The 61,585-nt window shown below is 34.3% G+C and overlaps 3 protein-coding genes across 4 annotated transcripts; all 3 read left to right on the forward strand.

Annotated features, from left to right (window-relative positions):
• Positions 1-19,869: 19,869 nt before the first annotated feature.
• Positions 19,870-36,006, forward strand: LOC116340801 (homeotic protein spalt-major-like). Of its 2 annotated transcripts, XM_031767475.1 has the most exons (7): positions 19,870-20,675; positions 24,500-27,619; positions 31,235-31,371; positions 32,950-32,991; positions 34,157-34,580; positions 34,703-35,046; positions 35,259-36,006. In XM_031767475.1, the coding sequence occupies exons 1-7, from the start codon at positions 20,606-20,608 to the stop codon at positions 35,745-35,747; spliced, it is 4,626 nt and encodes a 1,541-aa protein (XP_031623335.1). In that variant the 5' UTR covers positions 19,870-20,605; the 3' UTR covers positions 35,748-36,006. The 2 variants fall into 2 exon arrangements, with proteins under 2 accessions (XP_031623335.1, XP_031623337.1); XM_031767477.1 differs by lacking the exon at positions 32,950-32,991.
• A 21,235-nt stretch (positions 36,007-57,241) lies between these two features.
• LOC116341080 (heterogeneous nuclear ribonucleoproteins A2/B1-like) lies at positions 57,242-58,042 on the forward strand. Its single transcript, XM_031767939.1, has 2 exons — positions 57,242-57,403; positions 57,523-58,042. The coding sequence occupies exons 1-2, from the start codon at positions 57,323-57,325 to the stop codon at positions 57,874-57,876; spliced, it is 435 nt and encodes a 144-aa protein (XP_031623799.1). The 5' UTR covers positions 57,242-57,322; the 3' UTR covers positions 57,877-58,042.
• A 458-nt stretch (positions 58,043-58,500) lies between these two features.
• Positions 58,501-60,737, forward strand: LOC116340887. Its single transcript, XM_031767622.1, has 2 exons — positions 58,501-58,686; positions 58,756-60,737. Exons 1-2 carry the CDS (start codon positions 58,579-58,581, stop codon positions 60,604-60,606), a joined length of 1,959 nt encoding a protein of 652 aa, XP_031623482.1. The 5' UTR covers positions 58,501-58,578; the 3' UTR covers positions 60,607-60,737.
• Positions 60,738-61,585: the final 848 nt, after the last annotated feature.

Raw genomic sequence — 61,585 nt, forward strand, 5'->3', positions numbered from 1 at the left:
GATTTTTATTTTGCTTTGGCCGCTGAATGGCCGAAATGAATTGTTCTCCCTCGAAACCTATCATTATTTGACGTGAATGAATTTGAAGAAGGCAAAGTGAGAACTCTTTGGACCATCAACTAATCAAAACAATGGATCATCGTCGTCATTAAAATTAAACCGTTTTAATGGAGTGTTCTTCTTCAGTTGAGTGTGCTGTTCAAGTTGGGAAGGAATGAATAACAACAAAAAAAACGCCTCAAATCGCATGTCTGAATCAATCGCACGATGATTACGATCAATTTCACAAACATTGGCCAAACTACACGTGATCTCGATTTGAATGTGAAATATTCAAATTGACTTGGATTTCTATCGCGCGCACTTGAACAAATTATCGCTAGTTGTTGTATGTTATGTGCACCACATTATAATAATGAAATAGAAATAAATGAAAAAAGCGAGCGAAACAGGCCATGTTTTTCATCTTCGAAAATCGCCATAAAAAGAATGAAATGAAACGAATTTTTATTGTTTTGACCACCCAAAGCAAATTAATGTTATTTCACAATTGTTACTTTTCCGCACACATAGTGTAAGGTGAAAAGTATTGTAATCGGTCAAAATTTTGAAAACTTCAGAAACATGTTTTCTGGACGTTTCTGAGGTCAGAGAACCCGAATCAGGCCGTTTTGAGCATGGTTTATGTTAATCTGTACGTCGTACGTTGTACGTCGTACGTTGTACGTCGTACGTTGTACGTCGTACGCAAAATTTGTTAGCAAGATTGCGCTCATCGTAGAAACTTAATTCAAAATCTGGCTTTACAGGATGATTGGGGGTCCCGGGGAATAGAAATCATTAGCTTTTGAGCGACTTTGGTTGATGGAAAAAAATGTCATGCCTGGAGTGATACCTATGAAAAAGAGTCCAATTTTCGTCCAAAAGTATTACTTAATGTAGACTCAAACACTCAAAAATATGTACTGGGGGGTTTTTTGGCACGAGAAAACCAAATCCGAGGTTAGTTTTGTGATACAATCAATTTTTGATATTGTTTCCATGAAAAAATCACAAAAAAATTGAATTTTTATATGGGAGCCATGCCTGTATGCTACCTTAATGACGTGAAACTTTGCACAGTCTATTTTTTACACAAAAAAATAATATTCTAAAAGTTTGAAGAGATTTCAATCAAAATTAGGGGTACCTCCCATGCAACATTTTCAGTTTTTGGCTCAAAAACGAATATTTTGCATGGGAGGTACTCTTAATTTCGGTTGAAATTTCTCCAATCCCTCCGAATGTTATTTTTTTGTGAAAAGTGTTTTGTCAAAGTTTCACACCATTAAGGTAGCATACAGACATGGCTCCCATACAAAAATTCAAATTTTTTGTGACTTTAGTTATGATATGTGTTTCAAAAATAATTTCTATGGCAAAATTAACGTCAGACATATTTTTTTGAATGTCATTGAAAAATGATTCCATTGCTTAAAAAAAAGAAACGTTTGTGGTGTACTGCGGTTAAACAGTGCGGAAAAGTTCGTCTTACGTTCGTAAGACCATTTATTTTTATTTTAGTTTTGGTTTCTTTCGTTTCATTCTAGGTGAAATTAGAGGTGTGCTGAAAACAAATTAAAAACTAGACAAGGAAACGGTCGGCAAGAGCGAGCGAAAGAGAGAGAGAGAGAGAGGGAGAGAGAGAGAGAGAGAGAGAGAGAGAGAGAGAGAGAAAGAGTGAGAAACGTAAAGTGTTTGAAACAATGACAGACGAATACGAATTGTGTGAGAGAAGAATGCCGTGGAGTGTGAGTGCTTTGGCAAGCGTATCAAAGAAATAACTCATATGCATGGTTGAATATCAAATTGAAAGTGCTGTTTAATATACTCCACAAGAAAAAAAAATAAGTCGTTTACATCCAAAAAGTTTGAAATGCGCAAAATAGCAAACGAAAAGCAACCAACCAACAATAAAATGCTGTGTTAATTTGCTTGCAAATACACAAGCGCAAAAGAAATAAGTGCACGAAATGTCGTGAATGGCTGAATGCAAACATCGAATATTTCAACGAACGAAAAAAATACTTTATGAATATTAAAATTGTTCTCTTGTTTTCTTTTTCCACTCTGTCGATGAATTCCAAAAAAGGCGGAGCACAATGAATACAAATGAAAAACAATATTCACGTCATATTTCAATGCAATACAAAAATGAACACGAAAAAAAAAATGTATATGTGGAGCGTTCAAGCGAAATAAGAACGAAAGAGACACAACCAATTCACAAGCGTTTGGATTTTAAAACGCCATTGTGTCTATATTTGGTTGTGCATGATATTTTAATAAATTCCAAACCAAAGAACCAACGGAACAAACAAAAAAAAAATGAAACAAACATGCCTTTCTTTTGTCATAAATACAGACGAATAAAAAAGTGAGTTTATTTATTATATGAGCACAGACAAAGAGCCCAGTGCCGAAACAAAGAACCAAACCAACCGCAATGACTACGACGAACCCGAGCCACAAGCAAACACAATCCAAACGAAACGACACATATGATTGGGAACGGGCGCGCAAGCGAACAAACGACAAGCATTCATTTGATATTCATAAACGAATATGATCAACGAATTGTGGTTTCATATTCATAACCATAGCCAGACAATGTAAGCAAAACAACGAACGAATGTACGAAAGAAAATGGGTGGAACTAATGCGCACTTCTCTTTTGCCTTAATCGTTTCGTCCATAAATTGTCATTAATCATTTTACTTTATCGCCGATGATGCCTATTGTGTGTAGTTTGTGCTGTCGCTGTCATCGTTAAATACACTCTTTGCTGCATCAGTCGTTATCTTCGGCATTTTCTTTTTTATTTCTTATTCTTCGCTGGACGGACGGCCTCGATGACTGTTTAACATGCAATTCGATTTTTCAAATTATTGATATGGAAATGAAGTGAACAAGTTTTTTCGCTCTCTCTATTCTTCACACAAAAGCCCACGTTTTCTCAGTACATGTTTGTGAGCGTTTAATACGAACGTTTTGTTTGTTTCGTCCGTTTTTCAATGCTATTTACTTGTTCAATTCAGAACTCGAACACATTTCATGTCAAAAATTGTAAACCGACATGAATCAAATCGTGTGTTTGTGTATGTGTGTAGCACACACACAGCCATCACCATCTAGTTAATTTCATTTTTTATATAATTTCTTATTCGCTTCTCATCCACAACCGTTTTGGGGGCAGCTCTTGGCTTTTTAATAAAATTCACTTTCAAGTCGGTCTTTTTTTTCTCACGTCGATTTCTTTCCGTCTCTCTGTACGTATTCTTTAATGTCGGTTATAAATTTCAATCAAAAAATTAATTACAATATTTTGGTACTTTTTCTTCAGTCGAATTTTTTCCTCTGTTTGTTTGAGCATTTTTATCGCTTTTTGTGGCACATTCTCAATCCATACACACACACAATAATAATAATAATAATAGTATGTCCGTTGTCATCGCGCAACAAATAAATTGTGATTTTTGTCTCTCACTCATCGCTTTTTGTCGCCTCATAAAATCTTTCGTTGAAAATTCTCATCGGAATGACGATTTTAACCAATAATATTAATCAGCCCAATGATAAATAACTTCTTTTTTTCTCTCTCACAAAAGAATAACATTGAAATATATTTAATTGGTTTTTTTTTTAAAGCTCAATCTACGAAATCGATGGTTTTCAATTTCGGCATGAATGAGTCACAACGGGGCCGAAATATTGAGGTTTTTGGCTTTTTGAATCATGATTTTATTACGACAAATTTTTATTACATTAGTCCTTCGCCAATTTTTAAGACGACATTTGTATGACTAAAGAAATACTCTTGGAATCAATCGACCGTTGAGGTCGAACAAAGGGAATAACAACATATGTCCACTTCTTATGGTGGAAAAGAAACGTTTTGTATTAACAATTGTAATATTACAGATTATCTCAGCAATGAGCCTATTCAATTTGAAACAACTGCAGTGATAATCCGAGGCCAGAAATTTCAAGCTTGAAAAATAAATCTCATCAATGTCCACACAAAATATGGGTATGCACATCTTTCTCTTTTTTCAGTGACACAAACGCCAATATAACAATTTCCGTGACAATAACACACGGACAATTTTAACTTCGTATTCAAGGGTTTTTTTTTGTTGCACTGAAAATTGCACACGTGAGAATAATGTTACCGTTAACGAGGCAAAAGAAATTGTTGGTGTTTGCAACAAGAAAGAGAAAACTAAAAATTCACTATTTAATAAATTGCTGTGTAAATGTTGAGACAGACGTCCATTTAGAAGATGGATAACTTCAGTTATTACGGAACTCGATAGAAAAAAAAGTAAATAGACATTTAAAGTAATAACAATTTGGATTGGGTCAGCCATGTGAATAGAACTATGTGCGACATATAATAATAAAAATGTACCGTTTTTTTCCTGTCATACATTAACAACTCAATAAAACTTTATCTGGAAACGGTGGAGCTGTACGCACAACACACAAAATTGCGAACAATGGCCAACAAAGAAAGCAACATGGTAACAATGAAGCATCAAGACAAAAGTTCAATTAATTTTGAAACAAAAGCAAATAAATGTAATAATAATAAATGAAGAAGTGAATTTTTCTTCACCAGGTCGCGGAATGTTGGCAAACCACTTCACAATTACAATTTCATTACGATGTTTTTGTTGTTAATGTTAATAATATCGAATCGAGTTTTTCAGCGAGTGAAAAGTATATTCAGAGTGATGAATACATAAGAAAGACGCGCGATGGTGGGCGAATCACCTTTACACTCTGATGGATGTGAATATTGGATCATCGACGAGAACATCAAATGCCAAACTTAATTTCCGGTCTTTTCTCTTTTTTTTCAAATCAAAAAACAAGTAATAAGAGATTATGTTTGTTTGGAAAGATGATACCTTCATTTTACCACTCTACATACATAAATCAAGCCGCTTCTCTCTCTCTCCCATTTCACATTTGAATAATTGGTGTAAAAAACCGAGCAATTGAAATAAAGAAAACAGAACGGTATGAAAAAAGTCTTGATGAAACAAAAAATTCAAATTAGAACGATTTTTCGTTCAAGATTAAGACAGATTTAATGGTTTGTGGTGCGCAAAACAATAAATATTTTCCACCATGAAATTAATTTCATAATTTCGTTTCCGCCATCCATCGAGAGAGTACCATTCAACCAACGGTCAACTGTCAACGAAGGCCTAATATTTCAAATGGCAACACAAGCGAATCCACACATAAAAACAGACATATTGCTGTATTTACCCAGCTATTTAGCGAACTAATAAGATGATGATGTTACTGATGTGTGTACTTATACATTTTACATGAAGCTTAGATGTATGATACGTAAATTCAAACGCAACAATGACAAAGAGAAAGAGTAATAATAATAGAGGTGTTGCTTTTCATTTCAGCGCCACAGCAACAAACAATGACTCTATGACGTGCACTGAGCATGAATGAAAAAATTTTATGAATCGAAACATAAGCAAATAGCAAAACGAATGAGAAAAACACACACACACACATGTATCCATCGATAAGAATCACACACATTTCGCAACGATGGAAGCAAAGAAAAACAAACATTTTTTGATGAAGTTCGTATTTGATTTCTTTTGGATGGATGAAACTCAATTCCATCGTTTCTTTGACAACATAAACATGAGAACACCCAACAGCGAAAATTCATCTAAAAATAAATTATAAGCGTTGTGAGTTTCTCTTTCTTTCTTTCTGAGTCGATTTTACCCTTCAAGTGCCGTTTTGCTATGGATCCAAGTCGCGCTGGATGGGTATGCTATGTTATACATATTTGCATAAGAAAGAATTTACAAAATAACTGAATACAGAAAGCCCAACGAACGAGCAACCGAACGATGAAATAATAAAAAAAGCGGCTGATAAAATGCGATTTTAATCTTCTTACTCACAGAGAGTTATGTATTTATTCTGTTGAGGCGCATACATTTCCATGCATCGACCTCACTATATCGGTCTCATTCGCTCGTTTGCTTGCTCGCTCACTGTTCGCGCCGCGCCGCTGATTGCACTAAAAATTATGTAGAAAAATATAAATAAAACAATAAAGCATGCCATTGAAAGAAAAACATCTATATAAATGCATGCACACAGAGAGAGTGTGCAAAGGCCGAGGCATACACAACCTCTTCTTGCCGCCTTTATTCTCAACTTCTTGCCTTTCTTCTTGGCTCAAGCGCGCGCTCTTCTTTTCTCTCTGGGCTAACGTCGATTCGCCCGTTGCAGAGGAAAGATTGTGCACACAAAAAAAAATGTATAAAAAATGTGCGATAGAAGAAGTAAATAAATTTTCATCAACCATTTTTTTCTCGTGTGTATGAGTCGCATTGCGCAGCACTTCATATGCTCGTTCTCTCTCTCTCGCTTTGGTGTTTGCCTCACTTCTGATCGCAGCTATCATTTTTATCTTGTTATTATGTATATTCTCAATATTTTACTCGCCTTTTTTTCTTTTTTCTTTCTCTCCCTCTCTCAACTCCTCTACACTCGTCGTTTCCACTTTGCACATAAACTAATTTTCATGATTATGTAGTACTTCGAATCAACTATGCTCTTTTCATTTATTCCGTTTTTGCGCTTTTCTTGAATTTATGACTGTGTGTTCTTTTTTAGCTGTTGCTATTTGCTTGGATTAGTTTTTTCTCTTTTTTTATTCTTTCTCTCTCTCTCACTCTCTCTCTCTCTCTCTCTCTCTCCAGTAAGGTTTTTCCATTCTTGCTGTTTGCTCGCCTTTTTTCGACTATCAGCTTAATATTTATGTTTATACAGGCGCATACGCTTAACTCCCCGTATACAACACGGGAATTAAATACATAAAATGAGTTTACAAAATGAATAAAATAAAACAACGAAGTTTTTTTTAAGAACTAAAATGTACGACAAATAAATTACTTATTATTCAAAATAAACAGTTTTCGCCCCTCTTTTCAAAATGCAGAAATTAGATTCAAATGCAAATTACCACACATATTAGTCTTACTTACCTTCATGCATTTTCGCTTTAACGCTGATGGAAATTTGATTTTGAATGACATCAACAACTAGCCAGCGGGCGGCATACACGAAACACAACATAATCTATTCAATGAATTATAATGCAGAGAATGTGTTGAATTAAAAAAAAAAAATGTCGGAAATATGGTAAATTGTGTAAATTTTCCAAATTTATTACCAAAACACTAAAAAAAAACTGGAAATAAACATTGTTTTCCATCATTTTCGGGTGAATATTACAACCGTTCCATATTTTGAAAATCAATGCCGCTCAGAAAATTTCTTGGTCACTCCGACTCAAGTTTCACACATAGGTCTTTTTGCGTTCGTCTACCAGACTTTTTAAATCAAGAATGGCACAAGACAGTTGTTAAAATGTTGTTGAAACTTCAAAAAACGGCGATTCCAATACAAAAAGCTCTAACCAAAATTGATTACAAAAAGAGTTTATTATTCGAGAAAATCATAAATAGATGGGGTGTAGTGGACAGTTTATGCGAATTGTAAATTGAACAATACAATTGGAGATTTTTTTTTTCATGGTAAAAAAAATGTCAGAAAAAAAGAAGAAACTTTGAACGCATGTTGTTGAGTGAGAAGGAAATATCAACAAGAAATAGCCAGAGAGAGAAATAGCAGGCAGAAGCGAGTCGAAGAAAATAGAAGAGAAAAAGCAAAGTTGGTAAAATCAACCAGACCAGCAAAAAGCGAAATGTTATGAGTCTCTTGGGGGCAGTAATATTCTGGATGAAATTTGCTGTTGTCTATTCCATGCAATATACATTTTTTTCCGTTTTCGCTTTGACTTTCTTCCTTTTGTATATTTTATGTCTTATTGCTGGAGAAATATCGTTATGTTATGCTCATACAAAATCCAAGTGCTGTTATTCAAGAGAAAACTGACTCCGAATATAATACAAAAGTTATGCTCTGGCAAACTGTCGTCGGTGATAGAGAGAGCGAGTGTGTACATTGTAAGAATGTGTGATGTATAAAATTTATTTGAAAGATGAAAATGGGGTACCAATTCAAGTAAAAGCCACCACTCTCTCGTCCAACATAGATATATAAAGATGAACAATATCTAACTGCAAAAAAAAAAACACGTGAGATGAGTTGCGGTTACTATACACGAATAGCTAAAACATATTGTGATTTCGTATAATATATTCTCGACTTTATATTCTATTTTTATTGTTTTTTCGTTGGTTGTCTCTCTTTTTTCTCTCTACCGTCACTCTTCTTTCAGCTCTGTGGCTCGCGTTGTTTGGAGATTTTGCTATTTATGTGTTTATGCGAATGTTAGCATTGCTGTTGTGTTGATTATTTGATTTGGATTCATGGCATTGGTGCTGTGCTCACCGTGAACAGTTACTGTATTTGGTTTGTGCGGTGATTCGCATCGTTTTTGTTTAGCACATTGCACGAACAAACTTTTCATCATCACAGCAGCAGCAGCAGCAGCAGCAAGAACACCACATTTTCGGTAGCAAATCGTCTTCCTTTGGTTGACTTTCTTTTCGGTAAAATTAAGCAAGTTATGCGTTGACAGTGGGCTGTGTCGGTGTGTGTCAAGAAAGAAAAATGCGCTTTGTGATTTAAAGCCACAGCACAAAAATCCAAGAAAGAACGACCAAGGAAATCCATCTTAACTTGCCATATTCAACAACATGTCATTTGTGCAAACAAAATAATATAGTATAAGTTCGAGATGACGAAGGCAATACCAAATGGAACAATAAAACCAGAACTCGATTGAAACAATCACAAGCGAAAAAGAAATCAAATAAGCGAGTGTGCGAATGTGTTCAAAAGGATGTGTTGCGTGTACAATGACGAAAATCCAATTGTGCGGTGTGGAGATTTCAACTTTTTGTACCGAAAATGGAGTACAAAGTGTACAATGAATTTGATTGTCCCAAGGAGAGGAATTTTTTCCATAAATCATTCCGGTTGAAAACGTTTTTGGTGGTAGAATTAATCCGACCTTCTTTCACTGGCCTCTCACTCTTACTTCTATGCGGAACATAAACAATCCACAAACGCGAATATGTCATGCGACTGATTTAAGCATTCCACAGCAAAAATGGCGGAACATGCCGACAATAATTCAGCCAATTTGCGGTTGACTGTGATTTTTCACATTTTCTGATGATACTCGCGTAGAAAACGTGGTAGATTCCAATTCGATTTGTTTTCTTTTTTCTCTAGAGCTATAATATACACTCCAGCATCGCCTTTATTATCTTTGTAGTAAAAATGTGAATATATTTTGAGCCAATCCCGGCTGCAGATGATAATGTTTCGATGGATTTGAATGTAAAATTGAAATGTCTGCAACATCATGGTATATTGAATTCAAATGTACTAAGCAATATGGATTTAGGCATTTAGGGTGAAATATTATATGACTGAATTTTCAATGTTATTGTTTTTTCCTTTCACTTTTCACTTTCTCGTTTTCGTATTTATTATGGCCATTAAAATTATAGAACATTTTCGAAAATACTGTCACTTTCTCAATAATTTCAGAAAACATTCAGCATTAAAATAAATATTTTTGGTTGTGCACATAGCAAATGTTTTTTGGAGGGGCATTTTCCATTTATTAAATTACAGTTTGAGTAAAGAAAATCTGGATTTCGTGAATGAATTTTTATGTGCTTACGACGCCCATTAATAAACAAAATATTCTAAAAATAACAGTAACACAAAGCCCGAATGCACAAAGTAATTTCGTCATTGAAATGAACCACAACCGAACGATGATGAAAATTCTTCGACCAAATGCTGTTGCTTTCACATTTATTGTAAATAAATTCAGTACATTACACATTGGCTGGTGCAAGGGAGCAAATGGGCTGTGTGTTGCACTATAGAACCATCAAACCATGGTCACATGTTTCCATTTGCCATAGAGAAATGAATTTCTTATTAGAAAGCATCATAAAACATCCGACGAAGAAAAGAAAAATAAAAGATAAAGTAACCGAGTCTCGAGCCTAATTTATTTATGTAAAAAGATTTATTGCCGAAATTCTTGAGTTTTTCACAAAAATCTATCATAACATTGTACAATATGTGCGCGAACACTATGTCGAACCTATTCGAAGCATACAATTTGAACACGTCTAAGGCGTGTGTCGGTGTTTTTATTAGGTCTCTTTAACATCTCGACCGAAAATGGTCTGATGTGTGTAATTATAAAATGAACGGTAAAATGAGCGGCCGTGAGCTCTCTCCTTCTCTCAAACTCACTCCAATCGACTCTTTTCCAGAGTCTTTGCACCGTGCACATACTTGCACGAATATTAGTTAAATGCTATAAATTAGTGAACGATGCTGGCTGCAAAAATATACGTATATATAATGTTTAAATGTAAAAATACACTTTCTTTTACCAGAAGAAAGAAAGAACGAAGCGGTAGAGGATCTAATGGACGCATTCGAATTGCTAGACCAAATACTCTTGCGTTGTTTTATGTTCGCTCGCTCGCGAGGGTAGAGTATAAGTAAATGACTAATGATGAATATATGTTACATTTGGTGCATTTTATGCGAGCGCGCCTATTGATGATGGCACGCGCATTTCGTCTGTCTTCAAATTACGTTCAATTTGAGCTGTGTCTCGTGTCTTGATTTCTCTCTCTCTCTCTCCCCCTCTCTCTCTCTCTCTCGCTCTCCAATTTCTTATATGATCATATAATCTTGTTTTGGTTTTGGTGTTCAATGTCACAATTAGCCGTGACACATGCAAGCGATAAACGAAAAGACCTTCACGTCATTGTATCTAATGCCAAAGACCTCTGTTGACGCTCAGTTCAAATAGAATCTAAAACATAAATTCAAGATTTATTCTTTTAAATTATAAAAAAACAAAGAGGGAAAGTGCAAATATGACAGAGGTTATGGCTTTCTATCGCAATTGAATTGAACTTTGTGATAGGTGTTTTATGACACACTGATTTCCACATTGGGATATACACCGGAAGCTATTAAAGAAACACACACGCATCACCAACAATACTAATTTTAGAATTTCCAATGAGAAAAAGCATTTCTTCTTTAAAACCAAATGAAATTCCAATAAAAATTGCCGCTTAAGTGAAGAAATTTCCATTTTCACTAAAATGTCATAAAATTAAGAGAGGAAAAATAATAGATTTTTTTAAGTTGAAATAATAATGGTCTTTTTTCCATATGAAGAGCGTGCGACTGCACGTTCCAATAATTTAGCCTCGAATATGTCAAATATGAATATTTATGATGTGACACTGATATTTTTGGTGAAGAACCAGTAGTTTATAATTCGTAACGTTGATACCAAGCCATCTAAATTGCTCAGCTAATTTGGTATTTTTTGTAACATCTCAACAAATTAATAAATCTATCATTAGAATTAAATGCAAAAACTTGTTTGCCAAAATTATATGTCTTTTTCTTAGGATAAGAACCGAAACTTTGCTAATACGTTGAAAAATATTGTTTTCGTCTTTAGTCTATCGATGGTGCAGACAAAAAAATCAAGTTTCATTCAGATTACATACCGACAATGACATAAACAATATCAAAATTGACATGATTGAATTATAAAAAATGTAAATTTTTCAGATTAATATGCCACACTCTGTTATCGAAAAGCGAGTTGATTGAAACACGACAAATCCAACCGAATGAACGTGATTGAGAGAATATTAATGGAGGCTCGTTTACTATAAATATGCCAATCCACATTTTGAGTGTCTCATTTTATTATTTCAATAATTTAAATATGCTATTAGTAAATTTCGTGGATAACTCGCTAAATCGATAAATTTTCGGGTGTGTTGACACAACCAAACAACAAAATGGAAACATAAACTTAAAAAAAATCCTATATTCTGACAGCCATACATTTCATGGCGCAAACCAAAAAAAAAACCTCTTCGAAATGAATATTAATGTGGTCGTTTGTATACTGAAGATATACAAAATATAAAATGCATTTATTTTTTAACAAGCGGCAGCCAGTAAAAAATGCCACTTTTCATAAATTATGATGCGAGAAATGTGAGATGCGTGCAACAACCAACACAAAAATCTCATTTACATTCATTCAACAAAAATCGACCAGAGTCGACCGAATGGAAGAGAGAAAGAGAGACGAGACAGAGTGAGAAAACCACATTTAAGCAAAAGAGCGATCCAATTTAATCCGTGATTTGTGTTTAATGTCTCCGTTCTTTATTATTAATTTTGCTTTTGAAATTCATTCGGACCACGATGACATTTTATCGTAAATATTTGTAAACGTTCGTTCATTGATATTTTCACGCGCCAAAAGAAGAGAAAAAAAACTCAAACGATGCATGAACTCACTAAGAATGGCGATTATTAATCGATTGTATGGTTAAAAGTTTCAACTTGAAACCAATGAGAAAGAATCACACAGAAAAAAATAAACGTCATCAGAATCAAATTCGGAATAATATATTTGAGAAGCAAATGGTTTATTCTGATTTTTTGTATTTTTTATTAATCAAATTAAGAAAAAAGTCTTAGCGAAAGGAGCAAAAATGTCGATTGTAAATTATAAAAAGAGGCGAGTTCCTGTCATCAAAATGCCCATGCAATTCATTCATCATTCGCTCATCGTTGACCAGTTAAAAGTGTTAAATGTAGCACCGTATTGAATTTCTCCGGGATAATTTTCTGGTTCGAAAAAAAACGAGCACTAAAATTATGGTAATGACCATTTTCGGTTGTTTCATTGATACTTTTTTACGCAATAAATTTAGTGGCGCGCACAGAGTTGTATGTAGCGAACAATTTCGTGTTTACTCAGGACGTTGTAAATAGTGTTGAGTTGAGTCGGATAACTGTAAGTTGAACCCGTATCTCAGAGTGCTTGAGGCAAACTCTTCTTCAAACACATGACGAAATAATTGGTTGTAGGTTAAAATTGATTACAGGCCATGTTTTCTGTTGATGCCAATTTTCACTCGTTTATTCAAATTTTATTTATATAATTTATATTTCAGTCGCTCATGATTTGTACATTTTGTTTTAATAAACATTTTGAGGTTTGGGTCCAAGTTGAAATATTGTTTACACGTTTTTTTATAGCAATAAAAGGTCAAGTCATACGATGAAATCGAGCAATGCAATAAATCAACGGAAATCAAAATGCAGTGAGAAAGAAAAAGAAATGCGAAAAATGTCAATTAATAAACGAAAGACGGAGATTTAATTTTAATTGACATAAGTAGCCAATATGTGCTTTTCAGACAGAAAAAATGATCCGTTCTTTGGCTCTCTCTCTCTCTCTCTCTCTCTCTATTTTTCTCTCTGGCTGTTTTTTAACCATTTAACGTACGTTCATTCATTGGCAATGACGATAATGATGATGGTAGATTTGTTGGCATTGATAAATATATTCATCTACGTTCTGATCGCGTTTGTATGTTCTCCATTTTATTCACGAACTTTTAATTAGCTTCAACGACTTGCAGTTTAATGTGCGAAAATTGTCATTATCATTACAAAAAAGTCTCAAAATTCTCATATCGAAACCAGTTGATGCAAACATGCACGAAATGCAAAAAGACGAAAGCAGAAAAACAGTCAAAATTCACTTTGATATTTATTTTATTCATTCGGTGTTATCCAGTTGCTTGATCAGTACACCAAAGGCAGCAAAAATTTAATGAAATTGTCAGTGTTTGTGTGTGCGTGTGTATTTAGAAGAGTTCACTGCATTTGAAACTGATGCTCAGTCTTGTGGTGGTGTTCTTCTCTATCTCTTTTCTCATTGGTGTAGATTTGTCATCATCGTTTTGCGAGCGCATTTTCCGTTCGAATATGCTTTAGGTTCTTTATCTCTCACACGGTTCAAAAATCTATCTTTCTTTCGGAAAAAGAGAGAGAGATTGATAACGATCAGAGCAAAGGCTTAGATTGTGCCGTTGTATCGCCTTTTTTTGCCTGCCTTCTCATTCCGTGGTTCCGTGCTCGTAAACATAATAATCAGCAATCGTCACTGTCTCGTTAACCACATTTTGAAAGGCATCCGGGATAAGAGAAGAGAGGCCCCATGAGTGCTTGTCAACTTTCAATCCACAACGCCGCTCTTTCACGGCAACACACAGAACATTTTTCAATTAATGAACATTAATAGACAATATGAAAATTTATTATACCTCTGGCAACTGCCATCCGACATGAACAAATACACTCTCGAATGGGCCCATATGTGACGGAGTCATTGCAATACTCGACATTTGCATGCGATTGTCATGTATTGGCTTGGCCAACATTGAAACAACAACAGAAGAAGAAGAAAACACACACCACACCGTACAAAAGCATTTGATTATTATATGTACGCAAAACGAAAAATCAAGCAAAGGAATTGTTTAATGATCTACAAGCAAAAAGAAAGCATGAAATGAACATAAAATAATAATAAATTGATCGAACAACAAAATTAGCGAGAACACAATTCAAGTTTCTTCAGTTTAGCGCGCGGTTGATAGAAGCGAATTGAAAGAGAGACGGAAAAAAAAACAGCGATGGCGATTGAAAAACCTGCAAGGTTCAATCATTGGTTACAATCAATGTAGAAAAAGAGAGAAAGAAAACATGGGCAACGCATTGTTATTGAAATGTCATATCCTTTGTAAATCGCAAGAGAAAAAACATAAGAATTATCATCATCACAGCAATGAAAACGACAAAGACATCGACAGAGGCAGTAAAATAAAAAGAATGATAATAAGATATTAAATCGTTTTGTAGACTGTTTCACAATTATGTATAACATAAGCATTATTCAATCCCATTTGCAGAGCGTGCGAGTCGCAGTCTAACGCACACATCGCACACTTCAATATGTGTATGAATATGTAACGAGCAACAAGAGACACACGGAGAGAGAGAGAGAAAGAGAAAAAAGAGTATTCAAAAATGCGATATGAAATAACAACAGTGCAGCGGCAGCGACAACAACAGCAGCAATCACTATAAGCAAAACAAGCGACCGACAACGTCCAAATAAAAAAAAACCATACACACAAAACGACAACAAGAGATATTATTAAGATTTATGTTCATCGACCGACAGCTTTAATTGAAATTGCGCGCGCATACATGTGAACAACTGAAAACCATCCCAACTGCTCTTTGCAACTCTCAATGTTCTGCTACTACAAAAACATGTAAATACGGTTTTTACACTAAGTGTCTTTTTCGCTGTTTGTCCGACCATTGTATCCTTCTTCTCTTGCAATAACAATGCACACTCAATGTATGTGATTTCTTTTTGTAACGAACAAAAAAAAATCGAATATAAAAGGCAAAGTTAAAAGCAACGAGACGCTTCTCTTCTTCATACATTTAACTGACCCAATCGAGCTTGTTATCTTTGTGCCACCTGCCAATATTCCCTGGACACAATTCATTATACCATATTATTATTATCGAAAGAAAGTTCGCCGAAAACCACCGAAAAACTGTCACGAAAACCGTCTGCCAAACTAAATTGCAAGCTGAAAATCGATATTTTTACAATGACATTCAAAATGAAACGAACGATGCAAGAGCGACCAATTGACCATATTCGCCGCTTGCCAATGTAATAGAGCAATTAAATGGGCCAAGAAAATCGATATCGATTGCGTTTGCAGAGTACAATATCATCAATTCCCCTAAAAATTACTTCCGCTGTCACATTTCCGCTATTCGACGTCACAAACACTATTTGATTCAAATGGTAAACGAGTCGCGTTCACTCATTCGATACTCTTACTCTACAATCGAAAAAGTGTTCAAGTAAAACGCAATGTGGATTTTTCGCCGGAAAATTTGCACATTGCCAGTCGCTGCAAAACATCGTTCAGACATTTCTAACGCCATGTTTTTCGGTATCCTTTGCAGCAATAGTCGAGTTACTTTTACTATAATCATAGAAAATGACATTGTGAATAGAAACCGTTCATTTACTTGTGCTGGTGAGGAAAACCCCGAAAAAAACAACAACAACGAAAAACATACACATTCGACGCCGTGTGTCGTTTTAAAAAGACGTCACATTTCACAAGTAAATACACACGAAATTCCCATACGAGAAAAGGCAAATGAATCGCGTTGCAAAACGCTGAAAGGTATTTGTATTTGGTAGACACACAATATAAAATAGTGTATGCATGCAAAATCCGAACAAACATCAATGAAAACAGGACAGAAAGAGTGAGAGATAGAGAGAGAGTTGAGTGTTGTGGGGTCGATGTCAGTACAAACAGAAATCGATTCGTTAAATTTCTAAATAGTAAACGCAAACATGTGATTCTTCAGGGTGAATGTCTTTCGAGCTTAGAACTCAAAACAGATACACACCAACATGCTAAAGACGTTACGCTTGTTGTGACGATGAAAAAAAAAACACACGAAAGAATTCAGCCGATGAAGAAACAGAGAAAAAAGCAACGACACGAGTCACAACGAAATGATACGGAATTAAATGACACGATTTTACACAAAAATGAACGTGCTCAACGAAACATCACATGCATGACGCGTTTTTTGACAAGAATCCACTTGGAATCGAATTTTTCATATTCGGAAAAAAGAATTGAATTGAAAAATTTTCTCGGAATTTTCAATTGAAAAAAAAAAAAAAAAAAACAAATAGAAAAAATTGCGTAACAAAAAAGATTGAAAAAATTGATTTTCATAAGAAATAAGATTTTTCTTTTTTCAAATAAAAAGAGTGACGAAAAAACAAGTAAATAATCAAGAATATAAATGTTTTTTTTTTTAAATACATTTTTCGACGAAAACTCGTCACAAACCATTTGAATGAAGTTGCCATCAAAAAATGAAATAAAACTCAGTTATTACCCACGTAGAATAACCACATCGGAAAATCTTTGAAAACAAAGCAACCACGTACATCTTAGTCAATACAGTGCTTTGCAATCAACTTTTTTTTTATGTGGTGTTATGAAGAATTCTCAACCAATGAGATTAAACGATGTGCGAGCAAGTGAGCGAGCGATAGAAATTTTATCGAAATCGAGTGGATCGATAACAAAAGTACAAATCCCCCACTGAAAATCGAAATTGCGTCAGTGAAAAAGAGAAACACGTAAATGATTATGATATATTATGTGTAGATGGAGAGAAGAAAACATAGCCCATCGTCTACCATTTCGTATCTCTTTCTATTTTCCAGTAAATTATGATTCATCGATATGAACGAAAGTCGTTCATATACACCAAACGTACATATGCGATTGAATATGTTGAAGCGTTCTATCGCTCCATCTCTGTCTAGTTGTCAATAAAATTTGGATGCGATATTGCGATTTATGTGTGCTGCCACCAATGCCAATGCATTGACATTACGATCAAAACTGACTACACCATCACCACCACCATTGCTGACATGTATACAAAAAACCGGAGTGAGTCCCATAACTACAATGTTTCATACGCAGAGCGAGCGAGCGACTCCGAGATGTATTATGTTATACATATATGTTGAATCGAATCATCCACCGAAAAAAGCGATACTCACTATCGAAATTCGCTTCAGCTTTCTCTGTACATTAGACGGGAAAAACATTCGGAAAAAAAACCCTTCACATTGTGATTATAGTCGTCCGATGCTTCATACACGCATACTCATCAAAATTCTATGCTCGAAATATAGAAAAAAAAAGGTGCACACATTCAATTCATATCTTTCTATATGTGCCTGTGCAAAACTCTCTCTTAACATTTTCCGTCTTTTTCCATGCACAATTTTTTTTTCGCCACTGCTGCTCCTTCTCATTTCACCGAGTTTTCCGCCACAAAACGCAACATCGGGCAAAATATAACATCTCTGTATGAAATGAAAATGAATAATACTTATGTACAAAAATTGAAGCGAACGAAGCAAACGATGAACGGAGAACAGCAAAAAAAAAAACAATAAACGAATAAACCCGGTGTATATATAGCATACTATAACCAAAAATATGCTCCGCCTCGATGTTTCATATTCTATTGAAAATATAAAATATAATAACGCTCCGCCTGCCCATCATAAAAGTTTTAGCAACAACAGAGACACAGCAACCTCACATTACGCTGCCTCGATATATTTCTCTTTCTCATATCTCTGCTGCTGTTGCTCTACAGTTGCCTGCTGCTTATTCTTCTCTTCGCTGCTGCTGCTGTTGCTGCTGATGATATGGCTCTTGTGTGCGTGTGTGTGCCTGTGCATACACACAACAGCGCGCACAAGCACACACAATCACAATACACAATTTTGAGCTCGTGGTATTCGGGCAACGACGGCAAGTGAGCGAGATATATCGAAGCATATATTCCAACTCTCACTACATGAACAATTCGCATTTTCTTTGTGAATCTGTGTGTAGCTCGGTGCTTCAGCGAGTTCGTTTATTCGTTTTCTTATGCTTTTATAAAAATATGTAATATTTCTGACGGTACAATACTCAGAGTCGCACTGCTTACTCTCTTCATACCTCCTTGCATCACTCTCTCTTACACTTACACAATTTCTCGATCCCTTTTGCTCTTTCTTTATTGCTTGGCTCGTCATCGTCATCATCATATCTTTTGTAATCGGATCGAATCGAATTTCGTATGTATGTATTTGCGTGTTGCTTATCCTATATTTCGTCCTAAAGCGTATCGGCCGCATTCATACATCGAATCAAAGCCGAACATAATAGAATCGAGAGAGAATAAAAAACAAATATAACAATGCTTACGAGAAGCGAAAAGGAAAAAAAAATGAAAACCAACGAAAGAAAATTATGAATGTGTCGTATTTATTTTTAGTTGAATGCCAACCAGATTGTGATGTAGTAAGAGCGAGAGCGATGTGTACTATGTATGTATTTGTGTCAGCCAGGGCCGATGCACGACGAATTTTATCGAACGAATGGTAAAAATAAAACTCAACGTTTCCGAAAGGAGAAGTGTACAACACGAAACGGGGAATATTGTACGCAAGAGACTACGTATGTAACATATTCAACATATGCGGAGAAATTTCTCCACCGACGATGGTTCGCTTTTTTTCACCTCTTGCTGCCGCTGCTCTGCACAAATTGGGTGATGATAATGTTCTGTGCCGGCAACGATACGTGCATGTGTGTTTGTGAATGTAAATAGTAAACAGTATAAAGGCAACGTTGCTGTTGGGTGTTTGTATTCTATTGTCGCTTCATTCATTGGCTTATGTGGCCTGGATGTGTGTGTATGTGTGTAAGAGACTATGTGTACGTTTGCACAATGTTTTGTTGGTTCTTTTTTTCTTCTCTTCATTATACAGCGTTCGGGTGCTGTTCATACACAACAAATCATCTCGAATGTTGTCGGTAAAAATTCATATCTCGCTCTTAAGCGAACGAACGACACACGAGAGTTGAACAGAAAAAAAAACATACACACATACTCACCCATACACTCTCACCACGAAAAGACGACTGACTGCTTCTACTCTACGTTCCATTCAATCGCACCGAATTTTTTCAGTTCAGTTCTGCCTTGTCCGTTGTCGCGTAATCGTAAACCTCTGAGTTTTTGCGTTTGCTCGCACACCGCTCACGAATAAAACAAGAAACAATCACTACAAATTATTACAACAAATCAAATCACAATTGACGGTGTGTTAAATGATAAAAAAAAGACTAGAGAAAAAATCTTGTGTTTTCGAATTAAAAAATAAAATAACTTTTTTTTTGCTTTCGTTTATTTATTATGATTTTGAATTTAATTCGATGAATATATTGAACAAAAAAAAAATATTTATGAGAACATAGTGAACTTTACTTGCAAAGAGAAAAGCAAAAAAGAAATAGCAAACAAAAAGTTATGAAAAGTCTTAATGAAAATAGTGCAAGTTATTTAATGTGACACAATACGAACATTACGACGATATAAAAAGTTTTCATTCGCGGTGTATTAATTTGATCTCTGGTGCTTACAGTGTGCTATCAAACAAACCAACACTGAACACATACAACAAACGAAAAAAAATAGACTTGACGAATAGAGAGAAACATGCATGCAATTGCCAAAGCAAAACGAACAAAGATGAAGTAGCATATTAAACATTGTCAAAATAGATTTATAGAATTAAAACGCGATATATTTATATATTTCACAATAGCAAATAAAAAAGAGAATTCGTTTTCGGTTTTAAATTCGTCTCTGGTTTTGTTCATTTTTTGCCTTATGGTTTATATTTTGCAAATTCAGTTATAAATGAAAAGTGTGTGTTGTAAATAACTTAAAACGACAGGAACAAAATATATATCAAAAAAATAACTGTTGATTACATTAACTTAACGTATGTGCAATAATTCCTAAAAGCTTAGCAATAACATTATAATAGCAACAAAAAGAAACGGCTTCGTCGAATCCCGAAATTGATGATCGACCCAGCATTCAGTAATAATTTTTATTTAGTTGATAAATCGACTGAACAACAAGTGAAGAAGTGTGGCAAACAAAAATGATCCAATTTGAAACCGTCAAATATGGAATATTGAAAAAAACCAAGGATAATCAAAAAATGTCAAAAGGTTTGTTCATTTTGTTCAATTTGTTGATATATTGTTGTAATTGTTTGTGTCGCGCAATAAGCGCATTTCTGTTTACTTTGAATGTGTCGTCGTTTAAAAAGTAATTTCAATTTGTATAATTTCGAGAATCGAAATGTTTGTCTGATTAAATTATTTTTTTATATAAAGCATAATTTTTGTTCGTTCATCCGGAAGTGATCTAAGCACAATTTTCATTAAATTTGTTTGTTTATGCATACATAACCAGCCAAAATATCGACCACTTAAGACGCTGAAATTCTAATAACATCGAACCTTGTTGCATTCGTTCAAAGAACAAAAGAGACAAATCAACGCGTCTAGTGGAATGATTTTAATTTATGGTTATTTCTAATTATACTTAGTGATACCGAAATCTATACCAAATGTTCACTGCCTTTTATTTACGTTTGTTCGGAAGATGTATTTATAGCGTCAATCATTTGAAAATCCAAAATGTAAACTGAATAAAAACATGTGAGAGTTTATCGTTCGTGAACTGTTTTTGTTTTGAAATGTAGCATCTTGTGTCAATCTGTCCAAAATGAATATATTTGTCGCGTGGCCGTTGTTTCGGGTTCAATTCTTATATGACGTGCATTTCATTAAGACCAAAATAAAGAAGACCAAAAAAACGACAACAAGCAACGGAACGAGAAAAGATCCTGAAATCGAAAATAAAAAAGAATGCTTCGCGAGAGTGATTCGATGACTACTTCTGTAAATTGAAATGAAAATATCACTTTAGCTTCTGTCGTATCACTCAATAATCTTCCAAACGACTTATTATACATTATAATTACAGTCATAAATTTGGGCGACAAATAGAAGAAGACTAGCTATTTTTTTTTCGATTCGCTTCGAATGAACAAAGCGTTACGATGTGCTGAACGATATAGAAACAAATTAAGAAGGCAAAATTGCGAAGATGATTATGAAAAACAATGATTGCGGTAAATTAAGATCAAAAAACAAACCTGAATCGGTTATGTTAGCGTCTCTTTCTTTCATTCTTCGCTCAATCGAGATAATATTCAGCTGATAAGTGATTTTTTTGTTTCTCGTTCTCTGTTTGTCTCTCTGGTCTTTCCACTCAGTTACCTCTAAACTTTTGGTGTTGTACAAATAAAATGATATAATTTATTTGACATGAAAGTCAAAACAGTAACACGCATAATGCGCGTTAGCGATCGCACAACACAAGAAAGAAAAAAATGAGATTCATTTTCAACCATATTGTCATTATGGGCCCATTTATAAAAACAATCATTCGGTTCGACCAATCATAAAAGCATTAATTTGTTAATTTGAATATTTTTCTCATATTTACTCTCTCGCTCTGTCCGATTGACAAAGGCAATCCTCACCGCATTTTGTACGGTCAAACCGAAAAGCTTTTAACTCAAACGTCAATAGAACGGGCAAAAATATGATCATCCAAAGAAAATGTGTTTTTTTTTATTCACATATAAATATTTTTCCGCTTTTTACGTGATTATTTGTGGCCGGCATTGCATACACCAGGCTGAAATGCTATAATTATCAACTTTCATCAAGTTAGTTAAAATATTTATCGCTAAAATAATGATTCGACAACAGCGTGTTTTGCGACTTTGTTGCCTATTGGATGATGGTAAAAATCCATTTGAGTAAAAACAAAAAAACAAAATAATAATAATCAGGGATATTTGACGGGGTCATTACGATGACAACTTGAGTGAGCGCTCGCGCACTCGCACACTCATCGCCAATATTTTTGTTTCGAAAGTAAAATAGAATGTTCATAGGTGCTTGTTTTGTATGTGTGTGTGTGTATGCGCGCATAAACCGAACCCAAATTTATGAGCTTATTAACATTTAAATATGTTTTTCACTCACTGGTTTCTTTTATATTGTCTGCGATTACTTCAAGTTTTCAACATCAAAACCACACGCATTTTCAAGCCATTTGCCATACACAATTCAACGCACATACCGTATTAATTAAACACGCTCGTATTTGCTTGCTTCTTATTTGACCATATCAGAAAAATTTCTCTGTAAATCAAAAGATTCAAATTCCGTCGTTTTTATGAAGTTTTATTAAAAAACAATTCTTGAGTATGAAACAAGCTTTGAGTTGTGGACTTTTTGTTTTATTTTAATATCCCATTTGTCATTGATGTTAAAAGGTTTTTTGTCCCAACTTTGGTCTTATCTACCGTGGTCGACCGTGTGAACCGAAAAATTTACCAATTCGTAAATGAACGAGGATCGATTTTACCCAGAAATATGGCTGTGTGGCTTTTTTAAAAGAAAAGGTTAAACGAAGGAATCAATTTATACTCATATTCGCATGACGATTTATTTTTTGGAAATATGCAAAGTATACAATTATGAATTTCAAAACCGAAAAAATTCAATCCGAACATTTTTACTTGGAAATCTATCAAAAGATTCTTATCGCAATTTTTGGAATATTTTGGCGATGAAACGAAAGGATTTATTTCGAGTCGTTTTGCCTTAGCATTGTTATCCAAAAAACAAAAGGCTCGTAATCAACGTAATCGTAAATCATATTCTCATTCGATTTGGTGAGTGTGTGTGTGTGTACGCGCGCATGTGAGCGTAAAAAGGCTTTCCATCAATCGCGACAATATCAACCATAAATTTAACGCTTTTGAGGACAGGAATTCTGTGGCAACGACAAAAGAGTAAAAGAAAAAACAATTCGAAAGATGCCACAATAATCGCATCACATAAAATAAATCGGTGTTGGTTTTTGTAAGAAGTTTCAGTTTTTTCTTTCGGCCGAATGTTAAAAAAGCTAGTCTTAAAACCCGAGCGAAATATAATAAATGGGAAAGAGAATCGAAGCGATACAAAAGCAACCAAATATTTTTTTTTTTTCGTCGACATCGTCGTCGTGAAAGCAAGCGAAAAAAAGAGCATCACAAACACTGAGAGAGCATCTCACTCCGAATGTCACACACAGTGAGACACGTTGTGCGATGCACAACACTTACAATTTTATCGTAGGATTCTTTTGTCATTTTGTGTGTTTCCAACCGATGCCGTACAAATGTTACTTTTTCAATCTGGTTCGGTGTGTTGCTGTGTTGTTTTTCTTCTGCCACTTTTTCTCTCTCTTATTTTGACATTGTTCCTGCTATAAACATATTGATATTAAACAATGTCAACGAGAGATGTTTGAGCTTGTGTGCATTTATTTAGTTCACTTCATATTCATTTATTTTGTTTTGATTTTTGTTGCCTTATTGTATGTAAATAAAAAAGTGTTTGTCTTTTTTGTGGCTTTTTTTTTCGTGCAAATCCATGCAATTTCGATCCTTTGAACCGTTTTTCGTTTCTCTCTCTCTTGCGCAAATTCGATATTGTTATAGTTTCCGTGTCAATTTTGAAATTCGAGACACGGAAAGTTCAATGTGATATTTTACCAATTGTACAGCTCTCACGTAACATTGAATCAAATATTACCCCCAATAAAAAGCATACACACACATATGACAATCTACAAATCATGATATGTGCTTGACTACACTCACGAAATCGCATGTATAAAAAAAAACATTTTGAAATTCAATATTTCCTGAAAAGCATTCGGAGCAAATAAATTGTATGAAAATAATTGTATGTATTGATCACCGTTAGGATGCAACAAAGTAAACGCTTTTGTAGTGGTCGTCATCATTTTATGATGAGAATTATTTATTTATTTTTTTCGATTTTACTTTTATATTGACATAAATTTTCAATATGTATAAATTTCGAACGTCTTTTTTCGTCTCTCGTGTAATCTAATTTAGGTGACAGTACAAGTTCCTGTTCCGAGGAAGATGTTTTATTGCCTGAAACAAATACATTGACTGATGAGTCGTGTGCAAATATGTCGAGCACGGAGCTTATTGAAAGTGAAACGACATGCACCGCCACTGCCGCTATAGACGAACGTAAACAATTAGATAAAGACAGTGCATCGGATGGTGAAATGGACACAGAAACACATCACAGTTCCGATGAAAATTTAGAAAATAATACAACAAATGGACTGGCATCAAGTAACGATGACGACGATGTTACAAAAATGTCCAAACACAATGAAGACGCTGCAAATAACAATAGCAACGAACAAGATGCAGACGATGATGATGGTACTGAAAAATCAGACACAAAAAATGAGCAATCACTTGATAATGGTTTCGGTGCGGCGGCCGGTGGTGGATACTTTTCGATGGAAGCCATTCAAAAGATGGCACAATTAGTATCAGCTGCAATGACCAATAACAGTGATAACGAAGATGCACAAAAGCAATTGACATTGTTGCAGTCAACATTGTTCACATTGCAGCATCAGCAATTGTTTCAAATGCAATTGATTCAACAGTTACAATCACAGTTATCGTTATCGCAATCGGGCAAGCCCGATGGTGACGATGACGATGATGAAATTGATCAAATGGAACATGGTGATGATGAACGAGAAGAGGGTGAATTATCGGAAGAACAAATGGCCGAAGAGCAACGAAAATATGAAGAAGAACAGAAAGCAATTGAAATTGAAAAGGAAAAATTGCGATTAAAACAACAACAATTACAAAAACAAGAAAAAGATAAAACCAATGAAAACGATCGATGTGGCAAAGAGTATGACGCATCAAAACCACTCGATCCAAATGATAGCAAAGGAAACGATGCACTTTCTGCGATGGAAGCATCATTTAGCTCACCATTTTCATCGAATATCATTACAAATCATGATGAACCATCATCAATGGACGGACTTAATTCACTAGAAATGCTTCAAAAACGTGCCGAAGAAGTGCTTGACTCCGCATCAAAGGGCATTTTATCAGGTGGACTAACCGATGAAATGGCATTTAAGAACGATGGAAAAGGACGAAACGAACCATTTTTCAAACATCGTTGCCGATATTGTGGCAAAGTGTTTGGTTCAGATTCAGCACTTCAAATACACATTCGAAGCCACACTGGCGAACGACCGTTCCGATGCAATGTATGTGGTAGCCGATTCACAACAAAAGGCAATTTAAAAGTTCATTTCCAACGGCATACACAAAAATTTCCACACATTCCCATGAATCCAAATCCAATACCAGAACATTTAGATAAATTTTATCCACCATTGTTGCCACCGATTCCACCGGGTCAACAGGCACCGTTATCGCCGCCAGCATCGTCAAACAATACAAACGTTCCGGCATCACCATTAAACTTACCGAATTTACCATTTCCTCCGATACCTGGCTTACCAAACAATTTACAAGGTCTGCAATCATTACAAAGCTTACACAGTTTGCCATTTTTACGGCCACCATTCGATTTACTAAAACAAATGGGCGCTCATCCATTTTTTGGTGCAGTGCGTGATGCTGTGCAACAGCAACAACAAAAAGAGCGTGAACTTGAACAAGACGTACCGGCTGACTTAAGCAAAGCAACCGATTTGTCAAAATCCCAAATCAAAGAGGAGCCCAAAGACGATGAACGTGATGATGGCGAACATTCTCATACTGGTGATGTAATTGAAAAGCCAAAAAGAGGCCGAGATTCAAAATCTCCGGTCGACCGAAAACAAAATGAATCGATTGAAAAGCGTCGCAGCTTATCACCGCTACCACATCGTCGATCATCATGGAAAGATGACAATAAAAGCGACGGAATGTCACCAACACCGAGCATGGAAAACTATTCACCCAAAGCTGATCAACCGGAAAATCTATCGTCTCGCATCTCATCAAAACATCATTCACCAAGCAGCGTCGGTTCGGCCGCTCGTGATAATCACTTCCATGAGAGTCAAAATGATTTGAAAATGTTTCCAACACTTTTGCCACGACCTGGCAGCAATGACAATTCATGGGAGAGTTTCATCGAAGTGGATCGATCGTCGGAAACATCAAAATTGCAACAATTCGTTGATAATATTGAAAGTAAAATAACCGAACCAAATGAATGTGGTGTGTGTCATAAGGTGTTGTCGTGTCACAGTGCGCTCATCATGCATTATCGCACACATACGGGCATAAGACCGTTTAAATGTTTGATTTGTGGCCGCAAATTTACGACAAAAGGCAATTTAAAAACACACATGAGTGTGCATCGCATGAAACCACCAACACGAACCGTTCATCAATGTCCTGTTTGTCATAAAAAATACTCAAACTCATTGGTACTACAACAGCATATCCGTTTGCATACCGGTGAACCAACCGATCTGACGCTTGAACAAATCAGTGCGGCTGAAATCACACAAATTTCACCATCATCCGGTGCTGCCGCTTTTCCAATGGGTTTGAATCCGTTTGCATTCCCAATACCTGGTTTACATCCAGGCATGAGCGCCGAATCATCAAATGGTGACAATGATGAAATGATGATGGACGAAGATTTTGATGAAGAAAGTAACTATGAAGAAGTATCAAATACCGGTTCGATTTCAGGCGATTCAAATCAAAACATATCATCGCGTTTGAATAGCAGCGAAGAATTACGCGAATTGCGCGAATTACGCGAATCACGTACATTGCGGTCCGATCACAACAAATCGATTGAGAATCTATCGCGTGCACCATCGGCCACCAGCCATGCCGATAGTGTCGATGAGAAACGTAGCTCAAGTCCACGTACACCACAACCTCTATCGCCAGCACCATCCGATATGTCACAATGTGCACTCGATTTAACACCACGCTCCGAACCAAAATCACAAAATGGCCAAAATCCATTGCCAACATCGGCTGCTGCTGCCGCCGCTGCAGCCGTGGCCGGCTTAAATGCGTTTCCAAATTTCCCATTTATGCATCACAATCACATCAATACAACGACATCGATGATGAGCGGTGCACTTAATTCGCTCGCACAATCCGTTGCACCAATTGGACCATTCAATCCAATGGCTTTGTCAGGTAGGTTAAATACATTTAATTCTTTCCGCACTCGTCTGAACGAAATCAGAATCTTTGTCGAATTTACTCATTTATTCAAATAGACAAAACAGCTGCTTACTTGAATTGATAAAATAAATTAAATTATGGCATAATTTTCCGCTATTTTTGGCATTCGGCCCATAGAGAAAAAAAAATACATACACATACAAATCAGTAAATTCACAATTTTCCGGCCAGTTATAGATATATGCACAAATTGATTGTGAAATGCGAAATATACTGGGCAATTATTTTGATTATTCATTTGTCTTTTTCGGCGTGCGGTGTTCACCGTTTAGGAAAATTTACAATGACTTTAAATTACCATAATAACCATAAAGCCAATCGACTCAAAGTACGCTACGGTGCTATTTGCTGCACCCGATTCGAATTGGCAGAACAGAGAAGTAAAAAAAATGCACACGACACACACACATCGCGTAAAAAAAAGCATTTGCAAATCGCGTTGCATTTGCAATTGTAAATTGTGTACTAAACCAATAACTTTTCGTTCATTTTCAATTGACTTCGTCGCTGTGGTAAAGCTATTTTTTTCTTTCTCTCTCTGTCTCTCTCTCTTCTTTATCTTAATGTATTTGCACATTTGCCGCAAAGGAAGACAGAAACGGATCGAAAAAGATGTGAGAACTGCACACGTATATCTCATTCGGTTGCAATGGCAGCTAATAAAATGTTAAAGTAGCTAATTTTCAATTCCATTATTATTTAGAAATGGTTTCGTTTAATGGCACTATTTTGGTGTTTATGCGAAAACACAAAACCGAGAAGTGTATCGCACATGACGAGATATATTGTACATTTGCAACTCTCTTTCTCTATATCTGTACATACGAATTTAGATAGCAATAATATTTGAATAAAAAGGGAAGTTTTTTTTTCTTCTATTCTTTAGAGAGATCTCTTGTTGCTTATATGACCTCTCTCATATATACTTAAAAATAAACACTTTGCCAACTGCATCGATGCCGCCGATCGATCAACGCCAATTCAAAGTGCAATAATTTTAATCTGTTTTATGTTTCAATAACACACAAATTAAACTTATTCAATGAAACGAACACACACTTGCTGCAATTTTTTTATTAAAACATTCGGTTTGAACACACATAGAGACCGAACGATAGAGAGAGCGAGAGAGATAGAGAGAGCGAGGGACTGACTAAGAAAATTATAAACTAGCCGAGACTTTCGGCCCGAGAGTGGCAGTTAAAATCGCCGTATTGCATCTTCATTTTGTTTTGCGCAAGTTGAAATTGGCAGGAAAAAAAGTAGTATGTGAAATAAAAAACCCAGAAAATCATCATCATTTTTCATTAAACCTGACGGCATGTTTCTTTTTGTTCTTTCGTCATTTTTTTTTCTCTCTAAAGAGCACGCAACAAATTCAATGAGAGAAAATTATTATTGGCGTGTACCTGAGAACATAAAATTGATACAATGCACACAAACACACCCGAGAGAAACACGTACAATATTCAATGGCATCGCGAACAACTTAACTTGAATGTAAAATATATTCTGACTTAACATTTGACAATCGATATATGTATGATGTGGTATGCGCGAATTGCAAACTAAACGCACAACTATCCCGTCCGTTTGCAATTTCGTTTCATCTTTATTCCGTGTGTATGTTTTTCTTTGCCATCAAAATCAAAAATATTGTTGAGTAAAGTGTTGGTTGGCAGTGTCGAGCGGTGTGTGTGTGTGTGGAAAAAGCGAAAAGGCAAAAAGGCACAAACAAAAAAAAAATCATCGATACATCGTTACTTTGCCGTAACGATCATGAATTGATGATTTCTTTTTTGTTTCCTTCATTCTATTCGCTTAAATCTCGATCGAAGAATTGCCGGTCGGCCTAAGAACTGGTTTTTAACTCTCGTCCGTGTACATTTTTTTCCTCTGTTCGGCTGTGTGTATCTTGCGCAAAATAGTTCTTCGTTGGCAGAACAGCAAAGCAAAATTATGTTTATGTCTTTTCTGCCTTTTTGACTCACATAAACAATAAATGATCGCACATTCATATTAAATTAATGCGCGACTTTTCATTAAATAGCCGATGTGGATGGGTTTTTGTTCCAATCTAAATTATAATTTTAATGTTCATTATAACCAATGGACTGTTCTGCTTATATACATTTTTTTCGCACATCTGGCTTATCTGTCGTTGTTTTATGCCGTCATTTTTTGGTTCGTAAGTGAGTGGGTGGTTTCGTTACGAAATATAGTGTTCTTTTTTATAATTTTATAAACTTCTGCTTATAATGAACTTAAATTTTTTGCTCTTCATTTTTTTTATTCATTGTATAATGAACCTCACAACCTCGACCAATTGGATATCATTGCAACCGAATGTCGTCAAGCCAATGAAAGAAAACAATCATAATAAATTTGCGAATTTGTTTAACTAAATAGTATGCTCACACTAAAAGAAAGAAAGAAAGAAAAAAAAACGGTTGAGATAAGCAAAAATGAGCATGCATTATAAGATGACTGCCATTGTAAAAAGGAATCGAATTCGTGTGTGCTTTTGTCATCCCCTTTTCAACCATTTTACATAAAAATCAAGTTAGACCGGCCACAAACATTGTTGCAATCATTATGTTCTTAACATACAGACATTTTAGTAATTAACTAGTGATTCTTTAGTGCGTTTTCCACGTTCATCAAATCACTCTCGTTGAATTGCATGCCATATCCTCAATCACACATTGGAAAGTGACTTCACTCACTTTTGTTGTGTCAGAAATTCATATGTGCGCCTTATAAATATACATTCAGACGTCGATTGTTTTATTCTTTTTGCTTGCGAACTCTAGATTATAGAGTACTTCAAATGAGGAGAGAAAAGACATTGAACGCGCACACCATTTGAACTTCGAGAAATAGAAACATGAATAGGAAGGCCAAAAATGTGCGCACAAAAGAATGAAGAATGAGAGACAAAGAAAAAACGCAGCTCGGGCAGGAGAAGAAAAAAAGAGAGCGGTAATAGGCGATTAGTAGCACAATTATCAGCAATTAGATGAAAATGTTAATTAAGTGTGTAAAATGTGACTACTCCGTTCATCGCGTCTTGTCGTTTTCCATGTGTGCAGCGGGCGCGTACGTGATTCAATTTGTTCGTTTTTCAGACACACATACAACCAACAGGCTGACTTTTTTGAGAACTTAATATTCCATTTTTTTTGTTTCTTTTCTTTCGGAATAGGAATTTCAAATGGGAATTCTCTATCTCACTCTCACTCACTCTCCTTTCTCTACGTCGCCTGGGACAATTGTCACATCAAATATGCCTTTTTTCAGAGCATAAAACAATTTTAAGAAATTTCGCCTTAGATTTTCAACGATAATTTGTTTAATTGCCACAAAAAACGTGCGCCTATTTTAATTGGTTCAGTTACATAAACCGTTGAAATGGATCGCGACATTTACACAATACAACATAGAAATAGCTCACGCGCACATTGCCTTTTCGGTTTTATGAATATATTTTTATGGTTGTTATGACTTTTGAGTATGCATATTTAATGATGGTTTTTTATCGTTGGTTTTTTTTTGTTCGCTTTTCAGGTGTTCGCGGTAATACAACATGCAAAATTTGCTTCAAAACATTCGCCTGTCAATCAGCGCTCGAAATCCATTATCGCAGCCACACCAAGGAACGTCCATTTAAATGCTCCATTTGTGATAAAGCATTCACAACAAAGGTTAGTACTCCATACACCACTGCAAATTTGTTTAAAAGATGCAAAATGAAAAAAAAACAGAGAGAGAGATACGCGTGAAATTGTTCTGAAATTGAATAGAACATAAGCTCGAATCGAACGAGTGTTACAATAGGATTTTTTATTAGTAGGCAGATTTGAGAACAAGATGGTGAGAACCTGCAGTCTAATACATCAATCGGCTGGTTTACTATTTAAATTAAAAATGCTTGTCCATAAAAGCATACGCGTTGGTCAGAATTTTTGTTTCGTTTTTGAAGAAGAAAAAAACAAACACACACACACGCGAGTGTGCAATAATTGACGTGTATATTTCATTTCTCAATCAATCAACAAAAATCTCGCAGCGTGCGCGGCATAGACACACACACATCCAAGTTCTTTTTTTTTTGTTCGCTCTCTATTTGCGTGTATATGGTTTTCTGTTTTGAATGAGTGATGTGTTAATTATTCACTGCTCAAAAGAAAATCAGAATTGTTTGTTTGTTTTTTTATTCCACTGTTGGATGGAAAAAAACTTATGAATTAAAAAAAAAAATCTATCTCGAAAATGAAAATTAATTGATTTTTGAACTGAAATTTCGACAATTGGCAATTTAGTTCGATTTTCTGCTTGAGTTATTTAGTTTTGACTTTGAAAGCTGTAGCCGTACAAAAATGCCGACGGCTTCTAATTTACCCATATTATGCTAGAACAAAAACATTAAAATCACAAAATTGTACATTCTAATCGGCTGGTATATCGATTACAATATTATTTTTTCTGTTGTTTTTGATTTGATTCAACAGTGAAATTGAATATTTGATGAAAATTTCACGTATAAAAGAAAGATAAAGAAAAAAACAATCAAAATATTTATTATTAAGTTGTATGGAAATTTTGTGGAGTGAAGCGTCGGTCCGGATGAGATCTGACGATGAGAATTTTATGACAATTAAAACTTGTTCCTTCATTAAATTTAAGTTTATGTTTGTCTCGGTTGGATTTTTTTATGCGAACCGAAAAAAAAGACGAAGTAAATGAATACCAAAATCATGCAAACACAGCGAAAACAGCGTTGAAGCTATGTTGTCGTTATTTGTTTTTCGTAATGGTATTCAACCACATTGTGCGTTTCCATACACATACATATTATACATACAAAAAAGATGTGTTTTTTCGAGCATGTTTTATGTAAAACGATGAGGCAGTGGGTTTACTTACTCTCACACATAGCACATCATTTTCATACGTGGCATTGACAAATTCAACACACTCATTTTGGTTTCGATGAATTTTCATGTAAAATCTATTTTCAATTCTAACAAAAGCAAAAACATAATTTTTTTTTCAAATTGGTCATCAATTCATTTCGCCATCCATGAAAATGAACAAGAAACCAAATTCAGAGGATAAACCGAAGACTTTAGTGAAAATGTTAATTTATAAATTAATTTAAAAACAAGACAAAAAAACAGTGAACAGGAAGAAAAAAAAGAATAAGAAAAAAAAATCCCTTGTTGTTGTTTGTTTTCACAATGTTTTTCTGATAAAAACAATATTTCGTATTTTTGTTATAGAATGAAGAGCTCATCCATACATCCCTCCATTTCCAAATATATGTAAGTTGTATATAAAAAACAAATGTACTCAAACATACCGAGTAAAAACGCAACTGTCTAACCAAAATACAAATGAAATATAGCCAAATATTTTTATTCAGTGGCAATAAAAAAGAATCGAGCCAAATTCCATGCCCATTTAAATAAAAAAAAAAATCTATTTTATTCTAATGCTACTCACTACATTTTTTTTTTTAATTTATAAACATTTTAATCAATTATATTGTAATATGAATGTTTTAATCCAGAATGCATATATTTACCTCTCTACCAAACATATGTTTTTGTTTTGCATTGATTTAAAATTTAAAAAAATGCTTCGCTAAACACACTAAAAACATTCAGCAAATTTGCCACATAGTAAATAAATGACCAATTAGAAATGCCTTGTCCTCACACATAGATACATATATACCAAAAAAGAGCAACGAATCAAAATCCCCCTAAAAAAACATTTGAAAAAGAAAAAAAAATCAAAGATACCAATTGGCGAAAATTCAAAATTTCGAAAATCGATCGAAACAAAAATCGATTTAAATTCAAAATTCGTAAAACGATATAGATTCGAACGCAAAGACATGAAAAAAATGTAAACCAAAAGTCACCTAACCGATTGAATGATTGAATCGTGTCTTTTTGACGGTTTGTTCTTTTTTGTTTCTTTGTTTGCTTGGTTTATTGAAAATGAATTGGCATGCGGCCCATTACACACATATACATTTATATATATACCGAGTTTTTTGAACAAAAAAGAAACGTTCCATTTAGTTTTTGTTTAATCTTTATTGATTTCAATTTTTTCTGTTGTGTATAACCGTATTCATTCATTTTGTGAAACATTCTGCATCAAAAAACCATACGGGAATGCATTCAAAATTATAACGCATTTTGTTTGTAACTACTCTATTTTAATCAAACATAAATATATACTATATATTGGAATATTGATATCACTCATCACACAGTTAGAGAAAAAGAGCTGTTCAATTAATTTATATCTTACTTTAACTGTTAATATCATTAATCTGCTTCAATTTAGTATATTTTATTTTTCTTTCATTTTATTTTCATTTGGTTTTATTTATTTTTATTTGATTCAATTTTGAATTCGAAAAGAGCTTTATTTAACTTGCTTCCATATTTTTTGTCTTGCCAATGTGTTTAGGGTAACATGAAGCAGCATATGATGACGCACAAATTGCGAGATGTGCCACAGCACATGTTTTCAAATAGTAAATTGGAACAATCACGAAATAATATTTCGCCGGACAGTGTAAAAAATACACCATCGTTGCGTGTCCGTTCGGAATCTGAGCTAAATCCACGTGCATCGGCTGCTGCTGCCGATCAACGTGAACGTTCGTTTCAATCACAAGTGGATAGCAACTATCAATTGATGCTTGAACGACAACATCATTTGGAACAAATACAAAGACAGCATCAATTGCAATCACGTCACAGCCCTTTACATCTACAGCGGCAATCATTGAGCGCCATGTCTCCACCACAACATATCAAAAATGAACTCACCTCACGACAAAAATCAACCGCTGATGATGCCGATCAACCCGCAGCTAAACGACAATTGCGTAAGTATCGCACTTGCATACCCTTTTTTCTTCATTTTTGCAAACCAATTTCACCGCTTTTTGAATACGAACGAGATTTTAAACGTGTTTGTTGTGTTTGCTTTATTTTCGCTTTTATACAGTATCCGATTCACAAGATATTCCAACCAGCTTAAAAGAAGCCTATCAAATGCCACCAATGCATGAATCAGAGAAAACGGCAGCATCGCATTTGGAACGCTTGCAACAATTTCACACCTCATCACTACTCAATCAACCGATTAAATTGGATCCATCATCACACATGAAATCGTCAGCCACCTCACCCAGTTCAAATGACGCTGATCAAAAGCACTTTTGTCATTTGTGCCAGAAGAACTTCAGCTCAACGTCTTCGCTACAAATTCATATGCGCACTCACACCGGCGAAAGACCCTTTGTTTGTTCCGTATGCCAAAAAGCATTCACCACTAAGGGAAATTTAAAGGTATGTTCATTTCAAATGCATTTCAAGTACATTTTCTACCGTCATTTAAACTTATTCGAAAATTCATGTTTTTGTCGAGAACATTTTCTTTAAAAAAATCTATAAAAAGACGCCGTTTTTTCGCTCCTTGAAAACTGATTTCAAATTTCTTTAAGATATCGATTCTAACAACCAATTTTTTTCTTCATTTTTCTTCCATTAAAAATAATCAGGTTCACATGGGCATTCATACATGGAGTGGTGCATCACGACGAGGTCGTCGAATGTCATTGGAATTGCCATTCAACGGAACGATGCCGCTGATGTTGCAAAATCCAGAATTTTTACAACGACATTCAGACTTTTTCCATCCATATCCGCCGCATTTGATAAGCCGTATGACACTGGAACATCAAAAACTCGATCGTGAAGCAATGAATCTAGCTAGCAAATATATGAATGCGAATGGATTGTCACGTGGTCATCGTGATGAACGTCAATATTCAAATCCACCATCGCCAGCTGATAGTGATAAACAACAAATTTCCCCGAATAGTTTGCGCGATGAACGCTATACCGATTCACCAAAGCGTAACGGTGACCGCGATCATTCACCATCGCCACGCATGTGGAAATTGCACTACGAAAGCAAAGCAGTTAATCGTGATTCAAAATCAAAAGGTGACGATCAAAATAAACCTGTCGAAGAACTGACCGCATAAAATCAAAAAAACAACCTCACTGCACAAAGTGATTGGTGATGGGGTGAGCCAAGTGAAACACATTTATATTGTATGTAACATATAAATGTTTATCATAATGAACATTTTTTTCACAAAAACTGATGAAATCGTTTGAAGTGTGAAAGAGAGCGCGAAATATTGATAAATTACACCTGTACTTAGTTGCTTTACATATTTTTCAAAGTGGATGACACTGTGCGTGTGACTCAAATGGAACAAATGTGGTTACAAAAAAAAACAATGAGAAAGAGCGTTTTAAAAAAATAAAACTAGTCATAACTGTGATTAAATAACCAACAAAACGTATGTAAATTTTAAACAAGAAAAATTGTGAAGATATATCACGAACTATATAGATAAAACAATAACCGTGCTCGAACATCAAAACTTGCGGCCGCGTTGTGTCGCGCGGATATTGCATTGCTTCGGCAGCCGAACTGATTTGTATTTTCATTTCAATGGAAAACTCATATTTTTAAAAGAAAATGGGGTGAGCCACATAAAGTTTTGGCAATTGATTTTGCAGCGGTAGTTAAACGTTGAAATTAAATTTTAGGCTGAATATGTTTTCAAAGCTTTCATTATTCATTTTATGTAAATGATTTCTTTGGAAATTAGAAAAAATTCTTTCAAAAATGTCCTCGTAATCAAACTGAAGAAAGAACAAAAAAAAAATCTCAATGAAACATTTTAGCAAAAAATCGCTGGAACAAAGTTATCTCGAATAGAAATAATTGTAATAGAATTTAAAAAAAAATGACAACTTTAAAGTACACTATGTAAATCGTATTTAGTTTTAGTTGATATTAGCGTTAATGTTTAAAAAGAGAAGCAAGTTAAAGCACTTCCCCTCAAAATATATCACAAAATCATCAACACGACTACACACACCCACACACACAAATGATATAATCTTAATCGAAATGTAATTTATCTACAACCACAACAAAAAATCATATAAACCCCCATGGATATGAGAAATTTTAACGAATAGTTGGTCAAAATTTACATTATAAAACTTACTTAATTTTACTCATTCTATTGTACACACTTATGATATGGAAATAAAAGAAGAAGGAATTTGAATGAATCGATGATGATGAAACAAGATATCCTCACTTAAAACCTAATACAAAAAACACACATATTTTACTTGTACTTGTAAAGGGAAAACATATTCAAAGCAAATAAGTTAATAAGAATTATAGGTGAAGCCGCTAAAGATTATTTTATAGGAGATATATAGGTGGGATAATAAACACAAATCCATACCTAAAATATGCTAGAATAAACAAACACACAAAAAAAATTGACTTAATATCTCTCGTAATTTAACAAATTTATTCACCATCACAAGAAAAAAAACAACACATACACATTAAAGATTTAAGCAAATTCATTCGTGCGACATATTCAAAGAAGAAAAAAAATGACAAAAAAATCAATAAAAATCAAATGAATCAACATAAATATTATTGAAAAAATTTGGTGTTTCATTCATATTTTAAGTTTATCACTTGAAACTATAACTGTTGAACCATCGATTTTGCACCAAATGTAAGTATATGATTACCAAATAACTAGAGGACGGACACAAAATCTAATGAAATCTAGTTTCATAGTTTACTCATACGACCGCAGGGGTCCGAGGGGTCCGATTTATGATGTATATACTCCTGATTTAGAAAAATTGGTTTTCACCCGGTTTGGCCACCTTCAAAATTTTAAAATCCATTTCGCGGCACTTGAACCTTTCCAACAAAATTATATATAGCGAGTAGACTTTTCATCATACCAAGTAAGGTGGTTTCGATACTCGCGCGAACTACCGTCCGCTGTGATATTATTGAGACATTTCATTCATAATTTTAGTTTATCACTTGAAATAGTTGTATGATTTGGACCGAATTTGAAAGAGAGAATATAAATTCAAATTTGGCCAAAACGTAAAAATATGATTACTAAATATGGAATTTTGTTATACTAATGACATTTTGTAATTTACGTCTTAAATTTGAATGCCAAAATATGAAAAAAAAAAAAACTATCTCTGTTTACGGTAAAAAAAATGATGATCTATCGAAACAAATTTACATTCGAATTGTGCGAAGTTTTATGAGATTTTTACGATGCATATTTCTGACTTTTAATATCACTTTTGACATCGATGGCCAAAAAACTCGACTCAGTTTGCTAATTAAACAAGCTTTGTACGAAATGATTCGATATTCATTTTAATTTGGTTGACGCTTTTTTCCGCGATCGTCACGTGTATCAAAATTTGTTTCGAACACCTAGGCGTCGTCAATATGGAACGGTAAACTTTAACGAATTTGGATTTGAAATTCTTTCACATATTCAGTCATTCAATATTGCGATAAAAGTGCGGCAATAAAATCAACTCCTACATATTTCTATTGATTCACTGCCATCAAAGATCTTTAGGTTGTATATGCTACCGAATAGATAGAAAAGATACCGATTGATAAATAGAAATGAGAATTTCAGAATATTGCTTGTTCTGCTTAAAGAAATTAATAAATTAATCGATGGTTTTTAACATCATTTGATGAAAACCACATTTATAAAGGTCGTGCAGACACCGCATATAAATATATTTCTTTTTCAAACCGAAACAAAAAAGTCAAAAATCATCGTGCACACATTAAATAAAAACAGTAGCCGCTGCCGGCATCACCTTGCATTTATCTTTTACGCTCGGAACAAAACTCAATTATAACACTCAAGATTGCGATTGATGAAACCCAGCCGACCAAATGGAGAGTATTGAGAATATAGATCGAAGTAGCGCGTTTAAATCGGTTAAAACATTTTTCAATTGTTCGTTTAAAAAATTATGATTGAAAAACGAACCCAAATCTCCAAGTGTGAAATTAATTTGATTAGAAAAATGTACAGCCGTATTCTCACGTCGGCGGTGAAAATGGGAAGTTCGATTAGAAAAAGCGAAAGTTGCCACGAATCATGACGCAGGATGTTTAAATTTTAAACGGATTTTTCGTTTATATATTAATGCGTTTTTTTTTTCTTAATTTTGTTTTTCATCAGCGATGCGCAGTTATGAACTAGAACACACATTATCAATGGTAAAAATGCTGTGTCATTGAATTATGATACGCATTTTGTGTGGAATTTTTCGATTTCGATCAATTTTCTTCGCGCATCTTGAATTTAATGAACACGAGGGCCGATGGCTGCATTCTTCTCGGTGTCTCATTGTCTGCTTTGACGCAATCAATGAGATTTGAGCCGTCAATGAAATGTTCGTCTCAACCAAAATCATGAATCGATTAATGAAAATCAAACAAAATATTCTAATTTCATTCATGGTGCAAGATTCATTCATGATTTTTACAGCCGAAGTAAATAATCAAAGTTCGAGTGTAATCAAAACTATAATCGAAACAACGATTTTCACCCGTCTGACTAGAATTCCAATGTTTATTGACGTCATTTCTTTTTTAACAGGAAACAAAAACGCTTTTTCATATCATTTTCATATACACTTTTTAAAAAATGTGAAAAGCGGCGTGTAACCGCACAAAAACACTGCACTTTCTGAATCGTAGTTTGAAACAACTGAATAAAAGTTGCAATTATACAATGAATTATACGAAGCATGAAATTATGAAATCGATATAATGTGACTGTATTTCACACGTTTGCACTCAAACAATGTGTCATAACTCATACGTTAATAGGCTTATTACACGATAAACATTACATTATCGCGTGCCATTATTTTAAATGAAAAATGTAATTTTATTAAAGAACAACAAAACGTACAGAGAAAAAAGACCCTCGAAGAAGGCATTCTCTCCTGAAATCAATGTTATTGTGGTTCCAACCAAAGTCACACTTTTTTTTGCTTTGTTTATTTATCTCTGCGATTATAGAGTTTTGGCAGAGAGACGAGACAGAGAGAAGAAAAAAAAAACATACAAAAAGTGGGATCATGTAAATAGCGTTCTACATGAGCGGAGCGCGTGTGCCATTGCACAAATTTATCATGTGAAAGATTAAGAACATAGTGTCATCTCATTGTTTGAATTTGTCTGTTCTAAGAGTGCAGCATTACTCTTAGCTCTCTTGCTGTGTGTATATGTGTTTACTTTTGCCACACACGCAGAAAGCGCATAAGCCACGTTCATTTTATGCGCACAACGTAAGTGATGGAAACAAAAAATAAATAAAATAAAACACCAACAAACATGATCACGTGTCAGGTATTAAAAACTATTTACAAGTTAAGTCTAAGGTATGGCTAATACGCGACACTCGTTTTTTGCCTATTTCATCTGACTGAAGCGTATGGTGCACATTGCTGTGTGATATACGATACATATATTTGTCGTCAGTTAGTTCTTGTTGTTTCAATTGCAGTCGCAGTCAGTAATACTCCGCAACTGTATCTATTTAATGAATGCGTGTCAAGATAAAATGCATTTGATATTCCATTTTTATTACGTGTCACCGTTTTTACTTTCGTTTCGGAATTAGAAATGATCTCTTGCAAAAAAAGAGAAATATTACAATTGGAGTGTCATCGATGGTGTGTGTGTGTGAGCGTAAAACGCAATGGGCAGTAATAAATTGTCCATTTGATTGTAAAAACAATCGAAGTTTCGTGTCAAAACACGTGCATCCATATGTTTAATTTCGCTTTACACCAGCAAAATCGGCAGATAATTGTATAAGATACAAAAAGTGTGCGTTGTTAACTTGCTTATCTTGTATGATCTATGTGTGTGTGTGGAAAAAAGGCGGCGGCGGCAGTTGTACGCATCAAACAAAATTGTCATTCCAAATAACAAATATGTTTTGTTAGCTCTTGGCCAAAAAGACGCACAATCAGCAACAAACTCGAATTTATAACGAAGAATTTTGATGGGATTTCATAAGAAAATGTTCAGTGATTTCATGAAAACTGTCACAAACAGCAAATGATTTTCAATAAATATATTCCGGTTTTGTAATGCAATCGGTGATGTCGAAGTGTTATATCGATAACACGATCAAAATCCTCTGGAGGTTCTTCACACATCGTCGTAACGACGGAAGCAAACCAAAATTGTTATTCGTGCTTTGTGCGCAACCAAAGTAGAAAAAAAGGAACAAAAAACACAAGCCGTGTGTGTGTTGCATATCATTCGAATTTTACAGGTGCGCACATTTAACATCACTCACACACTCAGCATACTTGTGTACCGTTTTCTTTTCTTTTCACTCGATTTGTAGTTGTGAGTGTTTTTATTTTTGTTTTCTCCGCACTGCACAAATTCCTTCATTTCACGCATAGTTTTTTCTTTTGCTGCACAAACACTGAAAATTGATGGCATAGATAAAAGTTTTAGCTCGCACCTTTTATGACAAGTGGAATATCATGTTTTCATGACAGCAAAACAAAAAATTATTCATTTTATTCAATTCGATGTGATCAGTGCGTGTGTTGCTTTTTTGCTCTCTTGTTCGCGATATTGCCTCGTTCGCTTTGTGTCTCTCTTGCCAAAAGTCATTATTTATCACACTTTACACATGCGATGATTTAACTCTCCAGTCGGATTTGGTTGCATCGGGTTCTTTTTTTTTTGTTTTACACCAGAGTTAAGAGAATGTGACGGATCATTTTTCAGATAGATTACGTGAATGGCCAAACAACGATATCACACACACATACACACAAATTTGTACACACATTACAATGTCATAACACGAATGAACATGAACGTAAATAAAAAATAAATAAATAAATGTAATTTCGTGCTGAATGATGATCAATGCCGATGCGCACGGAACAGATATAAGATGAGATCGTCATCATGAGAATAAGAAAAGCAGTTGTTTACAAGTGTTGACTTGCGCCGAAGGTAGAAATCAATGCGAAAAACACTCATAAATTTAAATTAGTTGTGTATCAATTTATGATGTACATGAAAAAATTTAATAAATTACAATCGTTACCTCGTGCACACACAAAACACAAATCGATAGCATGCTGATTAACGAGCGAATAAAGCGATTCTAAGCGATTCACACAATGACATTAAAATCCAATCCGTTATTTAAAAAATGCAAAAGATATGCTGAACAAGATAACAAACGGTGCAAAGCATGATATTCTGCATTTTAAATAATTATCAAAAATTGACAAAAAAACACTCCATTTATTAGTGAAAACAAAAAAAACGTGTATAATTTAGAAATTCGGGAAAATATATGATAAAAATGTGCTGAACTTGTGGTCAGATTGCTAATTAATATGTTACTCACCTAGATCCAATTAGAAGAAATCAACAAACAACGGCTATTTTTGGATAGAACACTCTATTTTTATAGATATTCATATTTTGTGAAGAAATATTTTCTTTATCAATTTGGATTGTCAGAGACCGTTGCGAAAAGAGATTAAAAAAAATGCATGGATATTAAGAGAGCGTACAAAAAATTGATAAAAAAGTATTCTTCTGGATATCTTTATAAGTAGATAGACAAATGGTATTTATTGCTAGACTCTTTATTTAAATCTCATGGCTCTTTATTTTCAAAACCTTTTATGCCACCGTTATTTTCCAAAACAAAAAACCATGTCGAGACACATTTTTCTCTTTCCATTTCTATACATAAATCGATAAATTTATAAAATATTCAATTTTTTTATGATCTCTCAGCAAGATATTGAAATTTTATAAAGATTTTTTCGATTTGCAGCAATCCATGGATAAGTAAGATTAACATCGATTTCACCGTTGCATACACACATTGAAAATTCGTTTCGTGACATATGCAAATATTGATCAATAAAATGAAACGTTTGGTCAACATTTTAAAAATGAACAAGTGATTAGCACATTTAAACCTTGTTCTAATTAATCAATGTATCTAAATTTGCTCATTAATTTGATCATAAAATATGTTTATTTTTTTATTGATTTTCTGAAAATAAATATCGTTCACATACGAAAAACCTTTAAAATGGCACATTTGTCATAAACTTTTGGCAATTAAGATGGCAAAAAAGAATCCGGCTTTTAAATGAATTCCACAAACGAAACTTGATACATTCCCACATAGATCCAATTAATAGACATTCTTATGCACAGTTGGATTTCGATCAATAGAATTTTGTTCATCTTCCTCTCTCTCTCTCTCTCTCTCTCTCTCTCTCCGACATATTCACAAAATATGATTAAATGTGGTTTTAAATTTCCAATATCATCTTAATTTCCTCTAAATTTAATTATACAAATTTCTATGAAATCGTTATCATAATTCGAAAAATAAGCAATAATTTAAAAGAGCATCACCTCGTGCGATGAAGATTCACCTGAATTGATTGGGATAACACGAAAAACGAGTCGAAACAAATCAGAAATCAACATCAGCATACAATGTATTCGAAAGGAGAAAACGGAATATAATTTTCCCATCAAATTTATGCTAAGATACCTGACTTTGCTCATTTTAATATTTCCACGTGCAGTTGGAAAGCAGCAGCAACATCGGTCGCACCATCCGCAACAACCATACAAATGCCTCACTTCGATTCATCGAAGGTAGCATCACAGCACACAATTCAACGGCATATCTTCGAAATGCAAATGTGGCCATCGTTTTTAATTTTAATAAATTTAAAATATTCACCGACTTCATTTCGAGTGGCAGTGAAAAGAATAAGACACACAAAGAGAAAAAAAATACGGTGATTTCTGGTGAATTCGTTAAAACAAACAGCGCATTTAACCAACAAAAATAAAAGAATATTTCATTTTATTATTATTATTTATGGCTGATGACAGTTTTGATACGGTCGTTGGGTCTTCTCTCGTATTTTTGTCTTTGTCTATCGAACGGAGTAGCATTCATCCTAAAATGCAGTTGTCTTTTATTGTCATCAGTGCTGTAATGTCGATTTCATAAAACAAAAGACCACATTTATTCAATAAATGAACAACAACACGAGGTGCATGAATAAAAAAAAAATTGGAACAAAAGATCACCATAGCTGTTCGTCATCATCGTCAGCGTTGTTGTTTTTGGTTTTCTTCTTTGGAGTTCGAACTACGTTTCATTTACATTATGAGGCTGTTGAGCTTCTTACTCATTTATCCACATAACCTGAACACATTGCTCTCTCACTGATCGATCTGTACACGCTTAATCTATCGTCAAGTTCGTGAGAGAACGATGGTTTGCGCGCGCGCGTACACAAACACACATACGGAGAGAAGAACGGAGACAAAAAAATTATAATAATATGATAAATATTCGTATAAATTGATGGCGCCTTATGGCAATAAATAACATTTTTATTGTCCTTTTTTCCTGCACAGCACACAGCAATCACCAATTTTCTTACCTGTTTTCACCTTACAGATTTTTTTTTGCTGGCGTAGTGACTATTGATACGTATGCATCACCAACACACAGTCACAGTTGGTAGAGATTCATCGACCGTATGGAGAAATATGATTTAAAGATGCTTATCAATTTTTTTTATATATTTATTTTTCGCTTGAAAACCAAGAAAGAATCGAATGACACGAATAGCAGCAGCATTTCAGATTGAATATGATCAAGGAAGGTTTTTATTACCTTTATTTGCTTGAGAACGAATGAACGAAATGAATCGTTTGTTTGTTTTTATGAAATATATATTTTATCAGTGGTGTGTGCAATAAAATTAGTTTCAACAATTCTACGCAAATTAAAGTTTTGTCTCTTTCTCGGTAGATTTCGAATGAAAAAAGAGTTAAGAGAGCGAAAAAAAAAATCCATCAAGAAATAAAAAAGCATAAAAAATAAAGAATAATTTGAATATTCCAGAAGGAGTTGTTACACTGTCTGCGGTGAGTGTTTTTGACCTTAGCAGCCTTGAAATACCATGTCGTAAACTCATTTTAATTGATTGAATGTAATCAATCCATTCTCGATTGTCCGTTTGTCACCGAGAACCGCTTAGAATCTATAAAACAAAAACAATTTTATCTCACTTCTGTTTCGCATTGGACTCTAAACGTTTAGATTTATAGAAGCCGAAATCAATAAAAAAGAAACTCTTTTTCTACGATGATATTCATGGCATCGTTCGTTAATTTGTTTGAGTTAATTTAATTTGTGTATTTCGGATGAGAAACAAATGAAGACACATACAGGGGAGAAAAAGGGAACCATTTTATGACGGAAACAATATCGTTGAATTCGCAACATACACGTCACTAATCTATATACCGATCAAGTAGTAAAAACTGGCGTGTTGCGGTTACATTTTTGTTTTGTTCATAATATGCACGTTTCTTTCTTACTTCGCCATCTTCTTCTTTGAATGAAGACCAAAAACGTTAATGAGTCTATTCTGAATCAATGTAAATTGATTTTAATCTACCGAGAAAAATGACATCTACATCTACAGTTCTACACACTCCGAAAACAAAACCTTGATATCAATTATTTCAAACAGAAATATGGAATCTGCGTCAATAGTTTATGGCATTTAAGTATAATTTCAAATGATTTTTTCGTGTTTTGTTGATTTATCGATTTGAATTGTAAATGAGATTTTTGAATCATTTCGCTTACAGACAGACAGACACACATTCAGCATTAGAAGTGCGAATAAAGAAGAAAATTGAAGAAAAATTATGAATGCTGTCGAAAAATTAACTACTGAGTTCTACATTTAATCGGTATTAATTTATGCAACAATCAATAAATATATTTTGAATAAATTATTGATTTAAATGATATTCCATATGCCACACCATAGCAGTGTAGTCCATCACATTTATTACGTTTGTGCCATTTGATAATGCGCGCGTGAGAGAAAAAAAATGAATGGTTGCCGCCTCAAATGGGATGAATGCTATAGACTTGAAATATATGGTGTTCGATGTACGTATAATCGATTGAGAAATGTCAAAACACTTTGCTATCCGTTCATGTACGAAACTGTAAAAATTGAATCGGCATCAATATTGATATCATTTCCATAAATGAAATCGCTCCACATTTTCGATGTTTTGCGCATATGTTATAATTTTATATGCTGATTTACTCGGGCTGATATTTACCGCATTCACATTCACTTGCGATGAATATGAGAGACTATAATCAAGGAAATATAAATCATGTCGAATCAAAAGCATTATCTCTCCCTTTGCCGTATGATAAATTTAAATCGTTTTGGCTCCGCCAATTTCTTGTTACGTTTACGTACAGGACATCAAGTGAATATTGTCGAGTGGTATTGTCTTTTTCAATGCGTCATGACTTCACATGGCCATAATCATTTATTTTATTATTTTTCATCACGAAGAAGACATGGGCCGGGCTTATGGATAAATCTTTGGCGAATAGATTTCTGTTTTTTTTTTGTTTTCAATTGCGAAAAGAGACAATTTATAAATGTCAGTGTGTGAATGAGCATTTTTTTATATCTCTCTTTTGTCAAATTGGGGGAAATTGAAAAGGCATCAAACATTTTAAGCATCGCTCATTGACGATAATGACGAAAATCGTATTTTTCCAATGAAATATTTCAAATCATGCCATTTAAAATCGAATGTAAACACATATTTTCAAAGAATCGTCAATTAATTTATTCGGTCGATTTCATTGAGCAAATACTTGTTTTGGGTGCACATGTCCATATTTTTTATGACTTAAGTTAATATAACAAATAAACAGAAGAGACAAAAGTACGGTTCTTATAATAATTCAGTGCAAATTTCAATGTGTAAATCATTGCGGATTGCGTGAAAAAGCCATGCTCTTTATTTCCAACCAAAGAAATGTGTACGCATTTTTCGGTATATCGGTAAACTGGTTTTGCTGCAAGCACAATTGCGATGTTAAGATGCAAGACAAAAACAACACATTTTGCATTTTTGCAAGTAAGTAATTCAAAGGCGTTCAATTAAAAGCATATAAGCATTTTGCACCACTTTGGATTGCAAATATTTTATGCGCACGGCTTTTTTTTATGTATCTCCACACAATTATTTTTATCGTTTAAATTGTTTAGTCAATTCAGGTGCAACAGCCAGCAAAAGGCATACGAGAACATCAGAAAAATGTGTAAATATTTATCATATTTGATTGGATGTTTGTCACATGATTACGATATCCATACATATATATTGATTTGCATTTTTTGTCTGGAATTCCGTTGCATTTGCATTTAGCCTTAAATTCTGTCGTTTATACTCATCATCGTAAAAGGTATGAAAAAAAGGTCGCCATGTGCAATATTTCAATTAATACTCACAAATTAACTGAGATTTTCACATCTTTCGATCAATAAAAAAAAATGTCATTTCAACTCCCTTGTTGAGTGTACGTTTCTATTGATGCCAAATGTTTTATTTTTTTCAATATTTTTTTTTTCTAGCTACAAATTGTTTCATTGTGACAACGCAATTTCTGGTGTATTCACAAGCATGATAAATTGTCTTGAATAAAAGAGAACGAGAAAAAAATGCGGTTATTTGCATTGTTAGTAATTTAATAAAGTGTGTATTTGAGGATGAGCATTGAGGGGATTGACTACTATCTCTCTCATACGTCGCACATACATGCCAACAAATTTCGAAATGTTTAAAGTGAGTAAATGAAAGATGGCATATGTGCAAATAACACTAAATGATATTGATGCCATTTTCCACAGATAAAAACCCATTGTCGACATCAATGTCGTACATACATAGATGTATATGAAAAGGATGCGAGCATGCATATTTATTTATTAGTATGGGCCATGAAAATAGATATGACAAACAACAATGAAATCACGACCACAGTAAATATTTGCGGCTTATGGTGATAAATTGAAATGGAACCACGTTGTATTGTTACCGAGACCAAATTTCATCCGAAAATGCGTATTGAATTTATGACGACGACGACAACGATTGATGCCAAATAACGAAGATGAAGAAATTGCTTGTACACATATTTTTCACTCGCAACATGCTCGCACTTTACTCTTGTTCGCAAACTCTCTCTCTCTCTTTTTTTTATCTATCATTCCATTTGGCTGCTGTTTATTATTATGTATGAGATGCGTTTCAATGTTAACTGTTATTATTTGCTTATTCGATTACATATATTGACACCGGTTTCATATATGTGTATATTGGTCGCTGACACATAAAATTAAATATAAACGTATTTATTCGGTGTATTCGTGCATTTATCCATTTTTACAAATTGGATATAGCCCGGCAAAATACCGAGATCGTTTTGTGATTCAAATTGAATTCTTTTTCTTTTTTTTTCATTCTCTCAAATCAGAAACGACCATCTCGCAGATATGTTCAACTACCAGTAGCTCATAAAAATTGACATTCAGTATACGAAACACGGCACAAAGCCAACAACAACACTTGCAGTGAACGACTCAACGCGAAAAGACGAAACAGAGAGGAAAAAAAAATTGCCACAAAGTCGAAAAGTGGAATCCAACTGTGAGCAAAAGACACCATTTACAGCATCTGAATATAAATAATTGTATGGGATGCAACCATTTATTTTTATACCATTAAATACACCGCATTATGATTATAATATCGACAGCAAATGGAATTATGTTGATTTTCATATATGACAAGGGGAACATATCGGCACATTACAGCTACTTTGATTGTTGCTTACTGCTGCTGTTGCTGCTGCTTTTACTTTGTATGCTGTTGATGTGTGTGCGCGCTGCGATTTGCGGTTGATAGATATTAAAGAACGACCATTCTGCTGTCATTCCACTTGGATGGCACCAAATGTTCGAAAGTTCTTACATGTGAACTGAAAATTAATTAAGTGTGTGCTTCAGTTAGTTTCCCAGTTCAAATAGATTTAATGTACTCAATGAACGACCAAAAGTATGCACTTTTTTTTGTTCTGTGTTGACAATTTTCGAGTTTCTTTGAGTGCACATCGTTCGATTTTTATGCTCGAATGGCAGGTAAAAATGTATGATTGATTGACTTTCGCATAAGTATTGTCCTTATGTGCGCGTGTATGTACGTCGTTCATAAAAAACACGGTTTGCACATAATATGAATTATAATTGACAATGCAATCACATTAAAAGAGAAAACTCGGGCTGCTACTGCTCATCACGCCAAAAAAATAAAAATTGCGATTGACATCTAATTTTGTATTGACAGTTTGATTTTAAATTTAAATTCGATGAAAGTTCGATACACAACAGCATGCATTAAAGTACATATGGACACACAACGAGCGTACACATCAAACACAAAATTCGATTCATTTAGCGTACATTCTGCTGAACGGAATGAGTATCAAAAAAATACACACATACGCCAATTTCGATTTAATCGAAAAAATGCTCTTTGGTTTTTCGGCTTTTGCTGTGTGTATGCGTGTTTTTTTTTTTCGTTTCAACCGGTTGATGTCGTTTCATTTGTCTGTTAAGTGTGTTTTTGTATGTTGAACATGACAAGTAATTGATCAGAATAATTTGGAGCACGTGACGACGTTTAAGCGTAACAAATTACAGCAATCAGTCTATCGATCGACCGCAAAAGCCAACAAATAGCGAATGAAAAAAAAAAACACCAACCATCGATACACGTGAAATATCGTACTACACACGTTGCATTTTAGCCACCCCAACCAATAGACGTGTGTATGCAATGAGAACTACAAAAAAGCCTACGAACGCGAATTGCACCTATTGACCTGTTCATTCAAAGGTAAAGACTAGTTTGCAGCCGTGCTTCGGTGTCATTTTCCGCATTGTCGAACTCGTCTTCGAGCCACACCATTGTGTTGCACAGAAAAAATGAGAGAAACGGTAAATGCATTTCGAATAATTTTTTCGAACGCCAGTGGGCTTTAAATCGAACAACAAAAACAGGGTAATAATGCAATAATTGCCCACAACAAACTAAATAATTGCGTTGATTTGTTTTTTTTTTTAATTCCGTTTAAAAACAACAAAAACCATTTCCATTCAATACAATCACAAAATATTAAAGACATAACACGCTATTTCCGGTTCGTTGATTGCGAAAATGTCAATTTAGTAATGGGAACATATTGCAACTGAATATACGTCATAAAATCAAATTGGCCCGTCTGATTTAATAAGTGTCTTTGATTTCATAAAAAATTCGAAATAGTCAAGCGATGATGATTGATAAACCGAAAAGAAGGAAATGTGAAGAAACGAAACCAGAAGCTTGTTAGAGAACGACAAATAAATGTTTGAATCACATACTGTCGTCGACATTTAAAGAATTAAACACGAAGACAAAGTCATAAACATTTTTTTGGAAATAAAGCCATAAATTAATTTCCGTTTGAGCCAAACCAAAAAAACAAACGATGAAAGAATTTATAATTAATTAAATGACCGAAAAAGAGACTGACAAAATGCCCTTCGAGATTATTTAAAATGGAATTTCCCAATTAAATTGAACCATTAAACCGATAGGTAAAAATCAAATTTCTTATGAACACATATGCATCGATTCGGTCGAAACCTCTAAATTATCACCCCGAAAAATCAAAGCGATTTCGTCTTTGTGAGAAACTAAGGAATGTTAGAAATAGATCAATGATTTGAATTCAACAAGTTTATGTTGTGCGTTTGACGTAATTTTCAAGTATATTTGTTATCTATATTCGTGTGGCATCGATTCGTTTCGATTGAATTGATAACTTCGACCATTCAGCAGCATCATCTTCATCGGTCACGCTCAAAACCAATGTATTCAAATGAAACGCATTCATTTGTCTATGATCACAACCAAAATACCGATGTGCTGAAATCAGGAACGAAAAGCATTGAAATCGAAATCATCTTGCATGGCGCGCATATTCTTCAAAATTCTATTTCTTCCTCCTTTCTTGTTTTCAAACTTAATGTATTTATAACACTACAAATAATAATCGTATAAAAAATCCAGTAGCGTTGTTCAACGCAGCTGGATACCGGCCGTTCAAGCCGCTAAAGATACAACACAAATAACAAGAGAGAGAAAAAAATACACAATCACGAATCCAGTCAGCGCATTCTCACTATTCCAGAACGGACGAATGAATACACGAATCAGTTTCTTGCGTTCATCGAAATGGAATAACATATAATAACGCTAATATGATCAACAAATGGTCGAAAGCCAAACAACAAAGATACATGCAGCGAAGAGAGCTTGAACAAGAGAGTGAATTTTTGAATAAAAAGACGAAGAAATATTTTGATCGAATGTAAGAGCCAACGAACGGCAGGAGCCAAATGGCAATATTATTCATTTTTCATCTGAAATCAAAGCGAGAGATTGTGTAAAAATAGTTGTACTTTTCGCAAGTAATACGCAGCAAGGACGCATGTATTTGATCATATCAATTGTGGCCGAAAATATGCCTTTTACTTCGCCAGAGGATGAAAGAAACCCGCAAAATTCGGAAAACCGTTTACTTTTCAACTGTTTTTTTTTTCTCTTCTCCTACTGCATTGCAGCATTCACAAACCGGTCATTGCCAATTAAAACTCATTTTTACCTCATTACCACTCCGAAACAACAGAGCCTTTCATCAACAAATGAAATGATTAATGAGCCGAAAATGAAATATCCAAATTATGATAAAAATGATTATGATGATGCGTTATAGAGCAAAAAGTTCATGCACACAGTTGCCGTTAATTGCGTGCTGTGAACATTTTTTATGCACCTACTAAGCTCACCGCACCGAAACATCAAGCGGCACTGAAATAAAACAGAACACAAACTCAAGTCTCTCTATGTCTCTTTCTCGATTCTCTAGAGCCGAAGAATACCAAAGCGATGAGATGTGGATAATAAGACAACGGAGCCGTACAATTAACGAACACTAAAATGAAATCACAAGCGAAAATTAAAAGTATTTCATTAAAAAAAATTCGAACAGAATTTTTCACATTTAGAGCAATTTCGAAAGATGAAGAGCAGATGCAATTTCGAAGATTTTTTTCATTCAAAAATCACAACTCGTTCGACGGATTCATTTTTGTGTGATTTTTATGATGAAAAATTTCAAAATAATGATTACGAATCTTTGGCGAAAAAAAAGTGAAATCGCCGAAAATTTTATGAGTTGGTCAAAATCTTTCGAATATACATCGTAAAACATAAAAATATGATGATTTATAACCATAACTGGAGCAATTTCATCAATGAAAAATCATATTTGATGATCATTGATTTCATTCATTTTTCTGAATTCTCTGAAAAATGTATCAAATTTGATTGTTTTGACTTGTTCGGCTTCTAAATATCCATTTGATTGCATGAACAATGAACGCTGTGCTCGAGTGATTCATTGATTTTGGGCGTTCTCAGGCAAAAGTTGAGACAAGTTGATGGCGTCAGCTGATGACCAGTCGCCTCACCAAAATTGGTAATAAATTTTCCACCAAAATGAGCACAAGAGCATGAAATTGAAAATAACATTGTCAAAAATGCTGGTTTTTCTTTCATAACATTGTTTATGAATGGATCTCTCAATACGGATCTTTATGCTGCAAAACACATTACCTACACATTCTTTTTCTTGCCTATGCCGAATAATTGATTGTATTACGTAAGAGTCTGAAATTTTTCTCTCTCTCTTTTCAAAGTGGACACAATGGTAATAATTCAATAGATTTATCAGAAGAGAAGAGAAAAGAATGTGATCGTGTCCTTTCAAATGAGATGGAGTGAATCAGAAAGGAAGAAGCGCACGACATATCACAGACAAAAAGGACATAAAATGTCGTGAAATCGGCTTGTTCATACCGTTGATGGAATATAAAGAGAAGAATATGCGGCCAGCGGCACCTAATGAACATTAATACCCGATACAAAACTATATTCTTCTAATGCATTTTTGTGTTTATTTTTTAAACGTTTTGTTTTAATATTTTTTTCCTTTTTTTTCAGAAAAGAGTGAACACAGAGGAAGGAAAAAGGCGAATTGCTTGGGGGTAGAGTGAAGGCGCCTAGTGTCAGAACATCAACTGATTGTGATTGAAAATTTATGTGTCGCCGAATCTTTTTCTATCACGTTAACAGTCATGCCTTTAATGTGTTTAAATACGGCAGAAGGCATTGCGCATATCAAGTGATTTTTTTATTGAAAAATTGAAAGAAACAAAAATCGTGATTTTAAATTCATTTTAACCTTTGATTTTGTCGTCATCGTCATTGTCTGTCCTTTTGTTAACACTGAATTATTAGCATTTATCTAGTGAAATATATATGAAGAAAAAAAATTGTTTTTTCCCTGAGATTGTGTCATCGACTCGCATTTTGTATAAAATACTAACAACTTTTCGATATATTTTATGATGAGACTCGTCACAGCCATTTAAAATTCATATCGATTATTGGCATCTCATAAATATTGAATTTCGATAATCAAATATTTTGAAAATAACGAATTTATGGATGATGATTCAGACTCTGAATTTCAGAGTCGACAGACCCATTTCGTTGTGAGAACTGAGAAGGAATTTCGGGCGTTCATTGAAAAAATATGTAATTTTTGCTTTTAAAACGGTTTCGAATCGTTTGTCCAATTGAAAAAGAGTCACTCTTCCTTGAGATCAACGGGAGGTGAAAAATAGAAACAACGACATTTTTGCGCATTATTCGACACAAAACGATGGAAATCTATAACAAACGGAATGTCATTTTTCATTTTTCATAACTAACAGTCTTCGTTTATTGTCTTACAACAGTTCTTTTTTCATAAACACACACCCACACACACTCATTTTACACTGGAAAAGAGTTGTTCATTTACAACAGTAATGCACCATGGTTAATGTGTAAGTTCATTGTGTTTCGTGTTTATGATGTGCAGTGTGCATTGTGGTTCTAAGAACATTTCTTATGTTTTTATATTGGCGTTTTTGTCCAAACAAAAAAATTAAGAAAAAGACGCAACCCCATACTGATTTTGTTCATAAAATTAAACAATAATTTTATAGTTAGTTGAAGTACCCTTTTTGCCGACTCTTTCTTCACACATGCGCATTGAATATTTTTCCACATTGTTTTAAAATATGATCGTCTCTCTTCCTACATATGCATATCTTATACATTCCTTTTGCGTTTGGATTTTTGCATTTTAAACAACGGTTCCGCTGCATGAATCGGTAACACACACCCAGTGCGACGAACTATTTTACCTGACTTCGTCTGCGTCTGAGTAACAGAGCCAAGACTACAATGTTAAGAGTTGGTTACTTGACCTTCACTTTTATTACTCTGTACAAACAGAAGGTGGCGGTTGCATTACTTCTTTTCATTCCTTCTCTCCTCCTTTTTCACATCTTTTTCTTCTTCTTCTTCTTCTTCTTCTTTTGTGTATTCCGATTTCTGCTGGTATGAATTCAAAACGGCAAATATTCTATGCATGAACAATTTGAAAGAAGCATATTTTCGTTGTATGAATTCGGATCACCCCTACAATTTTTTGATCATTAATCAATATTTGCTAATTCTTTCATGTTGCTCATTTTGAAATTAGATTTTCTTTATTTTCACATTACTCCGAAAAAAATGCTCTTTTTTCTCATTTTCATGTTGTTCGATGACCGAATTTCGTTTCTGGCTTTTTTTCTTCATTCAGGATTCGCCTTTCACTCTTTATTTTTTGCTCGTCATTTTTTTCTCAAAAAGCAATGTCCATCTGCCTGAAATCACATGATGCGCTGGAATTGGGTCGAAAACAATGTTTTGACTTTGCAACACATTTATGTCATTTTTCATCGTTTTTAAACTAATTTCATATGTTGTGTGTGTATTTTTCTTTATGAAAATGGAATGATTCATCAAATTTTACTCGAAAAAATCGATTTCAGTTCAGCCAATTTCGGCACTTTGATATTTTATCCGCTTTTTTGTTCTAAAACATGAATTTATTCAATGCTTTCGTTTCGAGAAAAATTCTCTATGAATTTATCTTTTGTCTATGGTGCAATTCATGTATGTGTCGCATATTTTGTTATGCCATTTTTACACTTGAAAAAAAAATGAATGTTTACTCTACGTAAAATAAATGAAAGAAATTTGCATTCTGAGAAGCAGTTTTTTTTTCTTGCAAAAAAAGAAACTGTATGTGTGCAAAAACAAATAAAAATGTAAACGGCAAAGAGCCAACCCGTTGCATGTGACAACGACAAATGGATACAGAACAATTAGTGTGCCTTATTTAAAGTGTGAGCAAAACCCTTTCCGAGAATGAGTTCTATTGTTGTTGTTGCTGTTGCTTCAATGCACTTTCCATCGTTGCAGTGTGTTAAATGTAATCGTGTAAAGCGGAAAAGAAAGATGAATGCCAAAAACATGAATGTGCAACTATTGTTTGTGCATATTTGTCCGAAATAGTAAATATTTTTCGTAAATGGACACAAATATTTTTTATAATTAGTTGGGATTAGTTTTTATTGATGCCTCGTAAATCATGCATTTCGAATGCAATGTTTTTCTCTATGTGTGGTGTCTCTTCTGTAGAATGGAAAAGAGTAAAAATTTACAACTTCCGAAAACGGTTTTGACATATGCATAAATCCGAACATATTTTCCGAGTTAAAAATGGTTATAAAAATTCAGCAGGAAATACGATCATATTCCTATTGAATTAGGGTAAACTGAAATGAATGAGCAGATTTTCGCTTGGAAATTGCATAAATCACACTTCACTTAACAATACAAAATTCAAATTGAATTTTAAGCGATTTTAATTATTTTGACCGACGATGACAACAATCAGACAGCCCATCAGATCATTTAGATGCATATAATTGCATGCGGTGAATATCACTTGAACCTTTGATCCTTCGATACTCGAGAGTGTGAACAAAAAAAAAACAGTGTCAGAGAGCGTGGCTGAAAAACTTTTAGTAACTGTACATTGTAGTGCCTGTTCACAGAGATTGAATCATGGAATCGGAGTGATAATTCAATTGACCATTTATTAAAGCCCGGCTGACCTCAGTCGCAGTTCACTCTCATTTTGACCGTACATAAATGAGAAACATTTTCGTTGGGCCAAATATTGCATTTACCACATCAATTTACATTTTCGACGAATAAATAAAATAGATTGAGAGCAAGAGCGAAAAACAATTTCAATGGATATGAAATTTTCAAGAGGCCAAAGCAATAAATGCAAAATTGAAAAACGGAGGGCATCATTTTACTGCTGGTACAATTAATCAAGACTCAAATTACCGTCAAATGTTATACCGCTGCAAATGTTGCAAATATTGATTCGATGATGAACGCCAATACGATTGTCCCTCTTTTGCATTGCACTATGAAAACTGATGTGACAGACAATTTACGGGCAATTGTAGCACGGTTATAGTTTTGCGTTTTATTTATTACACTTTCGAAATTGAATCGAAACCATGACTCGTTCGGTCCAGTTATGCACAGACAAAGTGCAATTTCGATTTTATTACTTTTCATCATATATCTGTCTCTATTTGTAGAATAGTGTATGCGCGCGGGTTTAAATTCTTTGCCCATTGTGACCACTCATGAAATGACCAATTTAGGCAGATGTAAGCCGGCATTAATGTGTGAGTGTGTGCGCGTTTGAAAATCGTTTCATTTGTTATTCGATGACAATCCTTTATTATATTGAAACGAAATGGACGTTCTCCGGTTTCTCAATTGAATGTTTCATAACGGAAACAATTTCATTTCAGAATTCGGCAACATTGCAACCGAAATGCAATAAAATATGAATTGAATTAAATTTCATTTCAAATCGATCGATCACAATTTCCACACTCTTAATGAGGGGATTAAATTTTATATGTGTGCCATAGTTTTCTATGTGTGTGTGTACTCTACAATCTCTCAATTGATGACCATTGTCCACTCGACAAAACCATGAGAATTGCTTTTGTTTGAATTATCACATTCGATTCAATGCGAACGCGATTACTGTGTGACACACATTGCCATTTTCATTGTTAAACTACATGCATCGGTCAAATTGTTCCAATTCTATAGAGAGACATGTGTAAGGGCGTATCAAATTGTCACACACTTAAATTGGTCGCTCTGTTTGTTATTTCAAAAAATTGCTCACTACTGCGAATTTGCTATTCTGAAGGGTCATCATCATACACGCGCTATAAAACTAATCGAAAACGTCTTGATAATTTACGATATCTAAAAAAATACGCTTTGGCCGTAATGGAAGATGACGAATTCAAGTATGTAGCTTCCTGTAAGTTGAGAATATTTTTAATTTTAAACATGTTTTAATACAAGCTGTGAATCATAGCTCTTTAGGCGTATATCGTTGATAAATAGTAATAATATTTATACAGCGACAAAGCGTGTAGATAAAAACCGTTGATTCATTTTTACACAATAACAACATGATAAGATATCAGCTTTTTTACGTATGAATCGATCTACAAATAGCCGAAGCAAAATGCACTTCAACAAATTGCAAAGTTGACAGAATAAAAACGAGCGCACAACTGTTTAGTTCTGTCGGTTTCATTTTTAATTAAATTTTAAATGTGTTTTGACTGTTGCGACGACACAATGAATAATAACATTAGCACCTCAACCACAGCTTGGGATTCAAGCAATCCTCAGGTAAGTTATTTTATTTAAATCACATTTTCAATATATTTGAAAATATAAATATTGAACATAGTTTAAATGACATAAAGAATTGAGTGAAATTGATTAATTGTGTTCATTTTAAATTACAGCCGGGAATTGGTAGTAATGTGGTTTCATCACAACCAGGATTCATTGGTGCTGGCATGGTCTCATCACAAGTAGTGACGGACAGTGGATATCCTGGAAATCCGAGTTTTGGTGGAGGAATCAGCTCGTCACAAGTAGTGACAGACAGTGGATATCCTTCAAATCCAAGTTTTGGTGGCGGAATCAGCTCAACACCCAGTTATGGCGGTGGATTTGGAGGTATGGTCGAAACAACTCCAAGTTATGGCACCGACGGTGGAATGGGAAGTCACCAATATACTACAGACAGTTCAAACAATTTGGGTCAGTACAGCAATGAAATGAGCTCTTCATCATACAACACAAATTCATATTAAATGAAATAAAAATCAAATTAAAGAGATGATTATCAAACACAAATTACGTTCTTTTAAAATTAAATAAATATATCAGATAAATCGCCTTATATTGAAAAATAATATATCAACACATAACCTATCAAAAGAACAGTTTATATAAAGACAAACTCAATTTACACCGATATTTTTCTTTTTTTTTCATTTTATTTGTGAAATCTTCATTAAAAATTCACCCCTGGTATTGAAATAATAAAAAAATACATGAAACAAACAAACTCAAGTAATATTGTTATTATCTTTTCGCTGAATGTTAAAATACTAGAAGAACACTTGAAAGGTAATATTATTTTCGTATTGTGCTCTCTTTACTCACAGTTTATTCATATCGTTTGCCATCACATCAAAGTCTTTGAAAAACCTTCAACCGCAAAAATGCCTATAGTCTTCATTGCACGTTTTGTATGAATGTTAGCCATAGTTTATCAATTCAAACTGATAAAACACGAAAGTAATAAATATTGTCAATCGATAAGAGGTATAGAATATTCGATTAATAATTACAAATCAAGTACTAATCAGGTGCTCATGCGATAAGATATCGACATTTTACTCCTTCCGTACCTACGCTTAACATGAAGATAGATCGCGTTTAACACGCAAAATTCATCAGAATTACTACAGATTCGAATTGGTAAGGTTCAAGTTTTTAAAGTAGAAAAAATGTGTTTAACCTGTTTGTGTTGCAAAAAGAATACAAAAACTATACCAATTACGAACGATGCGATTCCGGTTACACCCAAGAATCCCGGCACATTTATACAAAAAGAGGTAAATTATAGAATGAAATGTCTGCCAAATCAACGAAGAAATTTATAAAATTTAAATTTTTCTTCCCAGACAAGCAAAGATCGTGCAGTAGTATCATCGCAACCAGTTGGTCGTCCAAGACCAAATAATCTACCAGAGAAGGGCACAAAACGACCAATTTCATCGATTCAATTGCCCAATATAAAACTTCCCAATTCTGGCCATGCCAATACACCATATAATACACCAAGCAATCCTCAAAACCCAGATATTGTAGTCATCGAACCGGAAAATCAATTGAATACCTCACAAATTGCGACTGATAGTAGGAATGGAACTTCAGACTCCGAAATCGTTGGAGAGCTAATACCATCGACCATTGTCGAAAATGGTCCCAAATCGGAATCAGAGCCAAAACCAAATGCAGAAAGTCAAATTTCGACTTCGCAAATCGTCATTAAAAGTGGAACTAATACTGAGTTTCCAAACCATGAACATGCTAGTGAAACACTTCAAACTACAGTGATTTCATCAAAAACTGTTGAAAAAACGCGAGAAAATGGTGAAATTATAAATGGCAAAAGTGAAATTGAGAAAAATTTGTCTCAAAGAACCGCGGTAAGTTCATCAAACATTGAATCAACCAAATGTGAAGTACATTCAGTTACATCATCAACAACGAAGGTGACTTTATCACAATCGACAAGTGCTGGACTGATTAATGGGGTTATCGCTTCGGAAACAACAAATGATTTAGCTAACAAAAATGTGATTTCAAGTGTAAATGAACAACCTGCTTTAGTGGTTGTTTCGGAACCGGCCGGCCAAATCGATTCAAAAATCGAGGTTACTCCATCAGAACCGATATATGCTGTGCCCCAAAAGAAAAAGGAAGAACATCAAATGTTAACCACTGAAGTCGTTGTTGGTTGTTCCCCGGTGGATAGCTCGAAGAAAACTGATTCAACTCAACAAATGGCTGCAACGATTGAGGTCACTTCATCTGAACCAATTTATGCGGTGCCCTATAAAAATAAAGAGGCAGAGTTAAATGGGCATATCAAAGTGGAAAGTGTTGAATTGCGAGATTCCAAGGAAATAAATCGAGAGGTGTCCTCTGAAAATCGAAGCAGTACCTTTGAAGCATTCAAAAATTTCGTGGGTGGATTAATGTCATCAGTTTCATCACATTCATTGTCGGCTGAACCAAAATTAAATGGAGATAGTCACATTTTATCTTCTGTAATCGTCAACGATAGTGATAAGATGTCTAAAGATTCTGCAGTTGATGTAAAAGTAGAATCAAAAATTGAAGATGTACCGGAATTGAATAAAAACTCGGAAGAAAATCAAGTGGTTACTACTCAAATTCTTACGAATGGTTCAACAGACGTTGGCTTATTAAGTCCTGCGTTAGTTAGAGAAGTTACAACTTCCAAAATTGATGTGCTCCCATCAGAATTCTTTCTTTTCAACGATGCAATTTCATCATCTGTTACAACAAAAAGTAGCTCTTTTGTCGAGTTACCAAATGATGGATACCACAAAGAAGTGTCATCATCAACAGTTGAGGTGATTTCATCGCAACCAAAATCGGAAATGGATATACTTGGAAACGATGAAAATCATGTTATTTCTACGGTAACTGTTACAACTGGTCCAACTATTATTGAACACTCTACATCGGAGTATAATTCAAAAACTGACCTATCTTCAGAATTGACGGCATCCAAAAGTTCTTTCGAAGAAAGACATACGGCGAGCACATCGTATGAGTCAACAACCGAGCAGCATTTTACTAGCACTCACGCATATAGCAGCAGCAGTTACGATCATCACGTTGATACCTACGATTCATATGATCGCAGCTCACCAGTTGACCATAGCAGTAGCTACGATACACACGATTCAAACGACGGTAGTACATTTGATTGTGACTAATTTCATTTAACTTTCAAATATTATACTGTATAATAATCCATCATTGAATCGATGAAAAAATAAAATATAAACATGTGCAGAAATCGCAAATAAAAGGATATTCGATTCATTAAAATTGTTAAACTGTTGAATGGTTTTGAATTTTTGTTTCCAAAATTGTTTGTTCAGCCGCTCAAATCCGACTTTTGGCGACAGTTTTCTATTTGCTTTGAAAAAAAAAATCGGCAATTTAGAGCAATACTTTTTTGTCAAAGTTGCACTCAATATCTCTGAAATCAAAATCGGATATAATCCATGGCATTCAAACTGAAAGAAAAGATCGATTGTACTGTGTGTTTATTTTCTATTATTCCCAAACATATAGTTCTACTGCACAAATACAACCTCAATCTTTTTAATCACACACACAACCGGTGCATTTGTGTCGGTATCTTTTCAGTCTCCATATCATTGGCCGGCTTCTAGAATATAACAAAGCACTCAAATATTGGGCTATGTCAACAAAAATATGATTCAAATATTGTTAATAGTCGTCGTTTTATTTTTTCTCTTCTCTTTTTTTTGCAATCCATTGTACTTCGTAATCGTTGTCATCGATTGTTGTCGGCAATGTTTCTCTCTCTCCCCTCTCTCTCTCTCTCTCTCTCTCTCTCTGTTTATTCCTTTCCTTCAATTCTTGTTTGTTGTATTTCATAATTATTTAAGAACTGATGACACGTATTTCGGTTACATTTTGAGATTATAGCAGGGTACAGCACTTTTTTTTAGTTCACTTTGATTCAATGAATTATTTGAATTGGTTTCAAGCCAAAAGCTGATATCGGTATTTTAGATGAAATTATTTGATAAAATTAATCAGTTCTTTAATTCAGTCCCATATTTGATTAAATTTAATTTTTTCGGTTTATTGCGCACCAAAAATATTGAGTCATTTTGCGCGGCACATTAATAGATAATAAAAGAGAGAGAGAGAGAGAGA

This window comes from Contarinia nasturtii, unplaced genomic scaffold (genome assembly GCF_009176525.2).
Source record: "Contarinia nasturtii isolate CC-2019 unplaced genomic scaffold, AAFC_CNas_1.1 Cnas_scaffold_695, whole genome shotgun sequence".
In the NCBI taxonomy this organism is placed as follows: domain Eukaryota; kingdom Metazoa; phylum Arthropoda; class Insecta; order Diptera; family Cecidomyiidae; genus Contarinia; species Contarinia nasturtii.

Coding starts and splice junctions, on each gene's coding strand:
- LOC116340801 (XM_031767475.1), top strand. CDS start 20,606: ATGATCCAATTTGAAACCGTCAAATATGGAATATTGAAAAAAACCAAG. Junction 20,676..24,499: donor TAATCAAAAAATGTCAAAAG/GTTTGTTCATTT, acceptor AATCTAATTTAG/GTGACAGTACAAGTTCCTGT. Junction 32,992..34,156: donor CCCTCCATTTCCAAATATAT/GTAAGTTGTATA, acceptor CAATGTGTTTAG/GGTAACATGAAGCAGCATAT.
- LOC116341080 (XM_031767939.1), top strand. CDS start 57,323: ATGTGTTTTGACTGTTGCGACGACACAATGAATAATAACATTAGCACC. Junction 57,404..57,522: donor GGGATTCAAGCAATCCTCAG/GTAAGTTATTTT, acceptor TTTAAATTACAG/CCGGGAATTGGTAGTAATGT.
- LOC116340887 (XM_031767622.1), top strand. CDS start 58,579: ATGTGTTTAACCTGTTTGTGTTGCAAAAAGAATACAAAAACTATACCA. Junction 58,687..58,755: donor GCACATTTATACAAAAAGAG/GTAAATTATAGA, acceptor TTTTCTTCCCAG/ACAAGCAAAGATCGTGCAGT.